General features: G+C 33.5%; 2 protein-coding genes across 2 annotated transcripts; both read right to left on the bottom strand.

Moving 5' to 3' along the window:
- Positions 1 to 18,417: 18,417 nt before the first annotated feature.
- LOC120082882 (lipid transporter) lies at positions 18,418 to 28,606 on the bottom strand. The gene is made up of 14 exons (XM_039038257.2): positions 28,287 to 28,606; positions 27,926 to 28,005; positions 27,429 to 27,520; positions 26,730 to 26,890; positions 26,175 to 26,326; positions 24,782 to 24,900; positions 23,779 to 23,942; positions 22,843 to 22,917; positions 21,587 to 21,658; positions 20,829 to 20,966; positions 20,064 to 20,219; positions 19,273 to 19,325; positions 19,013 to 19,188; positions 18,418 to 18,913 (listed from the first exon to the last, which is right to left on the bottom strand). Exons 1-14 carry the CDS (start codon positions 28,372 to 28,374, stop codon positions 18,853 to 18,855), a joined length of 1,587 nt encoding a protein of 528 aa, XP_038894185.1. The 5' UTR covers positions 28,375 to 28,606; the 3' UTR covers positions 18,418 to 18,852.
- Positions 28,607 to 29,542: 936 nt separating this feature from the next.
- On the bottom strand, positions 29,543 to 32,068 carry LOC120082883 (large ribosomal subunit protein eL15y-like). Its single transcript, XM_039038271.2, has 4 exons — positions 31,890 to 32,068; positions 31,498 to 31,664; positions 30,158 to 30,355; positions 29,543 to 29,978 (listed from the first exon to the last, which is right to left on the bottom strand). Exons 1-4 carry the CDS (start codon positions 31,891 to 31,893, stop codon positions 29,733 to 29,735), a joined length of 615 nt encoding a protein of 204 aa, XP_038894199.1. The 5' UTR covers positions 31,894 to 32,068; the 3' UTR covers positions 29,543 to 29,732.
- Positions 32,069 to 72,089: the final 40,021 nt, after the last annotated feature.

Here is a 72,089-nt window from a genome sequence, read left to right on the forward strand (position 1 = left end):
TATAATATTATATAATTAATTAACTCACCCTTAATTAATTAACTATATAATATGTATTTGAATCATATTGAAATGCAATTCTCTCTTATAACCTATAGTTTTAATATGAATCTCATTCTTATTGATTTTAACCTATAGTATTTATATGATAGTATCACAAATCATATTTGTAATGTATTGTAATGTATCAATATGCATTATTTTAATTTGAAGCTTATTCAAATATTTATCTCTCTTATTATCTATGAATCATGTTCATAATTACTATAATGTATCAATATACATCATACTAATTTCATTATCTATTACTTATAAATCACATTCATAATTAATTTACATTATACTTGATATTAATCACATTAATACAAAAATTTCCTTAAATAATTTGAACAATTCAAATTATTCCAAAAATAATTATCCATTGTTTTATCCTTAGTGAGCTAGCAAGGGATTTTGTGGACCTACAAATTAGAAGTTCAAATGATACGAGATTAATTAATCAAACGCGTTAATTAATTAACCAACATTCATTAACTATTGACAGGCTCGGTCCTTACGTCGTTAATAAGCCTCAAACCTGATCAAAAGAAAATTTGTAAATACCGAACTACTCCCATTACTACAAAGACGTAGTAACGGTAGTAAGTCCGAGTCAATCTGCAGGGAAGTGCGATTTGTTTCGTTAAATTAATGTTCTAACTAGAGCGAAAATGGGGGGTTTTGTGTGGAAGAGAGATATGCGTGAAATTAAAAATAAAAAGATAAATGTAATCTAGAATATGAGTCTATATAATCTCTAGAGCACAAGAGAGTTTCCTATGCAATTTCTTTCATTAGGCATCAATTAATTACACTGAATCTGTTAACCCCTCAACCTATTAGAAAATCTAATAGTCCAATTAGCCAAATTCGATATTAAACGAAGTTAGGCCTAGTTCAATTTACAACTCTTCCTTCTTAGCGACATACAGGTTAAAATTGAATTGCATTACGAAAGGGTTCAATTGTTGAGACATACTACAAGCCGGAAAGCCATATCTTATAGCATGATTTATTTGGGAAAAGATTATATTAGGGCATACATGCATTTGGTCAGAAAAAGTCACTTTACATGTGCAATCCTAATATGTGCAACTAAATCAATTGTGCATAGACTATGATGATTTTGTAAACAAGAATTTCAATAAATTAAATTGTCAGAAAAATTCAAAGAAACTCTATTAATATTAAAACAAATCCAACCAAAGAGTTCACAACAGTTAGATTAATTAGAAATCCTTTAAGAAATTAAACATAGGGCTCTTTCTCAAAAGAAATTAGATAGGAGTTACCTCTTAATTCATAGACAAATCTGAGGTACACATTCAATTCGTCGATTGCAACCCAAAATAAAAAGAAAAACTAATCTAAAGATACTAAAATCTGAAGGGAAAGGAAGAAGAATGAAGTTTAACTTTGTCCCCCAAATTAAGCATAATTTGACCTAGACCGAAGAGAAATATTTATAGAAAACGAGGTAGTGTCGCAACGCTGAAGCATTCGTCAAGAGCGTCAAGGAAGAAGTCCAACGCTCACTTGAGCGTGCGCTTCGCTCTCCGTCCGTCAATCGTCGTAGCGTCGCAACACTTTAGAGGAGCGTTGCAACGCTGGGCATTCTGTCCCTAACCGTTGGAGTGAAACATCAAGTTGCGTTGCAACGGTGGCGATGTTGAATATTCGAAGTGTTGTGACACTTGGGGCAGCGTTGCAAAGCTCCCATGCATCACGATTTATGCCTCCAAAAGTTGCATGAGCGTCAAACTTAGGCCAATCTTGAGCGTTGTGACGCTCCGGTAGGGGCATTTTGGTTTTTTCAACTTTTTTGAAGCCTGGATGCTAAAAAAATCAACTCCAGATTGCTTCAAATTAACTCTGATATGCTCCAAATCACCAATTCTACCTCTCGGTTGCTCAATACTTTCAAAATAAGAGAAATAAACACATAAAATCCACTATCAAGCCTGAATTAAGCTAGGAATAATAGCTATTTTTTAGAGCTATCAACTGTCGATCACTCCATTAAAGACCGACAACTGCATTCTTCGGGTTTTAAATATATTTCTGTGTCCATGGATATAACCATTCAACAGTAAGTCGACCCTTCACGAATTGCTCGTAACAGTTGGGTCAAATTATCGTTTTACCCATGTAGTTACATCTAACTCCTTAAGTACCATTGATCCCTCTAGTGAATAGTTATTTATAGTCCAACTATAAACTAGACGCCTCTCTGGCTAGAGAGAGTGAGGGCCCTTGTTGTTCAATACACGGAATCAGTCCTTAAGGGAACAATTCATCTACTTATCCTAAAATCGGGAAAGAGTGAATTTCATCTTGTATAGTTATGTTCCCAACTCTCTACTCGTACAAATCCCCAAAATAGTAGGCATATTGAGTCGGCTAAATTGACCACTCTCACCCATACAGATCAAAAGGTTGCCTCATAGACAGAAGTTCACAACTCACCCAGGATTAAGGTTGAGTCGCTTATGGTCATTCTATTGAAATGCTAATCTCTTCAAGTGGCGGTGTTATAAAGAGAGACTAATCAGTTTGCGGTCCGGTCTTATATAATTTTTTTGTATATGATATCTCCATTCACATATCTCCACATGAACGATTAGGACTAAATCGTTTGTGACACTTTACAACAATTGTGACAATTACAAAGTGGGTCGTATCCGTAGTGTTACCGGAATAAGACACCCAACCTTATCCATATATTACAGACCATTTAGGTCATTCCTTAAAATGATCCGCATGTATTTCAACAACGTCTATGTTTAAATTACATAAAATGACCTTAGTTCTTAGTTTATTGGATCGAGTTAATGAACAAACAAAATACCCTTTATGTTATATAACAATTCGTTTATATAAGTCTACAAACTACGGAAACAAAGAGATTTATGATACGAATCCCAACAGATCTCAACCTAGATAGACCCAGAAAAGTAGTTTAATTTTCAATAAGTGTACTAATTTTGAAGAGTGAAACATAGAAGAAGCTATTTCTGACATTTTTCTTAAATTTTATTTTTCTTAGTTGGATCACATGGCAAAATTTACCTGTCAATATAGAAGTGGATAAAAAAATATATGAAAAATAAAGTTGTTAAAAAACATTATAAAATCTACATTAAAAAAACATCTATATCATCGGAACACATTTCAGGAAAAAAAAAACTAATAAGAAACAAAATAAAGAACGAGAGAGAGAGAGAGGGAAATAGGAAATAGGATGGTCAATATTGTGATAAAATAAATGAGAGAGACAGTTGAACAGTTAAAAAAACTGATAGGGGAAGCTTTTGTCATTCATTCAATTCAATTCATTCCTTATTCCCTTCCTTGGACCCAACTTCTATTCCTTCCATACAGAATCTCTCATTTTTCTTCCACTTTAAAAATTATATAATAAAACAACATTTCCATTTTCTACCTAACAAATATTAAATTACAACTTTAGTCAATCAACTTTAATTAAATTAAATTTTTAATCACATTAATTTAATTTATGCTTCCAAATAATTCTTAATATATCCTTTTATGGTAAATAATTAATAGGGTAGTATGAAAGTCATAGTATTTGATTTATGTTTACTATTCTAGCCTTTTAGTTTTAAAAATGTCTAATAGATCTACTCATTTTCGATTTTATATTTAATGCCTTTGTATTTTAAAACATACCTAAATTTTTAATTTTGTGAAGATCATTCATCTTTTTAAAATTTTATATCTAATAAATCTTTGACCTATATTTTATAAATTTTAAAATTCATTCATTGAGTAGATATAAAATTAAAAATTTGAAGGTTATTATATATAAAGTCAATTACTTTTTTTTCTTCTTCTTTCTTTTAATCTAGTAGAGGATCGGTTAAATTTAAAATTTTTCTTTTAAAAATTTAGATGTATTAAAATTTTTTAAAATTTAAAAATCTAAACAAAAGTAAAAGTTCAAAAACTATATATATATCATCTCATGGTATTAAATTTTCATCAACGTGTAAATATTTTTCATTGATATTTCGACAATTTTATGGTTTGATATCATCACAAGGGTTGAATCAACATTTTCATTCTATCATAATAAATCTACGGAAGCATAAGAATAAGTAACAAAATGTCATCAATGTAAATATAATATATTAACTTGTTTAAAATATATACAATACTTATTTACTAATTTTATTGTTAGGGAAGGGCATTATGGGAATTAAGACAAAAAAAGGGGGTTTGGCTAATTCCTGTCGTCATAGCTCTTTTGCCGCGCGTGCCTAACACCTTTCCACCGCTACGTTCGAAATTGCCCCTACAACAATCATAACATTTTCCACTTTTTTTAAAATAATAATAATAATAATAATTTTATTATTATTTTTGAAAAAAAATTAATGAAATTTAAATTTGAACTTTCATTAAGTTTTAGGCATCCCCTTTGTTTGATAAGCTTCTATATACTATTTGTATTATAATATGCATATCTTCTCATTTTTTTTAACAAATATTTCCTTTTTTTAACAAATTTTGAAACTAAAATTCTAGATTATATTATGCTGCATTTTTCGTCCTTTTTTTTTTCCCCGTAGAAGGTATATATTTATCAAATTAAAATTATAAGTAGTTAGATTTTTAATGATAAATTAATATAACCTAACATACAATTTTATTATCATACATCAAACAAAAATATCATATTTCTTCACTTCTTTTGAGGAAAAAAAAAACATTATTTTCATCTTTCAAATATTACATTTTCATTTTCGAATATCACATCCTTTCGAACAATTTGAGATGGTTAAGACAAAGTTGTGAGGACCCTGTCCTAGATTAATCGATGTATGTTTAGTCCCTTGTATTTGAGTATTTCTTCAATTTAGTATTTGTTTAAAACACTTCAATTTATTTTAGTCCATTGTATATCAAAATCTTCAAATTTAGTTTGCTCGTGAATATTAAAATGGATAGATGATAGATTTACGTGACATGATATTTAGTGAATTTGGTGAAAATTTAGATGATAAATATAGCCTCGAAATTTATACAAATCTTTTAGAAATTTGAAAATAAATTAAAATATTTTCTCTCTGGATCAATTGTTTTTTTCCTCTAATTTAAGTTTGAATTTACGATCATTCAATTTTAACATTCATTAATAGTGAGGAAGCTTAAATTAAAAGTGTTAAAATATAATGAACTGAATTGAAACATTTAAAATTATAAAGAGTAAATTGAAAAGAGAAAGAAAGTTATAATTTATTTTCTTATAATATTTAGATTTCGTTTGGTAATCATTTAATTTTTTCTAAAAAAAATTAAACTTAAAGACGTTACATCCACATCCAAAATTTATTTCTTTGTTATTTATTTTTTTACCAATGGTTTAAAAAACTAAACCAAAATTCGAAAACTAGAAGAAGTAACTTAAAATTTTGTTTTTATTTTAAGAATTTGGCCAAGAATTCAACTATTTATTTGAGAAAGATGCAAACCATTGTAAGACGTGGGAAGAAAATATGTTTAATTTTCAAAAACCAAAAATAAAAAAAACAAAGGCTCCGTTTGGTAACTATTTTGTTTTTTGGTTTTGACTTATAAAAATTAAGTCTAATTCTTCCACATTTCTTATAATGATTTGCATATTTCTTAAGTACAATTGTTGAATTCATAGTCTAATTCCAAAAATAAAAATAATCTTTTAAAAAAGTTGTTTTTTTTTCTAGTTTTAAAAAATTGGCTTAGTTTTTTAAATAATTGATAAAAAGTAGATAACAAATAAATAAATTTAGAGATGGAAATAGTGTCTATAAGTTTAATTTTCAAAAATAAAAACTAAAAATCAAATAATTATCAAATATAGTTAAAATAATTATGAAATGGGACCTTAATTTATAAGAATGAAGAATTGAAATATAAAAGGCATTTATGTTTGAAATAATGTTGGGAGGAATTAAATAATATAAATACAATGTATTGAATAACCAAAAAGAAATTGGAGGGGTTTAAAGGGAAAAATACTTTGGTCCAAAAGGAACAAAATTGAGAGGGAAATTTCAAACTTTTTTTCCTCCCCACATACACATTTTAAAGCATGTTTGGATGACACTGTATAAAGCCACAAACCTAAGAGGAAAAGACATCATTGCCCATCTTCCATTTCTATTACAAAGTAATGTTGTCCACTTCTTCATCTAAATTACCTAAATACCCTTCATTTCCTTTGTTCATTAAAAAAGAATTTGTACTTTTTTTCCTTTTCCTTTTTTGTTTGAGGGAAAATAGAGAGGTGGTTATCCATATGAGTCAGTACTCAAATGACCAAAGTACCCCTTTCATCTTGTTTTCCTTTTACTCGTGTAGTCACATGTAGTGAAATGGTACAATGCAATCAAGATAATAAGACTATGCTTGTTATAACTATTAAGACAACTCAAAGACAATTCAATTGAACAAAAATATCATATCATCGAATAAAAGGTCAAAGATTTAAAACATAAGTTCACAAGTTGAAGTCAGCAAAAGAAGACGAACAAGAATAAGAAAAAATTAGTGTTGAGACGCGTGAGATTAATATTTAAAAAAAACCACTCAACCATATATTAGCTGCCTTATTAATTTGTTAATCATAATGTAGCTGTCTATTTCAAGTAGTTCCTTTTGAGCTCCAACATTTATGCAAGTATATATTGGGTGGTAAGATCACATTACTTTAGAGAATGTCTAAACTATCTGTCGAGAATCAATCTAAATTAATAAAAATCCAATTAATATGTTAAGAAACAAAAAAAAAAAAAAAAAAAAAAAAACTATTTGGAACAAGTAGTAAATAACCAAGTGTCAGGTTTATTTTCATAAAACCAAACAAAATCGACATCTATCATTCTATTTGATCGATCAAAACACAATTAAGCAATTTCAATCTGTGGGAGAGATTGTCATCATATCTAAATGACTAAATTACCGTTGTTACCTATATTCGCTATACGAAAATAAAAATGATAAAAATGCCCTTATCCTCCTTTTTTGCCCCATAGAGAGAGAGAGAGAAAGATAGTCTTCTCTTGAATCTCTTCTCCACCACCTTTAAATCTCAAAGAGAGAATGAGAGAGGCATGCTATAGGCCCAACATGAAAATGGGCTGGTGGGGCCCAAATTCGTTTTCCACCCCCCCTTTTTTTTAAAAAAAAGTAGTTGGGGGCCCACAACCCATTTTGTCTCCTTCATTCCCTTCACTCCTACAAATGAAAAAAGAAATCCATATCCTATTAATATAACAATTTCCTTTTTATTTATTTTTTATTTTTATATTTGTGAGTTTTTTAGTGGCAAGATCTGATTGGTCCAATCCAATCACGTGCCTGGCACCGCATGACGGTTGCGGCCCCCACCAAGAATTCCAAAAATTTCTCACATCATTCCACAACCCCCACTCACGCCACGCGTGATTTTCTCTCATATTTTCATTTTTTCTAAAAGTAAAATGACTGTTTTGCCCCTGTCCCTTCTCCTTCTACGACATCTCTGCTAATGTCCTAACAATCAAGTTCAAGAATAATGTATTTTTTTTTAATGGACAAATATAAGGATAATTCTACAAATGGTCATTTTAATAATGTAAAATAAATTAAATGAAAATTATTAACGAATTTGGGGTATGAAACTTGTATACTAGGCACACGAGTCTAGTTTACAATGTCCACGATTTTTGCAGAATTCATGTATAATGTTCATGATTTACTTTCACAATTTCAGCGAAACTTATAGAGATGACGATGTATACGATTTTCGATTTTCGTGGTGCCAAGTCATATAACTCGTGTAAGGCAAATTGCGTATTTTGTTCACGTTCATTAAAGTATTTAGACATGGTTTATGATTTATCTAATTCTTGTACCATGTCCACGAATTAGTAACTCCATTATTGAAATAGTTTTATGTTAACCAAATCTTTGTAATTAGTTATTAAAAAAAAAGAAATTGCATGGAATGAAAGAAAAATCTAGCTTTTGCACCTTTTATTTTTTAATTGTTCCATTTTATTTTTATTGTTTTAAGAATAGTTTTTCTATATGCAACTTGGACAACCAATGTACCATAGTAACACTCTTTTCATAATATTGGACTTATGGTTATTACGTCGGATTATAAAATTTATCACTACGATTTAAGTTAATTAATTTTGATTTAAATGTTTTTGATGAATCTCAACAAATATATCCCACATATGCAATGTTATATAAATTTGCTAACCCACATATTGAATGTTATATTATTAATAAAAAGAATGATATAAATGAATGAACCCATCATTTCATTTAGGTTTCACAAAGAATACTATATAAAAATATTCAAAATTTAAAAGTAGTACTTTTTTCCCCTTATTTTTTTTCCTCTAACATTTCCAATCAATTGAAAAACTCCAATCTTAATATCAATAAATGTAATTGATGTAATTGAGCATGCATGGGATGAAGCAAATTGCACATAAGGCAATGTTTGATTAAACTTTAATTTGGAATATAATTGGGAGAATATGATAATATATAGCTTATATGAAACAAAATATAATGATTAATACTTCAATGATGAATTTTAAACTTTTCTTTATGTCATTTAATCAATTTTTCAAACATGCCATAAGCTAAATCCCACCAAACAAAAGGGCCCTCCCTAACCAAAAACCAAAATATTTATTGTGTTCAATTTCAATCCAAGCAAAAACATTTTCCCTTCAACAATCTTTAACAATTTTCATCACTAAAAAACAACTCTTTGACATTATGTACAATACTTAAGAAAAGGATAAGATTAAATATGTAAACGAGTATTATTCTAACTCCTCTCATTTTTATTAAGTGGTAAATCCATAAATTTTATTAGAAATTTTTTTTACAGTTTTTTAAAATGTAGTCATAATATAATCTATGATTATAGAATCAACATTTCATACATATATATATATTATAGTTGTAGGGTAAAATAATGGTAGTGGTATGAATTTAAAGTTTGGATTTTTTTTTGAAAGGTATTATAATTAAAGTAATTATGAAATGGAGGAATTGAACCTCAAACCTCAAGGTTAATAGTACAAATACTATATCAGTTGAATTATACTCTTGTTGGTAAAATTTATAAGTTTGGTATAATAAGAAATGAAGTGGTTAGGAAATCCATCAAATATAGAGAGTCCAAAACTGACAAAAGAAGGTGAAGAGAGATCCCAAGCAAAGGGAGTGCTCAAAAAGAAAAAGAAAAAGAAAAAGAAAGTTAAGATTATGGGTTCACTTTAAAAACAAACAGAATGATTAAAAAAGTTTGCATTTTTCAGAGGTGTGGGAACCACCCATTTCATTCCTTTTGCCTATCCACACCTTCAACCCCTAAACCTTTGACTTCTTTGATGAATTAATGTAAAGGTTAATTACCATTACATTCATTTTAGTTGAGAAATTTTACACATATTTTCACTCTTATATGTGTGACTTTGATTCATTTGGATACTTTTTGTATTTTTAAAATGTTCGTTTTCATCATTGTACCTCCAACTTTTGTTTATTTGAACTTTCAAAAAGTGACCATTTTGATATCTTAAAAATAAAGTAAAAATAAAAATTTTAAGAGATCAAAATGTCATTATGTGAAAGTACATCGAACAAAATAAACATTTTGAAAGTATAGGGACCAAAATGAAGTGACGTTGAAAGTATAAGTCATCAAAATAAGTAAAGAAAAAAAAAAACTAGGGATCAAAGTAATATTTCAACCTAAAATTTATCTTTGTAAATATTAACGAACCATATATTAATATTAGTAAACCTCACCCAAATGACTTCTTAAAAGTATGAGGACCAAAATTAATATTTTAAAAATATGAAGACCAAAAGAAATAATATTTAGCCCTAAATTTTATCTTTATAAATACGCTAATCTTATTATTTTTTAAAACATGATGCCGTGATACATAATTTTCCATACTTCTCAAGTATAGGGAAATTTTCTATATAAATATTTTTAAAAACTTGGTGAAGAAGGGTTGGTTTGAAATTGATTGAAAAAATAAGGTTTATTATTATTATTATTATTATTATTATTATTATTATTATTATTTATTCTTATTATGGTGTATATGTTGAATGTACGCATTTAAGATTTTTTTTCTTTTAATTGAAAGATTTTTAAAAATAAAAAATAAGAAAAACTATTTACACAAAATAGCATAATTTAATCTTCTTTAATAGAGACTGATAGAAGTCTATCAATATCTAGCAGTAATAAAAACTTATAGAAGTTTATCATTGATATTATATGATAAATATTGAGAGACTCAATGTTGTTTTTTTTTTGCTATTTCTATAAATAGTTTGATATGTTTTCTATATGTAAAAATTTCTCTTTTTTCTTTATTTTAAATTATTTTTTGTTATTTCTTTTAATATTTTTTTTCAAAGTATTTTTTTTTAAAAGATACCATCAATTATATAAACTTTTTTGGGGGGGTGCATTTAGGACTTGTATATGTTCATGTGTGATAAATTTCTAAAATTTGAAAAGTATCTAATGAATCTTTGATTTTTGAACTTTGTATCTAATAGATCATTGAACCTTAAAAATGTTAAATGAATCTTTAAACTTTCATTTTTTTTTTGTCTAATAGTCTTCTACATATTCGATAACTTTTTAAAAATAAAATTAACACATTTTATTAGATATTTAATTAATTTTGTATCAATGAGACATTTAACTTTTAAGTTTGTGTCTAAATAAATTTGTGAATTTAAAAAAATGTCGAAGTGATCAAGAACCTATTAAACATAAAATTAAAAATTCGAGAACCATGCCAATTCGAAACTTTTGAAGTACGAAATACTTATTTGAATCAACCATAAAAGAATAAGCATTTGATTTAACCTTCATAAACTATTTTAGTAGGCGATTTCAAATTATACTCCCATTAAATTCTATACTTTATGAGTCTTACCTCATGTTTTATAAATGGTGAATGTGCAAAAAACACATCTTTATAATTGGAAACGCGCAATGATTGAAATTATTTTTTAAATATAAAAGATAATCTTTTTCTTTTATTTTACAAATATATGAGATAGGAAAATGAACTTCTAACTTCAAGGTTGATCAAACAAATTTTATACTAATTGAACTATACTAATTTTAACGAATACAAAAGATGACCGTCAAGAAGACAAATTAAAAAAAGAAAAAATTAATTTTCAAATAATATATACTAATATTCAAAAAAGATAATCTCAATCTTTTATTTTGTGATTACATCAAATGAGCTAGTTTTATTGACATTCACTTAACTTTTTGTTATGTTATTGATTTGAAATTAACTAAATTAATTAGTAATTTTGTTTTGAATTTTGAAAAACCTAATAGGCAAGAAAGATTTACACAATCATCATAAAGTGATTTTTTTTCCTCTAATTTTAGGAGGGTTTTACTATGATTATTTTGTTTCAAGTGGAAGACCAAATTATGAGCATATTTGAAGGCAAGTAAGGAAGTGATGTAAGTATTGAGAGACTTTGGTCTTTTAAGTCCAAATTTTGAACTTCAATCTAATTGTGTTAATCAAGTTTTGTGTGGGGAACACGCGCCACTTGTGCATTCAAATATAGAATCCCATGATGTTCATATGTCAATTTATTGCTTAAAAGAAGTTAAGATTATAGCGTTTCTAATTGGACCTAAACCTATGTTTATACATCTTCAAGGTTGCTTCAGACAAGGTCTAACGTCAATGAGCGGGTTCAAGCTAAAAAAAAAAAGTAAGAAGTGACATGAGAAAATGTGGGTCTCAAAAGGGAACACTCGTTCTGAGTTGACCAGTCAAACTGGTGGATATATACCAATAAAAAAATAATTGAGTCGTGCTAAGTTTGACACCGCACTGCAACCATCCTGACATTGCCAAAGTTAGATGTAATCACAGGTGCATGTCAAATAAATGATATTATAAATAATCCAATTCGACGGTTCTAAAGAGAAGAGTAAGTAATCTCCCAAGGAGAGTCCCAATCTTATTTTTATGTGTAATTAAATTATATGCTCTTTGTCCTAACTTAGACATCAAAGTGTGATAGGTTTGATACCACACTGATGTGAAAGATTCTCACGTAGGTCAGTTTAGAAGGTGAGACTAAACCAAGAGAAACCCACCGATTAACAAGCCCAAGAATGGTCTGTGACAACAATGAATGCGTGTGAGTTTCCTGCGCCAACAATAAGCTAATCCAAGCATAGCACAATAATGGTCGTTGGAGAATAAAATAGTTGTAATGCTCCAAGCCTAAGATTCAGATCCAGATCCAAATATGGTCTTAGGTTGTTATAAATAGTATTAGAGCAAAACTTCTCCCAGTGAGATGTAGGTTGAGGATGAATCAAGTGAAAGTTATTGGGCATGTAATGCTAAAGTTCAGAAGAGTATATAAATGAACTGAGATCACATCTGAATGAGAAGAATCTCAAGGATATATGAAAGTATGATTAAGAAAGGTTTAAAGGAATTTAAAACAATTATCCATGCCAACAAAGTGCACATTCCTTTTAGTGACTTAATCATAAGAACTTCCAGAGTTAAGCGTGCTTAACTTGGAACAATCTTATATTTAAGACAAACAAAGATGACATTGCTAGGTCCTAAGGTAAGAAAATATCGAGATCATTAGATGCCCAATCTAAATTTTGAATCATGGTTCAATTATGTTCAAATTGGCTACGCACCACGCTTGTTGTTGAGGAAATAAATAAATAAATAATAATATGTATTAAGATATGACTATTTTCAATAGATACCGGTTTTCGAGATGTGCAATTTGACTAAATTCAAACATACAGTGACTTTGAACACTTTTATCTTACATTTATGGGTAACTCTGGGGATTACTGTAGAATACTACATCCATATATGTACATTTGACTTTGATCAAAGGTAGCTTATCTACTTCTAAATTTGGATAAAATTGATTTTTGTGCTTTCAAAATATTCATTTTGATTTGCCTTTATTAGAAAAATTTTAATATAAAATTCAGAAAAAAAATTAAGTATCAGAACGGAAAATTTTTAAAAATACAAAATTCAAACTAGACATTTTGAAAATATAGAGACTAAATTGAAACAGATTTGAAATATAGGAACGAAGTTGAATATTTTAAAAGTATACATGAACTAAATTGAATAAAAACGAAAAGTAACGAGAACCAAAGTAATATTTAAATTATCTTTTTAATACAAGAAACTTATACATTGATCAATTTAAAACAAAATCTTGGCTTATTTAGGGGTGTAAATTTCCACAAAAGAATTTATTACCAATTTATTTAAACATGTTTATAGACAATCATAATTTAGACCATGGGAGAAATTGTAAAACAAAACATTTATTATAATTAATTAAAGTATAATGATCTAAAGAAAGACAATTAAGGGGGATGCATGTGATTAAAGGAAACAATTACATTATATGAAATTTGAAAACTTTTCATTTAGGTTCGGTTAATGTTTGAGATATTTAGTAAATCTTGCAAGATTAAGAGGCCCCATAAAATCATTACATGTCATAGGCCAAAAGATTTGAAAACTGTTTGCATCAATATTAATCAAAATTGGGCATTTCCACATATTTTGAGGATTTGGAAAAGATGTTAAAAATGAAAATATGCTAAAGTTTACTATGTTAAGGTGAATGAAATATTTTTGTCCTCTTAGACATTCATGACAAAAATGTATGGAGAAGTGATATTTAGAGTACAATGAATAATGTGCTACTTCTTAAATGGCCATTAGAAATTGTTTCTTTTAATCTAAACTACATTAATATAATTATGACTCATAAAATAAAAAAATCGTATCTTGGTTTGTGAATATTAAAGAAAAATTGATAGGTTGATTGCTACAATGCAAATAATATATGACCTATTTTTATTTCATTATTCGTAATTGATTTTTGTAGGTAGATGCTAAGAGAAGCAAATGTAGTAGTCCATATTTTGGCCCTCCATGCTCGGAGAACAAATATTTAGGGATCGTTTGTTTTGTTGGGAATGTAGATAACTAGAATATTTAGATACTTAAAATTATAGATGTCTTGTATTTTTAGATAACCATGTTTCTTTTGTAGGAATAACTTTGCAGATATCTAGAAATATTTTGATAATTGTGTTTGTTTTGTAAGAGTTTTACTCAGAAATGTCTTAAATTTACACAATGTTTCAAAAAATACCGTAATGACAATTTTATTAATTTATAATTAACTTAATAAACTTTGAACTTATATAACATACTTGTTTTTATTGATTCGAACTTAATTTTAAATTAATACAATTTATATTATTTTATACGTTATTTTTCTCAACAAAATAATGTACAATAATTTTATATTTTCTATAAAATAAATATTAATTTAAATTTAAAATTGAATATTTTGCTAAAAAAATTAATATAATAAAAAAAGAGTTATATATATGATTGACAATATTTATTTTAATTATGTAATGCAAATAAATAAGAGTGATATATTATATAAAGGGCAATGATTAGGTATAGCCTAACTATGTGCATCTCCCTTCTTACACGCAAAAATAAAATATATTTCTTTAACAAATTATTTGCCACGTGTTAGAATTTTATTGGGCAATCTCTTGGGATGCACCAAGATTGCCCCAAGGGAGCACCCAAGTTTTTTTTCTTATATATATAAAAGAAATAAAGGAAGGGCAAAGAATTAAAATGAGGACATCCTCCACATAGGAATTCGAAAAATTCATATTTTAGGAAGACATCAAAAACTCTTGAGACGCTCTCCATGAAGGCATCTTAGGATGTCTGAAAACTTTTAGATGTTAGGCATTTTATAATACTACAAAACAAACATAGTAATCCAGATGACCACTTCACGATAATCTAAAATGCACGTGAAACAAACAATCCCTTAAAAGCTTGGTTAAAAACTTATCTTCTTTAGGAAAATCATATCTTCATCGTGAAGATACGATGTTTGATTGTCTTCTTTGTTCTTCGATTGTTTTTTTTTTTTTTCTTTTTTGGTATTGTTTTCACTTTCTCCTTTAAAAAGAGTATATTATGAGTATTGTTTTTCATAAAGAAACGTCTGTCTTTGATTGATGTATTATTCTTAAAACATTCTTCATCTTTTTAGGCAATATTCTTCATTTGATACTATTTAATTATTCTTATTCCTAAACTTTAGGATTTCTAGCCATATTATTCCGTAAGGATTGTTAATTTTGAATTAGAACAATAATGACTTCAAGAAGTTCAAAATGTTGTTTTAACTTTTTCAATGACGGTGTTTATTATCGTTTTTTTTATTCTTCTGAATTTGAATTTAAAGGGCATGATTCGAGCTTCACATTCAAATAAGTATCTAGTTCACATCCTCATTGTTATATAGTAATTTTTCTTAGTCAACAACATGCAAAGACAAAGATTAAAAAATCAATATCTAATGTTTTGATTAAATTACACTGAGTTCTATTTAACTTTTTTTAAGCTCAACAAGTAGAGGTAGAGAATCAACTCATTAACTTCAAGTTATGCTCGGATTAACTATCCGAGCACAGTTGAGTTAAAAAACTTTGTTTACATAGTTTTATCTTTACTCCAACATTTATTCTCGCTCTATCCTTAAAATATACGCACAGAATCTTTTAAAAGATAACCCTCGTATTTGTTTTTTTTTTTTTTTTTTTTAATAATCATAATAATAATAATAAAAGATAGAGAACTACATCCTTGTGAGAGAACAGAAGGATCTCCCGAATCTATGAAGAAAATTGAACTTTTATTATGCTAAAAAGAGTGTATTTGAAATGACTTTTAGAATTAATGTTTCTTAGTGACACTTTTCCTATCCATACTTTCAAGGGAGGAAGATACTAACTACTAGAAGTATTTAAACTGTTTTTAAAGATTTTATAAGTACCCAAAATGCAAAAATATTAAGGTTAAAAATTACTTTTAGAAGAAGTAACAATTCAGTTCTTAAACTTTGGTCGGTAAAGATTTAGTCTCTTCACTTTCAATTTTGTAACAATTTAGTCACTGAAATTTATTATATAACATTTGATTCCAAATTAGTGTTAAGAGATAATGAGATTTATTGCATAACTAGACCAATAAACTAATTAAAGACTTACTATTTTTATAAAATATAAAGTCTTCATCATAAAATAATAAACATTGACATCTAATTTTAATAATTTTTTTCACGTTAGAGACCAAATTGTTACAAATTTGCAAAAGTATAAGGACTAAATTGTTATATACTAAAACTCATGAACTAAATTGTTACAAAATTGAAAGTAGAGAGACTAAATCGCTACAAACTAAAGTTCAGCACTAAATTGTTACTTTCATAAAAGTTTAGGGACCAAAAGTGTTGTTTAACCGAATATTAATTAACTAGTGATTCATAGGTTTATTCTAAACAAGACCATAATTCCCTATGATATTCTGAAAATAAATATATATTTTTCAACAACTTTTTTTTTTTTTGCCCTTGATGTGCTCATGCTAATCATGGATACTGCAATTTGAAGGGAAAAAAAGGTCTAAAAACAGAGTGAAATCCATGAAAGGAATCCCAAGCAGTGAAGCAAGACTCAAAAACTGCCATCATTCTGCTTTAGAAGATGGAACATACTTTATGATGAGTTTTGGTGGATACTATGGCTAAAAAAACCCCTAAAGTCTACATCTTAATCATAAGTTCCATTTCACCTTTTCCATCTTTTTGTACCCTTTTTCTCTCCATGCTTTCAAACCTTATAATTATCTCTCTGTATTATTTCAGGTGAAATTGGAGGCCAACCCACAAAACCATGGCATGAACTATGAATCATCACCTGTGCTCCTTTGCCCATCATCATCTTCCTTCCCTCTCTTCTGATGTTTGTTTTTTTTTAAATCTACAAGTCGAGCTTTCATGGAGAGAAATGAAAGAATATAAAACAGCTTAGAGATACAACGGGTAAACCTATGTCATGCTCAGAAATGACAAATATAATGAAGAATTGAACTTAAATCCCACAATTCAAATGAAGGAATACTTTGCTTTTGGTATTCATCTAGCTAAGTTTGGTGTCACAGTAACCAACTTAAGAAACAAGGAGCATAAACGTTGTCATATCATGGCATTGTGTAGTAGATTCAAATTTTGCCATTACATTTACAACCAAGTGTCCTTCTAAAGGAAGATAATTGAGGGCAGTTTTCATTTTTACTTGCTGATGGAAGTGCAGAAACCAAAAGGGCATTCCTCGTGACATGATTGTGTGAAGAACATATTTGAAAGTAAAAGAAAACTAGGGGCAAAACCAAAACCAGCAGTTTTAAGTCTTATCGACAAGGAAGAAGTTTATTTTTCTTCCTAGAGAAAACATTTCATTGATAAATGAAGTCTAGGGAATACCCCAAAACAGCTAAAGGAATAAACATGTTTTTTACTTGTCAACCATTGTGACTAATCAACAGATGGAAGAGCCTAGAAAGTATTCTAGATAACAAGTCATATGCAAAGCTTTTAGAAAAGATCTAGGGAAAAAGTGCCCTTTTAGAGTGGTTTGCACACTGGCTTTTGTTAGTTCTGGCTCTAGTGTTTCTACCAACAGTGCTTTTTCACAAGGACATGGCAACTACATCTCTCTCTCTCTCTCTCGAAATATGGTCTCCTATGAAAAGAAAATTCAGCAGAATAAAAAATATAAAACCACCAAAAACCAGATAAATTGCAGTCTCATGCGAAATTACTGTAAATAAGAACAATTCAGAAACTCAAGAAATTGAATGCTGGATGCATTTTACATAAAGGAAATATGGTCTCTAGCAAATTTCTATTATTTGGTGCTGTTCCTAATAATCAAATACTGGATGATGCCTTAACAAGCCATATCTAAATGTGAAAAAGTAGTATATCAACTGCAGCCTATACAAGGACTAAGTATCAAACTTGTGGTTCTAAGAGGATAAGGATTTTCTCAGTTGTACTAATAAAATGAAGAGCTTAGAAAAAACTCAATTTGGAATCTATCTATTCTATGATTACTACTTGTATCATATTCGATTTATAAATAGCAATGATAGAAAACTTTTAATCAATCGAGTAATATGATGAATACGTTGGTTGAAATACGATATTACACCATATATATCAGATAACACAATCATTATGCTTGGAATAAAAAATATCAATGTACCTTTGCACATGACAGCAAATACTCCTTATTCATTCAAACTTTGACCAAGGTGTAGAAGTAAAATATCAATCTTTAACTTAAGAGGGGGGGGGGGGGGGGGGGGGGGGAGGAGGATGGGGGATTAAATGCAAATATCAGAAATCAGATCTCTTCAGAAAAGAAATATCTGAACCAAATTGCAAAATAAAAAACAGGAGTTCAGATGATAAAACTGATGAGAGGATATAATGTGCCTATGTCAAGATATCATATATATTATAGTAACTTGAGAGCATAATATAGATAAATTAGCATTCATAGATTACTAATCAGTAGTTAGCTTGCCGAGTTATTTCTGAAAGTTACCGAGGCTCAGCAGTGCTCATTTGTCCTTTTCCTGCCATGGATATGTCCTGGATATCATCCTCTTCGGCTTTCCTACAACTTCAAAACTGATTCGAATCTAACGGGATCTTATGGCTGAGTTGACAAACATTTCCCCTTGCCATAACCAAGCAGACAAAAAAAAAAAGCTTCAATACTTTAACTGATATTTTAATATAACATTCAGCTCCCCAGAAAAATGCTTGTCAATCTGAGTGTTGACGGAAACGAACAATTTTGTTGATGAAGGATCTCTCACGGTGATAGCTATTAAGAACAAAACAGAAATCAAATTTGAATAAAGGAAGCAAAGAGTTTAAGCAAAAGAAATTTCAACTTAATGATATTAGAAAGGAATTTACTCACATGACGTATGATGACACAAGAAAGCAAACCAAACCAATTGAAAAATGAAGCGAAAATGTTGACCAAAAATTTTGTTGGTCCAGAAATAATCTCTCCGAAATAAGAGTCAGAACCCCTGAGAATAATAAAAAAATCCATCCTGAAGGCAGGCATCTGTTGAAGGAGAATGAAGAGTTCTGTAGAGAGAAAAAAAAACTAACATTATTAATGAAAAAAAAAAAAAAAATCAAGCGAAGGTTGCGGTTATAACCAAAGCATACCTTGAAGTAGCCTTTGATGAATATGGCCGAGTATGTTATCCTCAAAATCATATCTTTTATAAGAGTTAAGAAAAATACTACAAAAGCTCTATTTCTTCAATCGGCATTTAATCATTGTTTGTTCATAAATTGATGATGGAATAAAAAATAGTAACATCTGCTGAAGAAATATCAGGAAGTTTCCACAAGGATGAGTGCTAATTAAAGGTATCACAACATACATCCATATTAAGTGGGAGTAAAATCTAATATGAAAGTTAAAGATAAACTCCACTCTATATCTAGACATGTTCAACTTGAATGACAAATTGACAATCCATTGGCGTGAGGAACTAACTTATAGTTGTGCCTTAAAGAAACTCGAAAAATATAGTTGTGCCTTAAAAATTGGATGGCGTTGGCATGAGGAACTAACTTATAATAAACATATTCATATTCAGGAACAAACTACCTTTTCCCCAATATTGATGAAAACAATTTATTAGCATTGCTAATGATGAAATCAGTAGACTTCTAATAATCATATAACTGGTTTAATCTATATTGACGAGCAATCCACATTAGATGTTTATCAAAGACAATTTGATCAAAAAGTGATGAAACCATTCCCTTGAATTTTTATGAAAAACATGCTCTTAAAACACGGTTTCAATAGTTTGTAGCCATCATTGATATGGGGTTTGCACAACACAAACGAAGTAAAAACGTATACTTGAATTTGGATTGTAGAAGTTTGATCTAAAATTATCATATGCCATGGAAATTTAGATTAAAGAGTGATGAAAGGATACTTATAGAATTAGCAAAAATCAAGCCAACTACTCCGGATGACCGGATCAGCAGAAAATTTAGCACGACATAGATCAATGAGAATAAAAGCAATGAGTCATTTGACTTCTTGAGTTGGCTCTCATTTGCAACAGCATGCAGGAATGCTTCTGAAGTACCTGATGTAAAATTAATGCAACCTAGTGGTCAGGAAAAAATAGATACGTTTATATTAGGGCTGTTTTCGAATATAGAAAAATGACAAATATTTTTAAATATAGCAAAATGTCAGTGTCTATCAGTACTAGATATTGATAGACACCATAAATGTCTATTAGTGTCTATTGGTGTCTATTAGTGATAATGATAGACATAAACAGTGCCATTTTGCTATATTTGTAAATATTTTTAGCAGCTTTGTTATTTAAAACAATTTTCCTTTATATTCAGATGCTTTTTGTTGAATTTCTGACAGCAAAACTTTTTGCAGCTCCCCTCTTTTTATATTTTTATGTTCCCAAAATAAGATCTTACAGAATTTAATCTAGATCAGCAGCTCCTAAGCAATAAACAAATTACAGCCTCCCAGCCTCCAATTCATGGACAACAATTGTTCTTTCTCTAAAAAAGAGCAACGCCGAGGAACGAGGATAATTAGATTTCAAAGCAGAGTAACTTTTTCAATATAAATGAATGCATCCCCCTGCCTTCCCCATCTTTGTTAACAATAACATTTACTAATATGCAGAGGGACATAGCAGTTAAAAGAATAAACAAGAATTACCAACCATTCATAGCCAGCACAATGATATACAGGCAGTAATAACGGAGAGCTGTTGGCGCATCTCCATCACTCCATTTCTGGCCGTATAGCAATCTAATGAGTGCATAAGAATAGCTTGGACCAAATGCCATAAATATAAGGCCTGCATGAAATCATAAAAATCATTTTGGCGGGAGACTAGAAAATGTTTCATGCGGGACGAACTCCATTTTAGATTAGGAATATAATTATATATTAATGATATTTGATATCAACAAAAAAGTAAATCTGAAGGAAAATTCTAAATCTTCACTCTTTATAGGATGTGTAATATTTTAGGTTGTCACCATAGTCTCAATTCATTTTCAACACAATAAAATTAATACCAAAACTATTCAACTGAATTTCATGCTCTGATTATCATCGTTGAAGTACCTAAAGTAGCCAACAAGGCAATGAACATTAGAAGAATATCTTTGGTTGACTTAATGTTCTCGGTGAAATTATGTCCAAATCAATTATTCAGTAATGGATTTGCAACAAAGATGAAAAACTCAGGCTTTAAAGTATCCAAACTCTACATTTCTTTATTCGATTTCAGAAATTGTGTGAGTTGTCTCACAGAACTAGTTCTTGCATGGTAACATACTTCAGAAAACAAAAATATCATTGAATTTTGACTGTACGTACTGTTCAAAAAAAAGAAAGATCATGCAAATGAAGGACAGTCAGAAATAATTATGTATATAGACTGTCGTAATATAATTAATTGAGATTGCATACCAATCAGCAAAACTAACTTGAGAGCTTCTGAAAGGCAGATGGCAAGCTTTCTAGTTTTATCTGGGTATTCTCCTATCAAATAGAAAGCAAGTCAAAAACAGCAAATGGAAATTTTAATGTCATGAGAAGGACTTTCCCTCTTTTTTGGTGTGAGCGTACTTCTTTGAATTTTCATGTTCTTGCCACAAAACAGCCATCTACTTTAAAATGCCTGTTTTGTTACAAAATTTATAAGTGCACTCTAGCAAATCAGGAGAATGGTTTTAGAGAAGCATACAAAATTTTCAAAAATGCATTATAACCACAAATTCTTCTCAAGAAGCAAATCTTGTATGCTGATAGGAGGCAAGACCATCATCTCTACCACCTACCGCACTGTATAGTCCTACCCAAGGATGAAAATATCCATTGATATGTTGATATATTTGTAAATCTAAGGATTCGACATCGATATTAGAAATCCATGGATATCTCCAACATCTTTTATAAATGCTCGTAAAATATAAAAAATGTCATCTATTTAGTCTAATATGAAAAAAAAAAATTACTAATAATAATATCCATAACTTAGTTTGGAAGTTAAAATAACTTAATTATTAATCTAAATATATTTTATAAAATTCGTGACTTACAGAAATATTTGTTGATATCGATATTCTATCGATATATCTGTAAAATTGAAATCTCGATATCGATATCAACATCGATATTTTAACCCTTGGTCCTGCCCAACCTTTTTCTAGGCACTAGAATAGAAAACCAACGTCTTGCACTTTGGATGTTGAAGAAAATTAGAAATCTTCCTTCCTCGTTGATGACATAAGTAAATGTGAGACCAAGGATAATTTTTTTAAAAATTTTTAATTTTTTATTATATATATCTTTTTTAAGGATAATTGGAGAAAAGAAAGAAAGAGTGGGAGGAAGATAAAAGTAATCAAAATAAATGGAAGAAGGATAAGAAAATAAACTGGAATCCTATAGATTCAACAGTGATACTACACAAAAATCCTTAAAAAATTCGTACTTAAACTCTGGAAATACCCATGACTTGAATCAATGCACTATACTTGAATCGATGACTTGAACAAGTCCAGGGGTCTGGCTTGAGAACCAAGGCATGTAACATAAATCCATTTCCCAAACATTGTTACATAGAGATATCCAATAAAAAAATATGTATATAGAAGAAAGAAAAAAAAAATTGCTAATTTATGGTGTAATTTAAGTAAAAGAATAAAGATTAATATATAAACCTGATGCAGACCTTGCAAATGTAGTGTATGAACTTTCTTCAAATGGAAGAAAAACCAGTCGCACCACTAAACTTCCTGAATATAAGTAAAAACTACTATTAGCATGCTTATTAACTTGGGGATAGTAGAATATCAAGATCTTCACAATATAGTACAGGTAAAAGCAAACTATAAAGTACTGACACTTCTAAATTGGCGAAGTGTCGGTGGCGGACACCGATACGCTCCAGCACGTGTCCAACACGCCAACTGGCGTGTCCATTACTTTATTATTTTTTTTTTTTTTGCTTTTTGACACGTCAGGACATGCTGGCGACACACCTAGGACACTCCATATGCAAAAAAAAAAAAAAAAAAGAAAAAAAAAAGAAAAAAAAAAGGAAAATAATGAAACAAGACCCACTATTGGCAGCCCATCTAAAGGACATTTTAAGCCTATTAAAATTAACTGTTCAGCCCAACTTTTTCGAAATTCTATAGTTTTTACACACTTCATCCTCAGGACTTAATCAATAACCTTTTTCGAAAAAATAAAAAAACCCACTATACTACCTCTTCTTTCTAACTTCATCGACGGTAGTGACAACTTATGTGACTCCTCTTACTGTTTTTTTTTCTTTTCTCATTTCTGTTTTTTCCTTTCGTTTCTGTACTTTCATACTTTTTGTTAAATATATGTCGGCATATTTCACAATATGTCCAATTATGCACATACATTTATTTTTGTAAAATAAATAAATAATGTGTCCTAACGTGCCGTATCCTACTTTTTTGTAAATTGACGTGTCGCCGTGTCGATGTTGTGTCGTATTCATGTCGCGTGTCAGTGTCCGTGCTTCTTAGAAAGTAAACAACTTTGAAATGACTCTCAGACATTTAGACAATCGCCTGCATGCAATCAGAATGAAACTGTACCATGAGCTAAAAAATGCTTACCCAATTTATCTACTAATCCATAAACGGCTTGGTTATATGGTGTATCTAACCACACAAGAACCATCTTTTCACCTTCTTGAAGAACCAACTTTCTGAAGGATTGTAAAGTAAATAATATACACATGTTTGAAAGCTTCTTATCAAAATCCTTCATGTTTCCCACTCTGCAAAAACAATCCATAAAACCTAAATAATTAACAAAGGTAAAGAAAAAGGAGAGTGCATGTCTTCCATCCATCACTTAAAGACAAATTGAGCCACCAAAAGTTAATACTGAAATTTTAGTTTAGGTCACATTTACCAATGAAAATTGGTATAATCGAAATGAGATTTCATTGATGGATGAATCATAATAGGTCTTGAATTGCAAACATAATTGGATTGCTTATGATCGTCTTTACCTAGAATTATGAATCTGTCACATTTTACTGTTACCGTTACTGTTTGACCCTAACGGTAAATGTAATAATAAATGTGGCAAAATCATAATTTTCATACTATTACAATAACAATATCTGTAACAGTAATGATAACGGTAATGGTAAAGGTAATGGGTCCTACGTAATTTTCAACGGCAATCAAAGAACACATTTTATTCCTCAATTAGATTACACAATTTGATTACAAATTTCAAGGTGAGCCCGCATCTCATTACGATTATGGAAAGCAGATAAACAACAACAAAAGTAATCAATTGGGAGCCACTTTTTACATTACTATTTATGGATTACATGTCACTGACCACCTCATTCGAAGTTAAGTATAAATGATGCGAACTACATTTTCTCTGCAAAACTAACTGCATGTAGTTTCAAAATAGTTTGCCTTAGCGAAAGTTTTTGAGTCCAAACAAAAAAGAAAACCGGGGGGGTGGGGAGGGAATGCATGCTTGTAGCAGATAAATAAAAGTATTTAAGGCAGAGAATTTCCATCCATTGCCAACAAAATAATTAACTTTAACGAAAATTATTGCATGATATGCTAAAATAAAATGGTTAAGTACCTGAAAGGAAAAAGATCTGACCATTTAAATGCACAAAAATTAAGAAAGTAGACCCAATATCCTAAGAACAAGCAAGCACCATATGCAGATTGTGATAAAGCAAATATAATTCCTTTCTCCTGCCAGTAGCCATTGAACTCTAATTAGTCGTTGCAACTAATATATAATTGTTATGGGGTTTGAATCGAGAGCAGATGAGATGAACTAACTATATATTTCAAATAATGAAATGCCGTACAATAGTGATTTGACACAACAAAGTAATTGTAACAAAAGCTGCATAGCTCACATGTTGGGGTTTCTAATGGTTATAAAAATAAAATGCATAAAAATGAAGAAACATAGAAGTTGAGAAAAGTTAAAATAAAAAATTAATTTGAACCTTGGGCTTTTACTGACGATAATTTGTTGTATGTTGGTAGCCCAGTCTATTCTAATGTGAAAATTGAACATTGAACAACACTGAACCTTGAACAACACTTTGTACATACGGGATCCATATATCATCATCATCATTATTATTTTGAAAGCAATAGACAAGAACAATGGTTTTTATGAAGAACATTGCAGAAATCATAGTTTAACAAATCAAATTACATGGCTCAACCGTAAAGTCCGCAGATCAGTTTTATGATTTTATCAGTTATAAGTCGGCCTAAGCTATTAACATATCTTTACTCTTCAGGGTTGAAGTGCTAATTAAACATCCCAAATTCACCAACTAAAAGTTTCCTCAAAGTAACCAACTTAGAGCATGCATTGTATTAAAACCACCAGACCCTTTGACCTTCGCTGCAATTGATCAAGCATGTGAGTGAAGACAAAACATACTAAAGGACTAAGAGGGGATGAGCTCAATCCATGGTGAAGAAGAAGAAGAAGCATGCACCATGTCACAGCTCTTGGGCTTAGGGCATTTATCAATGAATACATCACAATCAGGATGAGGTAAATTTACATGAGGTCTGCTTGATAATACTGCATAATTTACCATGTTCCATACAAAAGCCAATATACAATAAGACGTGCACATAAACTGACTGAGTGACTGCCCTTGAGGACAGGAGTAGGAGAATGTGACAATCAATAGGGATGATGTCTTAGGCTTTCCAGGTTAAATATTAATATAGACGGTTAAGGGTCTTCTAAATCTTACCATGTTACTCCGCTTTACTAGGAGGATGTACATTGTCATGCAACGTGAAAATGTAGCCATAGTTTCAACTAGAAGCCGTAATTTAAGAAGAAGTAAGGTCAGAGAAAGAATGTGTAAAGGCTTTGCCAACAGCTCTAAAATACATGCACATCCTAATGTGACAATCAATAGGGATGATGTCTTAGGCTTTCCAGGTTAAATATTAATATAGACAGTTAAGGGTCTTCTAAATCTTACCATGTTACTCCGCTTCACTAGGAGGATGTACATTGTCATGCAACGTGAAAATGTAGCCATAGTTTCAACTAGAAGCCGTAATTTAAGAAAAAGTAAGGTCTGAGAAAGAATGTACAAAGGCTCTGCCAACAGCTCTAAAATACACGCACATCCTGCCATAAAAGAAATACAAAATTAAAAAGGGAGAATGATATCGTAGGAGGATTAAGTTAATATTTGAGATTTTACATAAAATGAAAATCTCCAATACAGAATTAGCAATAAGAATATAACATCAATGCTGTGACCTCTCATTTCTATGATGCACGATCATATACATATTTCCTAGATTCTATTGTTTTGATTTTCAAATAAATGAAGCATGTTAGTTTCTAAAGTCAAAATTAGACTTGTGTTAATTGCTTCATGAGAACAGACTCCAACGTGACTAATATTAAGAGAGGGGGGGGGGACACAAAATAGAGCTGAGACCCACAAGAAATCAAAAGAAAATTAGAATTAAGGTGCACTAATGCAGTATACGTCGAGGTTGGAAGTAAAAAGGAACGTGGTTACCATTAATTAAGATGGCTTGTGCATATGGATTAGAAAAGGCAATATCTTGCCACCAAAGAACCAGATAACATGCGGCAAGAGTAATAACCAATCCAAGTGGGAAACTCAACCAGGCTACTTTAAGTAGCCTCCTTGAATTTTCCTCAACTGAAGTGCTGTCACTGCATTATACAAAATTAGTTCAAGATAATCAAATTTATAGCCACAAAGAAGTTGCAAATCAACATTACAAAAGAAGGTACATGAATGTAGTAGTCAACTCTCCTATTCTCATACTAACGGGCAGAACATGTTTTTCAAAAAAAAGAAAAAAAAAAAAAGAAAAATCCCAAAATCGTACCTAAAGGAGTCAAACATTAAACCTATGTAAAATTGTTGGGGTTTAGGGGGAGAACAGAGAAAAATTACTTTATAGATAACAAATAGTAATGAGGAAAAAAAAAAAAAAAGAACCAAAGTCCTTTAAATGGAAATTAGACATGAAACCGATATATTTTTTAGAAAAGTAAACAAGAGCAACGAAAAGTATGTTAGGGAGAACAAAAGCAATTTCAAGAACAAAGCTGCAATAATAAGAATGAATACAAACAAATATGTGGATACATTTTATTTAATCAAATAAGACAGGTAAACTGCAACGTGCTAAATATAGTGGTTTGGGGAGTGCATAATACAGCACCAGAAATCATGAGAATGCACCTTAACTCTGCCCGCATGCATGCTCGTCGGAATCCCTCCCGGCTAAGGAACAGAACACATGTAACAAAGAGGTGAAATTGTACTGCATAAACCTGCATTTACAGAAAATATTTGTCAAATACGCCACAAAAACCTAGACAATAGTTCAAAATTCCAACCACTTCATTGGGGGTGGGGTGAGGAGTCTTCCAGTAAGAAACTTTAAGGCGTTACACAATAATTGATAAATCCACTTTTTCTTTTTCGTTTTAGTTGTCTTCACAATTATCTTCCTCAGGTTCTGACTTACATGGTCATGAAAAACATCAAGATTTAATTTTTCAATGTCAAGTTCCATTGCATGAGAAATATCGAGATGTGAATAGTATAAAAAAAATAACTCACCACTGGGGCTAGTGTTAGAGTTTCAAATAACACAAACAAATAAAGCTTCTAGTCAGTGACAGAAGCACATCTAAACTCCAACAAATGGAAGATAAACTCATAAGAACTAATACCGCATAATCCTCTTCCGTAAGATGCCTCACGATCCACAAATTGAAAATGAATGGAATGCCTCTTGACAAGAATTGGGTAGCTGAACCATAATCCAACAGAAAAATCAGACCGATAAAGCACAAACTGAAGCGTTTTTGTAAATGAACTACAAGATATAACATTTAATCAACTTATCTGACTTTGATCAACCCCTCTACTCCAAAAGAAACAGAAAAAAACGTAAACTAAAAATTATCCTTACCTTATATTGAAACAAAAACATCAACCAAAATCAATTGGAAGATGAACCAAAATTCTCAGCCAAATTAATATACTACAGCACAATAACAGAAGAAAGTAAAGATCGAGGTTGGAACTGACCCATTAAGTATTTAAAAGTGCGAGAGAGATTGGTAGCGTCCTTGTCTCTGGCCATTTGAGATTCGGTAGCAGCTTCAGGCTTTCGCATTTGAAATGGAATGAACTTAATTTATCAAAAATTCTATCTTCTTAGTTGAATTTTCTCGGCAATCGGATTTTGAGCTTCAGAATGTGGAACCAAAGTCCGATGGTGGCAGAGTTTCGTTGTGATGTGATGACCGCGAAAAAGACCGGATGCTACCGGTTTAGGTTAGTCCGGCCAATATTTTTCCGAACCGAACCGAACCGTTCGGGTTTTTATTTATTAATTTTTCTCTTTTCTAGTTTGGGGTTCCAATCTTATCGGTGTTCCAAAAGAATCTTCTCTAGATTTAGAGCTCAAAATGCATCTAAAAAGAAAGTTCAAGAGGAGAAGGTAGTGATGGCTTGGTTGTATATATCATATAACTGGAACGTAGTCTTTAATCAAAATTTACCATTAAAATAACAAATTTTATAAGGTAAACAAACTATATATCATTCGTGACACTTTTATGGAATGTAACTAAATATTGGAAAAATTATATGAAATATTGAAAAAGATAAAGTGTCATGAATAACATTTATTTCTTGAAATATTATGCAAAATTTTCAAATATATATATATATATATAATCACGAATGATGTATCTTTTACAAAAAAGAGATGATCTTTGTTGTTTGAAACTTCGGTTGAAGCCTTCTCAGGTAGGTCTCTCTCTCCTCCCCCTCTTTTCCTTTAGAGTCAACTCAGGCAGAGGTTGTTAGGAGGGTTGCTAGAAGCTCAATCCTCTAGTGGTGAACAAATCTAATTCTTTAAAGGTGGTTAACGTGTTGAACTTTCAGGACACTGTTTTGTCAAAGGTCACCTTTTATGAGAGGCTTTTAGACTTGTGTCTATAAATGTCTCTAATTTTTGCAAAGTCCCTAAAGTAAAGTAAAGAACAGAGCTGTTATAATCTTGCATTTTTAACCTCCTCCTCCCTCCTTTGGATCTTCAAAGCGTCTTTCTAATTTTTGTTCATTTACTATGTCTTGAAGGGGAGTAGGGTGATGGATTGTGATTTGTTTCTATGACTCTCGATTTGCTGTTCCGTATTCTAACCACTCATTTTCTCCCCTTCAAGTATCATTGACATTTATGAGGGTAAAATCACAAGCTTGGCTTGGGGGAAAAACTAGTGATTTAAAGAAGGGAAACAAAAAAAAAAAAAAAAAAGACATCTGCAACATAAATATAACTAATAAGTGACCAAAGTTTTTCTCAAGAAAAGAACCAAAAAAGTTCCGCATTAAACGCTACAAAAATCAGTCTGGCCAACAGTAAATTAAACGAAAACTTGGGAAGAACTAAAGTTTCTCCTGACAACCAAGCAAGCAATTGTGCAAAACACAAAGATGAGATGGATTCGAAGGAAATCATAGCAATTAACGGTAACGACGAAGTGAGAGTGTGTTGTTCCTTTTCCATGTTGCCCTTCTTGAAGGTCTTGCCTTGTGGTGGAGATGACCCTTTCCACGAAGACCTCTGTACTTCTTCCCAGCAGACGTGAGTCCACGAAGTTCCCTGTGCTTATGAACAGGCTTGCAGATCCAGCTTATTCTTGGATCATTACGCACAGCATTATGGGCCACATCAATCAAGATCACTTCATAGTATTTGTATGTCGAATCCTGCAGTAAGTAATGAATATCAGAGAAATGCTCGAGCAAATATGAACAAATTATGCCTCGAGGACTTAGGAAGGATACCATGTGACTTCTAAAACTTTGGGCATATTTGATTTCATAAAAACACATTGTACAAGGAATAAGTGTATGTCAATGTCTTAATATAACCGACTCATTGTTACCTCATTAATCCAGTAGGAATTGAGAACCCTAAGACCACCCAACTTACGCCCAGCACGTTCCTCGGCAACTGAACGCTTGCTGCGTTGGAATTTCAGCTGGGTAACACCCTGATTTGTAGGCTTACCATATACAATACCCTTAGGAACGGGCCTCTTCCTTCCACCACGCCTCACCCGTACACGGTATACCACATAACCCTACAAAATAGTTACTAAAATAAGAAAATGCACAACAGTAAACAGATGATGGAAAAAATAATTTCCTACTTTTATTTAACAAATTCAAGAAAATGATTCCAAATAAATGGAGAATATCATTTTTTCTTTTTCTTTCATCTTTCTTCTTTCTTTTTTTTTTTTTTTTTTTTTTGCATATTCCAAATCTATGTCTTAATGTGGTAAGATTAAACGAGCGTAAGCCATCCCCTGTTATGGCAAAACAAACATCAGAACAACTTCTGTCAAATGTAATTACTTGTGCACTGCATGAAATACAAGAAAATGCAAGAACATGAATGCACAAGAAGCCAAATGGGGAACATCTTTTTTTTTTTTCATATTCCAGATCTACGTTTTAATGTGTAAAATTAAAAGAGCGTAAGTCACTTCTAGCCAAATGAAATTACTATAGCAACTACACGAAATGTTCTCATATTGTTCTTTTCCAAGTGAAAGCATGGGGAGGATTACACTATTTCCTCAATTATTCTTTCCCACTTGAAGCATTCCACTAAGCGTATATTTTGAAGTGATTTTGAAATGGTTAAAATCACTTTGGTCATATTTAAAATCAGTTTAAAACTTCACTTCAACATTTAATTTAACACTTTTAAACTCATTTATCATACTATTAAAATTGAATTTAAATGATTGAAAGCATTCTTCTAGTGTCCCAAAATGATATAATTTATCGAATCATCGAATAGAATTTTCCACAAGGAAGAGAAGTTGCGGGGAGGATACAGTATTTCCTCAATGTGGTTCTCACATTGTAATTTTCCTAGGGAAAGTGTTCGCCCAATTAACATAAAAACCACAGTAATTCAACAATTTAATAACATTTATTTCTTAACAATGCACATAATAGAGACACCGAGTTCGAGGTTGGATAAAGCTAACAGAAATACAAACCAATGAAATTGAATTCTGCATCTAAGTTCTAACAACTCAAAAGATAGAGTCAAACGATTTCAGGGTCGTAGGAAGTATCAACTTCTATATGTAAACGAATTAGGAAAATACAAAAAATTTCTCAGCAAAAACCCAGGGCAAACGGAAACAAAACTCCATGTTTATCTGATTAATGTTCCGAACAAAAAAAACATACTAAATCTATGTACCTGTTTGGCCTTGTAGCCCAATCGACGTGCCTTATCTGGGCGAGTGGGATGCGTAACACGAACGATTGAAGGGTGCTGACGATATTCCCAGCATCTTACTCTTTGTAGAAACCTCATCACATCGGATTGCTTCTTTCTCCATAGCTCAGACACGTACTTATAAGCTCCTGATAACAACACCTAATTAATGTCGAAAGCGAGATAAAAATGCTACAGGAAAGAAGTAGATCTAGGGCACTTCAATCACATTGTTTCAACATAATCATTCAAAAATCTTCCTATGTTTGAGAACAACTTCACAAAAATCTTTAGTGAAAACTAGTGCCAACATACAAACCTAGAATACGAACTGTGTGCTAAAGAATGAAAAATGAAGGAGGTCACAAAATTACCCATTCTTGCAGCGCGGCGCTCGGCGGACAAGAAGCCAATGCAATGCAATTGACAGGAGGAATATGTTGATTTTGTGACCGAGCTAGGGTTTTTTAGGATTTGGCACTTTTCCCCCTGGCTCTAAATAAAAGGTCTCTTGGATGGATAACCAAAAAATAGATAAAAAATTGTAAAATGACTCGAATTTTTTTCAAAAAATATCGAGTGATCTTTTCTTAACGTCAACTTTGGGTGAAATTATCAAAATATATTCACACACACGCGAAAAGTAGTTTTGCTCTCGTTCGTCTCACTCTTTCTTTTTTCACTCACAAATCACTATAGTGGTATTTGGGGCAAGAAGTTGGTTATTATGGTCTTAATTATTATAGTTAGGTTATAATAGTTTGTGTTTGGGATACATTATTTTAGTTTGGATTATAATAATATGTGTTTGAGGTGTAAACTATTTTAGTTTGATAAGAAAATAGTAAGTAAACACGGTAGCAAATACTAGAAAAATGATGAATATAAAATAGTAAAAACTATAGCAAATAGTAAATATGGTAGGAAATGGAGGGTTTTGAAATAGTGTTAATTGTAGCTAATTGAGACTGAAAAAGAGTATTTAATTTAGCAAGAGATGGTTATTATAGTCTTAGGATAGTCCTTGCCCCAAACGCCCCTATGTCTCTCGCTCTAGCTTGTCTCACTCTGTCTTCTTTTTTTTCACTCACAAATCACTGTCTCTTGCTCTAGCTCGTCTCGCTCTAACTTGTCTCACTTTCTCTTCTTTTCTCCACTTACAAATCATTATGTCTCTCGCTCTAGCCCGTCTAACTTTCTCTCCGTTTCCTCACTCACGAAATCACTCTTCTCTCTCGTCTCTTGCTCATCAGAGTTGCTCACGTGTGCCGGAGAAGAATAAGACGTACAGAGGAGAAGAAACCGAAGAAGACGACGACGTGTGGAGGACGATTTCTCGCACCGAAGAAAAATAGGAAAAAGAAAAAAAGAAGGGCAATAACTTAACTTCACATGGTCATGACATCAACAAAAGGGTATTTGACATTTTTTTTTAAAAACTAGGTCATTTGCCATTTGCCATTTGCCATTTTGAGCGATTAATCTAAATAAATTGGTCTAATGACATAATTGACTTAGTTTCTCTCTTTCTAAGTGAATGCTAAAAGACTATTATTTTACATAAAAATCCAAATTATTTTTTTAACCTCCTTTACTATTTTCTTTTTTAAAAAACATGTATATAAATTTATGAACTTTCTCAAAATGGTCTTCTTTTTAAAACATACACAAGTAAAAAAATTTCCCCAATAATTAAAAATTGATCTTCACATAAACGGGAGCAAGAATCGTCAAGAAGTTAATTATGGAATAACAATTCAATATATATTTTATTTTGTTAGAAATAAATAATGGTATATACTTGATAACTACATGAACAAGATAATTTGTACAATATATAGAGATATTCAATTTTTCCATGGGAACGGAATTCCATAGGCTCCGCCCTCGAAGGAGGCAGAGATTCCTTGACTAGGTGGAGAATGGAGGAAGGAATGGGAGAAAAAAATTTCACATGAGATAAACGGAGACGGGGAATACATTTCCCGTCCCTACCCTTGCTCACGCCCTCGCCTCGTTCCCCTCGATTAGGCTCCATTTATTTATTTAGTATAATTATTTAATGTTATGTTATTATCGTTATATAAATATTACATTTAAATTTAAATTTTGATTGTTTATTGGTCAAATAATTAATATGTTTAAGTTGAATATGTAAATTTAAATTATATATGTGAATAATTTGATTTATATTTATTTATCTCTACTAAAAATGTTTTTTAGTTTTTTAGACCAAAATTTGAGTAATCTATCTTTAAATCCAAATTGTCATGTAAAACTAACCATAATAAACAATTTAGTGATAAAGTTAATTATTTAATTAACATTTTTCTAGAATAGTGATTTAAAGTAATTAAAAAAAACTAACGGCAAAAATTTTCCTACAAGGAATCCTTGTCCCGATCCCCGTGAAATTTCCCACGGGGATGGGGAATGAAATGGGGAACGAAAATGTGGACATGGAGTGACATCTCCGGTCCCGCCCTACTCTCATGGACATCTCTAACAATATCTCATCTTACGTATCAAACAATATATGCAATGTATATTTATATTTTCTAGTATATTACTAATATATCTGACATATACTTGAGAGCTCAATGGAGAGGTGGTCCATTATGAACTATAAATATGAAAGAAAATAAATGATATCTTCTAAGATGAAGGAAATATTAATTTAAAATATCATGTATTAAATGAATATCAACCAAAATTAATAAATAAAAAAATAAAGTCAAAATTTGGAAACGATGTTCATAAAGAAAAAATTAAATATTTTGAAACTTTTAAAATAATGGTGAAAAAGATAAAATGGTCCAAAATTAAAACTAAAAGTTGTTAATGAAATAATTGAAAATCTAGGACATTGATGAAATATAAAGTATATAAAAGATCTTTTGTGTAATTATTTTTATATATTATATGGGTATATATACTAGGTATAAAAAGAGATACTAGGGAAAAATGTTTCATTTATTATGTGTAATTATTTTTATATATTATATGTGTATATATACTAGGTATAAAAAGAGATACGAGGGAAAAAGATCTTTTGTGTAATTATTTTTATATATTATATGTGTATATATATTAGGTGTAAAAAGAGATACGAGGGAAAAATGTTTCATTTATTATGAATATTATATGTGTATATATTCACTAAATTTTTTATCATCCAATTTTATAATTTTAGTTATTTTATGATTTAGTTTTTTTATATTTTATATTATATTATATTATATTTATTTATTATTATATTATATTTTCTCCATATCCATGTTCCCGTTGTTCTCCTCAATTTCACAATATCCTTTTCTTTTTTGCCTATACTTTATTAGTAAATTTGTCATTTGTACATGATTATTTGAATGTAAATCTTTTATACTATATTGCCTTTCATTGATGGAACGCGACAACCAATTTTAATATAACTACCTCTTTAAATTTTACACATTATTAAATTTATTATATAGAAAATCTAAGAGAAATATTAATTTAAACCCTTAAATTTTAGGAATTGTATCAATTCAAACCACAAATTAATAATTTTAGCAATTTAAACCCTAAGCTTTTGTAAATGTATCAATTTACACCGTCCATTACATTTCATTTGGAAAAACTTTATGTAAAACTTATAATGTTGGGTTGTGTATCCTAAAACTCACAGTTTGTAAAGTTAAACATATTCTATTATCAATAAAGATGTTATTCAACATTTCTTCAATAAAGTTGTTATTGAATATATTAATTGCATTCATAAAGTCTAAATCCAATAAACTAAGATCCATGGTTATTATATGAATATTTGAACTTTATGTAGAGACATAAAAATGGATCAAGTTCGAGTTAATAGCAACACAGTCTATAGTATATGATTAAGGTTGAGTTCCTTATTCTGGTAACACTATTGGATGCGGCCTACTCTGTAGTTGTTACAAGTTGTTATAAATATACTACAAATGAAGTGATCCAGATTCGTTCATGTATTGACATGAGGAGTGGGGGTGTCCTATGTAATGAGTTTGCATAAAATTGGACCAAGAAATAAGTCACTCTTAATATATAATGTTGTTTACTGTTTAAGACTGACTATTTCGCTTAGATGACCTAGGTAACTCGATCTTAATCCTGAGCTAACTATGAACTCCTGTCTATTCGAGATTATTCTTAAATTTGCATGAGTGAGGGTTGGCTCAACAATGCCGGCTCAATAAGCCTCCCATTTCACGAGTAAGACCGGGTAGATAGTTGGGGACATAAGGTGCAAGATATAATTCATTCCTACCTGATTTAGGGATAAGAGAAAGGTTGTTATCTTAAGTACTGAATCCAGGTCTTGAACAAGGGGCCCCATCCTCTCACTGGTCGGAGAGGGATCCGGCTTAGTGATTGGATCATAAACTAATTGTTCATTAGAGGATAGTGGAAATTTAAGGAATAAGACATAATATTGGGGGCAAAACAACATAATAACCCACGATATTACAAACAACTTGTGAATGGTCGACTTACTGGTTATGGTTATATCATGTGGGTACAAATATATCTACAGTGAGGAGAGTGCAACTATTGAGCTATAATGGTATGACTTGGTAGTTAACGAGTACTGATTAATTCGGTCTAAAGAGTTTAGCCAATTAACCTTAATCGTTGGAGCTTATGATCTGTAGGTCCATAAAGTCTCTCTACTAACTCGTAAAACATGGATACCTTGAATTATTAAAATGAGTGAATTTGGAATGACGTCAATTTGAATTGTTCAAATTGAATTTCAATTTGAAAATGTTCAAATTGAAATTAGGGTTTTGAGTTTGAATAAATTCAAAATCAAATTAGAGTTTGTTTAATTATATTCGATATAATTAACATTTAATTTATTGAAATTAAATGAAATTGAAGAGTTTATAATGTTTAAATATTGATTTAAATATTAATTACATGAATAAGATTCATGTTGAAAATTAGATGTGTGATTAATTTGATATTTGATATTAAATTAATTAATTAATTAATTATGTTTAATTATTAAAAATTAAATTAATTTTAGTTTTAAAATTCAATTTGAGGAATTGAATATTGAAATGTTGAATTTGATTACTTTGAATTAATCAAATTGGATTTAATTAATTTGAATTAATTAGGTTTTTGGAAATTAAGGGGTTTTTTTTGGAAAAAATGGAGAAAGTGAGTTTTTTCCACTTTCACCTTCAAGCACGAGGTGCTTCTCATGCACAATTATACAATTCCTACTTGAATTGGAAAGTTGGCCATCAATAAGATTGAAGGTGGTTGCATGTTGAGATTCAATAAAAACTCTTAGATTTGAAGATGAATCAGAGGAACTTGAGCTGAAAAATAGTTTATGCTACTTCATCTTCTTCCTCACAAACTCTCTCAATTTCCTTCACGAAATTCACTCAAACTTGAGTTCCACCACTTAAATTTAAGGTTGAGAATAATAAATAAGATCTCTTGGTGGTTCATTGTCGTTTTGGAGCTGATTTGGAGTGAAGAACAACTTGGAATTGGAAGATTTCATCAAAGGTAAGTTTAACTTGAAACCCACTTTAGTTTTTCTGAAATATCATGCTTTAGAACTAAAATTAAATGTAATTAGAGTGCTTATTGATTATGTTTGCTTCTGTTGTTTGCTTGTGTATTCCATCATATAATTATATAAAAAAATCCTAAATTTTTATAAATTAATCAATTTAGGCTGTTAGTCAGATTTTCCTTTAAGAATTGTTCATGCAATTACTGTAATTGTTCATTTTACAAAATCAACATTTGAAGAAGTCTACACACATTTAAGAATCAATACATAGATGATCTTCAAATAATCATAATGAAATGTCTAAATTGATTGGTTTATGAAAATTTCATATTTTAATTGACTCGGATCATAAGTTTTACACATTATTAGTTGAACGAAATTTTGGAGGATCATGTAAATTGATATAGTTATGAAAGTTGCAGAGTTTAAATCGATACAATCATACAATCATACTTCATGATCTTAATCGATAAAATATCTAAAGTTTAGGGCCATAAATTGATATTTGCTTAAAATCTTATTTTGCCATATATATATATAGAGAGAGAGAGAATTTATATTGAAGAAACCGGTTAAGGTTCTGAGCGAAAGCGGGGATTGGTCCCAAATCTCAATTTTTATAGAACATGAATTTTATAGAAACAAAATAGAAACATTATGCATCAAAGTAAAAATTACAGCAGGCTAATTATGAATAAAAGAGAAAAGGGATAAGAATACTCTTACCTTTGAAGAACTCTTCTTCAAATTCCTTCTCTAGAAAATCACGAACAATCAAGATGGCTACCACCAATTGGTTTTCTCTGTATTCTCTAGGATGAGAATCCAAGGAGTTTGTGGGCTATTAGAATTTTGGTTGGGGAAAAGATGAGATGAGAGGAAGTGATTTTTCTCTGGGAAGAAGCAATTACACATAGAGAGAGAACTCATTGAGAAGAATATGAAGACTCTTTCACCTTACCTCACGATCTTGAGAGAATTCAGGGGGAGGAAGTTGACTCCCTCCCAATTTAAAATTCAAAAATAAATTAAAACCAATTTAATTATTAAAATAAAATATGATAACTACTTTATCATATATTATTTATATTGAACTATATGTTATATCAAATATAACACATAGTCTATAGTTTTATATTTTATCAAATACAATATAACCTATAGTTTTAATTCTCTCATTGCATTTAATATAAATCCCATTTATATTAAATTTAATTATATGAATTCAATTTAATTAATATTTGAATCATATTCAAATATTTATTTCCTCTCAAATAAACTTTATATTATAATATATCAAATACATTGTAGTAATTATATCATATATAATTAAATTAAATCGATTATATCACATATAATTAATTCTCTCAATTAATTCGAACAAATCAAATTAGTCTAAAATCGATTCTCATAAAACTCTGTTGAGCTACAGAGGATACCTCATAGACCTGTAGCTTGAAGCTCAAATGGTACTTGAATAATTAATTAAACCCATTTAATTAAATTATTCAACATCCATTAACTGTCGGGCACTCCATTAAAGAGCGACAATTGCACTTTTCGCACTATAGATATATTTATGTGTCTATTGGATATAACCAGTCAACAGTACGATGACCATTTACAAATTGCTTGTAAGTACAGTTGGGCCAAAATTATCTTTTTGCCCTTGTAGTTATATTTAACTTCTTAAGTCCCACTGATCCCTCTAATGAACAATAAATCATAGTCCAACTATGACTAAACCCCTATCGGGCCAGGAGAGGGTGTGACATCACATTGTTCAAACCCCAAAATCAACCCTTAAGAGAGCAATTTATCTATTTTTCTCAACGTTTGGGAAAGAGTGAATTTCGTCTTGTATAGCCGTGTTTCCAGCTCCCAAATCGGATGAATCCCAAGATGGTAGGCTTATTGAGTCAGTGATTTGGCCACTCTCATCCATAAAAATCAAAGGATCACCTTATTGAAGGAAATCAAACATGAGGATTTCCATGAGCAGCGGAACGATCATTCCAAATTCCATTTGAGTGAACACAATCAATTACAATCTAAGAACGAAAACTAACAGGTCATGCACAACAAGAAATTATAGTATGCTATAGGATGATACAAGGGATAGAGGATGCATACCTTTGAAGAAACATTCTTCACGAATCCTTCAATTAGTCTAAACGCGTCCACAGCAGCTCTCGAACGCAACAAATAGACTGCTACCAACAACACGAACACAACGAACACAGCCTCCACGAAACCAATCGATCCACGAACTGAGTAAGGACACCACCACAACGGTTACCTTTGTATTCTCGATGTGAGAATCCAGGAGTTGTGGGCTCTGTATGATCTTGGCTTGAGGAAGAGACTAGAGGACAATGATCGAGCAAGTGGGAGATAACACTGTCTATCGCATAGACGATGTGCTCAATCGTTTAGCAAATAACAGCCTATCGTATAGACTATGCCACTCGATCGTTTAGCTACGATTAGCTGAATGACTATCGTATAGTCAAAGGTGCATGATTGTTTAGTCTCTGTCAGCTATCGCTTAGTGAAACTCTTTCACTTGATAGCTTATCCGTGAGTTCTTTTCGAAAGAGGCAACTTCTAATTTTAGGAAAACAATTATCCTTTTATCTCACGATTACCATAAAACCACCAATAACCCACTCAATCGGTTATTAGAGAAAAAGAAATTAATTATCATATAATCAATATATTATAAATAAATATGATAATCAACTTACCATATTATATTTATAACCTATAGTTTTAATATTTCTTCTCATGAAACATATAAACCATAGTTCATTTTCTATGTAAATGGTACTTAATGTAAATCATATTTACACTAATTCCTCCACTTGATGTATCTCATACATCATACCAATTATATCATATATAATTGAATTCCTCTTGTTAATTTTAACACTTCAAACTAACCCCAAGAACTGATTCTCAACTTGAATCCATTGAGCTACCAAGGGAACCTTATGGACCTATAGCTTGAAGCTTCAATGGTACGTGAATAACTGATTAAACTCTTTAGTCACATGATCCACTATCCATTAACTGTCGGACACTCCACTGAAGACCGACAACTGCACTCTTCTCATTACAGATATATTTCTGTGTCCATATTGACCAATCAATAGTGCGATAACCCATCACAGATCGCTCGTAAGTACAGCTGGGCCAATTTACCATTTTGCTCCTGTAGTTACATCTAACTCCTTAAGTACCACTGATTCCTCTAATGAACAATAAGTCATAGTCCCACTATGACTGGGTCCTCTCTTCCAAAGAAAGGATGTGGCCACTATGTTCAGGACCTGGAATCAGTGCTTAAGGGTGCAATCTATCAACTTACCCCTGCTTCGGGGAATGAGTGAATTCCATCTTGTGTAACTGAGTTCCCAGCTTCTCAATCAGAAAAATCCCCAAAAAGGTGACTTGTTGAGTTAGCAATCTGGTCATTCTTACCCATACTAATCAAAGGACCACCCTCATAAGCATGAGTTCCCAAAGCACTCAGGATTAAGGTCATGTCACATATGATCGTTTAAGTGAGATGTAAGTCTCAAGTATCAACGATGTTATATAAAGAGACGAATCATCTTGTGGTTCGGTCTTATACAAACTCTTTGTATATGACATCTCCGCTCGCATGTCTCCACATGAATGGTCAGGATCAGACCATCTATAGTAGTTTACAACACTTGCAAACCTCTACAAAGCAGGCCCTATCCGTAGTGTCATCAGAATAAGGTATCCCTCCTTTATCCTTATACTACAAACCTTTTAGGTTATTACTTAAGACATGATCCACTTATATATCTCATATATATGCTTAAGTTTACATAAAATAATCATGGATCTTTGTTTATTGGATATGAGTAAATGCAAATTAAATAACTCTTATTTTATTCATAACAATGTGTATAATGTTTACAAACTACGAGACTCTGGGAGAATTAGAACACCAATCCCAACAATCTTCCACTTGTTCTAATGCCTTGGGAGACTAATATACAGTACATGAAAAAAAGTACAATATACAATAAACTAGGGCATACTCTATACCCCACTATCATCTCCCACTTGCCCTAGACAAGATGCTGCATGTCTCGTAGACCCAGACTCTCCAGATGACCCTCGAACACTTTAGTCGTGAGAGCCTTTGTAAACGAATCAGCAACGTTGTGCTCTGACGCAATCTTCGTGACTATCACATCACTGTGATGCACAATCTCCCTGATCAAATGATACTTCCGTTCAATATTCTTGCCTCTACGATGACTCTGAGGTTCCTTTGAATTTGCCACAGCCTTGTTGTTATCACAATAGAGAGTGATCGACAAAGACATATTTGGAACAACTTCCAAATTCGTAAGGAATGTCCTCAGTCAAACAACCTCATTAGTAGCTTTATAAGGGGCTACATATTCGGCTTCCATAGTGGAGTCCGTGATGTATCCTTGTTTGATGCTTCGCCAAACTACAACCTCTTCATTCAGAGTGAACATTGACCCTGATGTTGATTTTCGAGAATCTCTATCAGTCTGAAAGTAAGAGTCTATGTATCCTGTAAGGATCAAATCCTTATCTCCATACACGAGCATGTAGTCCCTCGTTCTTTGAAGATACTTGAGGATCGTTTTGACCGCCGTCCAGTGATCTAATCCTGGATTGGACTGAAAATGACTGACAATTCTTATTGCATAACAAATGTCAGGTCTGGTACATAACATTGCATACATTAAGCTTCCAACAGTCGAAGCATAGGGAATCCGTCTCATTTCCTCAACCTCTTGAGGTGTCTAAGGACACTGATCCTTAGACAAAACAATTCCATGCCTGAAGGGTAATAAACCCCTCTTGGAATCCTGCATCCTGTACCTGATCAATATTTGATCAATGTACGATGCCTGAGACAAGACCAACCTCTTGTTCTTACGATCCCGAATGATCTAGATCCCTAGAACATACTGCGCCTCTCCCAAATCTTTCATTTGGAATTGGGCGGCTAGCCACTTTTTAATGTCAATCAGAAAACTTACACCATTTCCAATGAGTAGGATATCATCCACATATAATACCAGGAAAGCTACTGAGCTATTGATGATTTTCTTGTAAACACAAGGCTCATCAACGTTCTGATTAAAGCCAAACGATTTGATTGCACTATCAAATCTAATGTTCCACGATCTAGACACTTGTTTCAGCCCATAAATGGACCTATTAAGCTTGCAAACTCTTTGCTTTTGATCTGAAACAATGAACCCCTCTGGTTGAGCCATGTAGATGGTCTTCTTAAGATTACCATTCAGAAAGATAGTCTTGATGTCCATTTTCCATATCTTATTATCATAGAATGTGGCTATGGGTATGAGTATCCTGATAGACTTCAACATGACAATAGGTGAGAAAGTTTCCTCATAGTCCACTCCCTCGACCTGGGTATAACCCTTTGCCACGAGTATAGCCTTAAAGGTCTGCACCTTTCCATCTACACCTTGTTTTTTCTTGTAGATCCACTTACACCCTATAGGTTTTACCCCATCAGGCTTATCCACAAGGTCCCAGACATTATTGAAGTACATTGAGTCCATTTCCTGGTTCATGGCTTTAATCCACCCATCTTTGTCAACATCCTCCATTGCTTGCTTATAAGACAATGGATCCTCGACCCCATCATCAGAAATGATGTCCTGGGCTTCAGTCAAAACCCATATAGCGATCCGGTAGGTTCATAACCCTCTCACTAGGTTGAGGCAGTCTCAACTCTTGAGATGGTTGACTAGATGAATGATGGGTTGTGAATATGATGAAATAATGGTGTATATTGCGATGGTGGTGTATGCGTTGTACATGCAAGTTTTCCTAGCAAAATTCAAGTATAAATCCTACTAGGTTGCCTAGTAAGCCCAGGGTCGAACACAGGGACTACTAAGATATTATGCATTGGTAAATTTCGATTCCTTTGCGGTGACAAACAAAACAATAAGTTGGTTGGTATGTTTGTTTAAAGTGTAAATTCTATGTGGCGGAATTGAGAAAAGAGTTAATAATAAAGAAAGTTACAATGAGTATGCATGGAACGGGTTGAGAAGGGATTTAGCTAACACTTCCTAAGGTTGCGTTTAAGTTATGCGATCATGCTATACACATACAACAGTAGGTCATCTCTCAATGCAAGTGCTATAGCTCCTAATTTTAGGACGCATGCGATGTATACGATGATGTCTATAGAACTTATGTCTAAGCCTCTATTCTTGTCTATGCGATGATGAATGACACACACATACACAAGGCGACCGCATACTATCATAACCTATTTCTAGGGTGCATGCGATGCATGTTAGCAAACAGAATTTATCTCTAAGTTTCTATCTCTTGCTTATGAGGTTCTAATCTAAATTTCTTAAGCCTAGATTCTAATCTAACTCTCTCAAGTCTAGGTTCTTTCTTTAGACTCTCTCTCAAGTAGCTCTAAAGGGGTGATGGATGCATACATAAGACAAGATGATTGCATAAAATGAAGATCTTAGGTCATGCTAGCTAATTGCTTTTCAACCCATTTGGAAGTTTAGTTACTCATGCGTAATGTAAAGAGAGTGAACAGATGTAGAGATGCAAATTCCATTTTATAAATGAAATCAGAATATAGAATGACAGTGGGAAGTAAGGATAGGGAGCTTGGTAGCAATGTCTTGCTTCCCAAGGCTGTTACATTGGGTTTTTCTCTACTCTGCCTAAAGAATGTTCTTGATTTCGCAAGAGTCGGCCCTCTCTCTGTTCTCAATGCTTCCCAACACTATCTCGAGCTAACCAGGAACGATCACTCGGCGTCTTCTCTCTTCACTTGCCTCCACCTTCTAAGTATAAAAATTACAGACTACGACTATCTATGCATATGGCGAAAAAGAACTAAAAAATTCTAAACTACTGAATTGAACGGAACTCTTTCAACGAAGGTGGCCTTTGGTATTTATAGAGCTTCAGGGTGAAGGGTTTTTCTCTCAAATGATTACACTGATGGGATGTCTCTCTGTCTGATGCACCGATTAATTGTCACTGAAACGTTGAGTGTACTTGCTACAGTGTGTCGTTAACGGCTTATCAACTAAATTCGGATTCGACCGTCATCAGCTTTCTGTCCCATCGTGATTTATTAAGCCTTCACCTTGATGCACCGTCTCTATACGACCACGTTCTTGAGCAGATCTCTGCGAATGCATATTCGCATGGCTTTGCGGTCGCAATCTTCTAATGCGTTCAAATGTTAAATTCCTTGGATCGCAATTCTGCCTAGCTTCAACGCATTTTCCTGCACAAAATACGTAAATTAGCTACTTTAATGCGATGGGCGCATGCGATTGCAATGTTCTCAACTTAATGCTTTTGGACACTATTTTTCATATTTTTATCGTCGCAATCCTATATTGTTTTAAATTTTGCGCTGTAATAACGTGCATTTCTGTTTGTTATCAATGAACCGACATCAACAACTCTTGTCGATCTATCAGTCTGTTCAACAACTCTTGTCGAACCCTCAGTAGTCTCATAAAAAATCTCATTTAAAACAAGCTTAATTCATGGTTTATGATCCATGATGTTGTCTTCTTCCAAAAAGATAGCATTTTTCGACACAAGCACTTTGTTCTCACTTAGATCATAGAAGTATCCACCCCTCATTTCCCTGAGGTAGCCTACAAAAAGGCAAACTTTCGAATGCGGTTCCAACTTCTTTGGGTTAGCCACAAGCACGTGGGCCAGACATCCCCAAATCCTAAAGTGCTATAAACTATCTTTATGTTGGATTTTATGTCCTAAAACTCGTAGTTTATAAATTAATAAACATATTCTGTTTTGTTTTTTGATAAAATTGTTATTGAAATTTTAATCTTGAATCCAATAAACTAAGGTTCTGAGGCTATTTAATGTAGTTTGAACTTTATGTAGTGACATAAATGTGGATCAAGTTCAAATATATAGCCAAAATTGTCTATAGTATATGAATAAGGTTGGGCGCCTTATTCTAGGGACACTATGGATGCGACCCATTTTGTAGTTAGTACAAACAATGTAATCCTGAATCGTTCATATAGAGATATGTGAGTGGGGGCATCCTATTAAAGAGTTTGCATAAGACTGAACCATGAAATAGTCACTTTTTACGTTTTAAATGCCGTTTATGTATAAAACTGACTATTTCGTTAATTGATGATCTAGGTAACTTAATCTTAATCATAAGCTAACTATGAACTCCTGTTTACTCCGAATTATCCTTAGATATGTATAAGTGAGGGTAGCTCATCATCGCTGGCCCAATAAGCCTCCCATTTCAGGGGTAAGATCGGGTGGATAGTTGGGAACATAGGGTGCAAGACGGAATTCACTCATACCCTTTATAGGGATAGTAGATAGGTTGTTCCCTTTAGTACTGAATCCAGGTCTTGAACAAGAGGCCCCACCCTCTCCTTGGCCCGAGAGGGATTCGATTTATAGGTTGGATCTTAAACCAATTGTTCATTAGAAGATTAGTGGAACTTAAGGAACAAGATGTAGTCTTGGGGGTAAAACGGTTTTTATGACCCAGTCGAGATTATGAACAACCTGTGAAGGATTAACTTACTAATCATGGTTATATCAAATGGACACAAATATATCTATAGTGAGGGGAGTGCAAATACGGGACTATAGTGGAATGACCATGTTGATTAACTCCTTCTAAAGAGTTTAGCCAGCTAATCTCGGATCGTTGGAGCCCATGATCTATAGGTCCATTAGGTTCCCCTACTAGCTCATATGAAATAAACTTAGAACAGTATGATAGAATAATTCGAATTGCGAATTAGGTGAAGAGAGAGAAACCGACAAGTATATGTGATATAGTGGTCGGGTTTTTAGTTTAGAGATACAACTTTGAAAAATCAAACTTTGACCGACCTTATATTCAAATGTGATTTGAATTTCGAGAAAATGAATGCGGATTCATGCTCGGGAGGTCAAAATTAGTCAACACAGAAAAAATCATAAAAAGTCAAAATGTTGACTTTTTGGTCAAAGTTTGACTTTGACCGAATGACTATTTTGCCCTTTGACTATAGTTAGTGGGAAAATCCAAAATTTCGTTGGATAATTCCACTAACAAAATAGTGGGCTAGGTGTTGACTTTTAGTGGAGATATTAAGTCTACTAAGATAGTGGATTATAGGTGTTGGGTTTTTATGGATTTGGTTCATGCAATTATTGCATGGTTTTTTTCTATAGAATGGGCTTTTGATTTTAAATTAAAGACTTTTGACAATTTGCCAATTTTATTTTTAATTTGGGCTGGAAAAAACCTCTTTCTTTGTGTGATGTTCAGAAAGAAAAACCAAAACCCAAATTCATTCCTTTTTTCCATCTCTTTTCTCTCTCTCGGGGTTCTTCATCCACCGGGTCCCACAACCCGGTTCTGAGTCCAGAGGATAGTAGGTCAAATCTTGTGGTAGTCCGGAGGAGTTCGGGTCGAGATTCGGTGAGGAAAAGTGTTGTTCGGGAGCTACAAAGGTTGTATCTCATCCCTTTTTAATTACTATTTTTCCTTCAATTGCATGCATAATTTCCTTTTAATTAAAAGCAATTAGAGGGTAATTAGATCCTAATTTCGCTGCGTATGTCTCGAGTTCCATCACTTTACGCCCTTTCCATAGCTCAAAAGAGTGATGGGCTTTGACATGTCTGAAACCACTTCCAGATCAATCAAGAATTTCCCGAGCCACACAACTTTCTTAGTAGCTTCACAAGCCGCTACATACTCAGCCTCCATTGTGGAGTTCGCAATGCACCTTTAATTGGTGCTCCTCTAGACTACTGCCCCTCTGTTAATAGTGAACACTAATCTCGATGTGGATTTCCTAGAGTCCTTATCAGTCTGAAAATCAGAGTCCGTGTATCCTGTAAGGATCAAATCCTTAGAACCATACACAAGCATGTAGTCCATCGTTCTCCGTAGATACTTGAGGATGTTCTTAACGGCGATTCAGTGATCAAAACCTAGATTAGATTGATATTTATTGACTATCCCCACTGCATAGCAGATGTCAGATCTAGTATATAACATCACATACATCAGGCTGCCTACAGCCGATGCATAGGGGATCCGTCTCATTTCCTCAACCTTTTGAGGTGTCTTAGGACATTGTTCCTTAGACAATATAATTCTATGCCTGAAAAGAAGTAAATCTCTCTTGGAATTCTGCATAGAATACTTGACAAGCATTTTGTCAATATACGATGCCTGAGATAGAGTTAACATTTTGTTCTTTCAATCTTTAAAGATTTGAATGCCCAAAACAAATTGTGCCTCTCCCAAAATTTTCATTTGGAATTAGATCGCTAGCCAATTCTTAATTTCAGTCAGTAGACCTACATCATTTTCAATGAGTAGGATATCGTTTACATAAAATACTAGAAAAGCTACTAAACTGTTGATGATTCTCTTGTAAACACAAGACTCGTCAACATTTTAATCAAAGCCATAAGATTTTATCGTAGTATAAAATATTATATTCCAAGATCGAGAAGCTTGCTTCAATCCATAGATGGACCGATTAAGCTTACAAACCCTTTGCTTTTGACTTTGGGATATGAATCCCTCAGGCTACTCCATATAAATGGTCTCCTCAAGATTTTCATTTAGAAAAGTAGTCTTGATGTCCATTTGCCAATTCTCATAGTCATAATATGAGGCAATGGATAAGAGGATCCGAATAGACTTCAACATGGCAACAGGTAAGAAAGTCTCCTCATAGTCGACTCCCTCAACTTGGGTAGAACTCTTTTCCACATGTCTAGCCTCAAAGGTTTGCACCTTCCCTCAACACCCCGTTTTCTCTTGTAGATCCATTTGTAACCTATAGATTTTACCCCATCAGGTTGATCTACAAGATCCCAAACCGAATTGAAGTACATAGATTCCATTTCGAGATTCATGGCTTTAATTCATTAATCTTTGTCAACATCCACCATTACCTTCTTGTAAGACAACATATCTTTAACATCTCCGTCCACTATCATAGTTAGGATTTCTGTTAAACCCATGTAACGGATAGACGGGTTTGCAATCTGTTGGGTTTTATGTCCTAAAACTCGTGTTTTGTAAACAATAAACTCATTTTGTAAATCAATAAAGTTGTTATTGATGTTTGATTCAATAAAGTTGTATTGAATATATGAATTGCTTATTTTATTTTAGAAATAAATCCAATAAACTAAAAGATCCATGAATATTACATGAGTACTTGAACTTTATGTGGAGACATAAGGGTAGATCAGGTTCGAGTAAATAGTCTAAATGATCTATAGTATATGAATAAGGTTGGATCCTTATTCTGGTAACACTATCGGATGCAGCCCACTCTGAAGTTGTTACAAGTAATTGTAAAGTGCTACAGATGAAGTGACCCTGATTCGTACATGTAGTGACATGAGAAGTGGGGGCGTCCTATGCAATGAGCTTGCGCAAGATCAGACCAAGAAATAAGTTACTCATACTCTATAACGATGTTTACTATTTAAGACTGACTATTTCAAAACGATGACCTAGGTAATTTGACCTTAATCCTGAGCTAACTATGAACTCCTGTTTATTCGGGATTATCCTTAGATTTGCACAGGTGAGGGTTGACTCAGCAACGCCGGTTCAATAAGCCTCCCATTTCAGGGATAAGACCGGGTAGATAGCTAGGGACATAGGGTGCAAAATGGAATTCACTCATACCCACTTTCAGGGATAGTAGAGAGGTTGTTCCCTTAAGTGCTGACTCTAGGTCTTGAACAAGGGACCCTACCCTCTCATTAGCCTGAGATGGACTCGATTTGATGACCGAATCACAAACCAATTATTCATTAGAGGATCAATGGGACTTAAGAAACAAGAGGTAATCTCGGGGGTAAAACAAATTTTTGACCTGGCCATTATTATGAACAACCTGTGAAAGGTTAACTTACTAATCATGGTTATATCGAGTGGACACAATAAATCTACAATGAGAAGAGTGCAACTATGGGCTTTAGTGGAGTGACCCAATAGTTAACGAATGAGGGTTAATTTAGTATAAAGAGTTTAGCCAATTAATCTCAGATCGTTGGAGCTCATGATCTGTAGGTCTACTAGGTCCCCCTACTAACTCACAAACAGATTAGCCATAGAGTAGTGTGATAAGTTGATTTGAATCGTTTAAATACGAATTAAGAGAATTAGTAATTATATGCAATATAATTACATGTTTAATTTTAGACTTAAATGAAATTGGAGAATTGGTTAATATTTCAATATGATATAAATATTAAATTCATGTATAAGGAATCATGATATGGAATTTATGATTAATTAATTGATATTTGATATTAAATTAATTAGAATTAATTAAATATTTAATTAATTATAAATTATTAATTTTCTTAGAAAAATTAATTGTTGAATTAATTTTTGTAAAATCAATAAAAACTCAATTTGAATCAAAGAATTAAAATTGAAAAGTTAATTTTTATTTTTAATTTTAGAAAAGTTTCAAAATTGAAATAAAAAATTGGAAAATTAGAAAATTGGAAAAGTGAGTATTTCCCACTTCTTCAATTTAGTAGCTCATTCATGGTTCCACTATTTTTATAGCTCAAATTCTCAAGCTTGAGCTGGAAATCATGCAGAAGGTTTGTTGCTTGAATGTCATGCAATATAAACTTCAATTTTGAAGTGGAAATTGGTAATGCATTGAATAGATTTTTTTATTGAAAAATCTATTTGAGGAAGTTCTTTACATTGTTGAAAAACTTGTTCTTCACCTTATTTTCCCCTAATTCAAGCTTGTTTTGAGTCCCACAACTCAATCTAAGGCTCCAAGAGAATAGTAGGGAAGACCTTGTGGTGGTTAACAACCAAAGGAAGAAGAGATTGTTGCTGAAGATTGTGATTCAAGAGGTACTTCAAAGGTTAGTGTTAAAACTCTGTTTTTAGTTTATGAGCATGTTGAATTTGAAGTCAAAATAATGAATTAGAATGCTTAATGATCTTGTTTTCTTTTGCTGAATGCTTCTTTAATCCAACAATTGGTATCGGAGCATCATATAAGCATTCAATTCAGTTTAATTTTGGCTTAGTGGGTGTTTTTCATAAGTTGTATGAAAATGATGAACTGATATGATTTTTCTGAGTTTTGGCATTGTTTTCTCTTCAATTATGTTGTAATTATTGTAATTGGCTTTTGTTTGATGGGCCTTAATGTGTGTTTAAGTATCTGTAATTTGATTGGAGTCATTAGAGTTGTAATTAGGATGTAATTGAAGAAATAAGTGAAGAAGGTCGAGCAGCAGGAACTAGATTTTCAACCACTGCCCAATACTCGATGCTCGATGCCCCATACTTGATGCACTATGCCATACTCAATGAGCAAATCGATGGTATTTTATGAAATACTCAATGCACGATACCATACTCGATGGTACTCGATGCTCATACTTGATGGTACTCGATGCTCATACTCGTTGGTATTTTGTGAAATACTTGATGCATGATGCCATACACGATGTCATACTCGATGGTATTTAGTGAAATACTCGATGCACGATGACATACTCGATACTTAAGGGCATACTCGACGCTTGAGGGCATACTCGATGCTCAATGGCATACTTGATGCTTGATGGTACTCGATGGTTTTTGCCTAGTTCAGTACAATTTTGAGCATTGGAGGTTTGGTTCGAGAGGTTCGGGTTCGATTCAAGGCAGTTTGAGCAATCTAGAAGTGTTTTGGAGCTGGGTTTTTCTAAAATTTGTAATAATTAGGCATTTGCTTGCTTAAAAATGCCAAAACTAAAATCATATCAGTTTGTGTTTAATTATTTATGCATGTGATGTATGTTATAATTAAATATATCTTGTATGTGCATAAAGTATGCCATGTAGATTTAAAATCCCACAATAAGAAGTATGTTACATGCATTGAAAGTATGTTATAAAATGTTATAATATATAGTATGCATGTATAGTGTTTCAAATGTTTTAATATAAATTTTATATTAAATGTTGAATACCTTTGATGTATGTTATGGATGCTTAGCAGGTCTAAAATTTTGTAAGTTGCTATAAAATCAGGTTAGACATCTAAAATCCTTAATAAAGATAAGTTGCATGCTCACGTAAGTTAACCACCTGTTTTAATAGTTAAAATAGGTCGACATCTTGTAAAACTAGGGTTACAAACTAAACCCGTACATAATCCTGTCTAAGGCTGGGGGTATTTAAGTTGACGGTCTACGGAACAACTCCTACCTAGGGATTTTGCCGAATAATTAAGCGTTGTTAACTAGTTTTATGAGTAATATATGAATGATGTGAGGTTTTAAAACTAGTTTATCACCTAGACATCGCAGGTTAAATCCAAATATAAATGTTATACTTGGATAAACACCTAGACTTAGGTTGTTTAATTAGTCAGAACATTCCTAAGTAAAAATATACCCAAACAAATGTTAGGACACTTCAGTGGAAGTTTAATAGCATATATTATATGTTATTAGAATACTTTAGTGGGAATTTAAGAATGCTTCCGTGAGAGATTAATAACATATACGATATTTTATTTTTAGCTTTCATGTCTCTAAGAGTTCACAATTGAGATTTATGTTTTGTTTCATGTCACCCTGGGAGTGACCTCCATACGGAAAATGTTTACATGAATCGAGATCATGGTGAATAGGGGAAGTTGTTCACAGTAAAATCAAAAGTGATGTTTTTATTTTCATTCTCACGCCCTAAAAGTTTCACACTATAAAATTCATGCGACATTTTGTGTCACCCTGGGAGTGACCTCCATTCAAAAGATGTGTGCATGGGATCAAGATCAAGGTGAATGAAAGGAAGTTTTTCAATGTAAAATCAAATATACAATATATTGATTTCAACTCCCACATCCCTAGAAAGTTCACACCGTGAGGTCCATACAACACTTCGTGTCGATTATACCTCGACTACTTCATTCGGAAAGTGTTTGTATGGGTCAAGATCAAGGTGAATGGGGGAAGTAGTTCATAGTAAATGGGTGAAGGATATGTGTCAATGTTTCCTACGGTCTCTTCTGTTTGTTTGGACCGTTAGATTCCTATTTTGCGCTTGCTTGTTGTCTTTATGTCGGCCTTTCTAATCGTTTAACGACGATTATCCTCTTGGAGGGTTGTAACATAGGATTCGAAACAACTCGAGCTCCAGAAATGGATATGATTTCTTAGGTTGTTTTCCAACCTTGACTTTCCAATTCGGTAGCATCATTGGGGCTGACCTCTGAGGTCTGAAAATAGAGGGTTACACTTACGAAATTACTAAAATTTTAGTAAGTTCTGACAAAAAAACGGTAGCTAAATAACTATTGGAATATGAGTTATTCTGGAGATAGTATTTAGTTAAGAATGTCTTGCTTTAGTGAAGGAGTAATTGACTGCCTTTCGGTAGCACTTATTCTAACTTTAGTATCATTGTAAAAATAATGAATCTTGGGTACATTATTACTTTACTAAAACATGATAGGGTTTAAAAGCAATTCACAAATAAAATTTGTTTATATTTTCAGAATGACGAGTTCTTTAGTATAACTATTGGCTTTTGATAAACTTATTGGGGATAACTATGCTACGTAGAAGTCAAACTTAAATACAATACTTGTGATAGATGACCTGAGGTTCATTTTAATAGAGGAGTGTCCTCCCGTTCCTTGCTCAAATGTAATCCGAAATGTTTGGGATGCATACAACAAATGGATCAGGGCTAACGAGAAAGCCTGTGCCTATATTCTTGCTAACATATTTGATGTATTGGCCAAGAAACATGAGAGCATGAGTACTGCCAGGGAGATTATGGAATCTCTGCGTGGGATGTTTGGACAACCATGTTTCTCCCTGAGGCATGATGCAATCAAATATGTTTACAACTACCGTATGAAAGAAGGGGCCTCTGTTAGAGTACATGTCCTGGATATGATGGTCCATTTCAACGTGATAGAAGTAAATGGTGCTGCCGTTGATGAGAAGAGGCAAGTTGGTTTTATTCTTCAATCTTTTGAAGAGAATCTTACAGTTCTCGAATGCACTGATGAATAAAATAGAGTATAATTTGACTACATTTCTCAATGAGCTTCAGGCTTACCAGACCATGATGAGAGCAAAAAGACTAGAAGCAAAGGTAAATGTTACTACTACAGAAAAAAGAGGATCGTCCTCTAAAAGACCTGATATTGCTTCTTCTTCAAAGAATAAGAGTATTCCAGTAAAAGAACAAAGGGAAAAGGAAAAAGAAACCTACTAGCAGAAAGGGTAAGGCAAATGCTGCAGATAAAGCAAAATGCTTCCACTGCAGCGAAGAAGGGCACTGGAAGAGAAATTGCCCGCAATACCTTCCGGAGAAAAGAACAGAGAAAGAAAGACAAGGAAACTAATTCCTTGTAAACTCCAAGTTTTGAACAGAGGAGAATTTCTGAGAACAACCAATGGGAGATGCAGTTGCTGTTGAAAGATAAACTTGTTTACTTTTGTTATTGTAATGAAAGTAATTTCATCTTTCGTAAAGAACACATTGTATACAACTTTTGTTATAAATGAAATGTTCATTAGCAAAAGTTGATTTTGTTTTACCTATAGCAACTTTTGTTAGAACCAACCAAGTTAAAAGTCATTTTGCAAATATTTAGATATTTAAAAATTGCTATAAGTCAATAAAGACAAATAGTTATTTATCTAACTAATAAGTTTAGAACACTTGAAGAGTTCAAGGTGTATAAAACTTGTTAGGTAAAATAAATCCGAAATACTTAGATTGGATCAAAGTAAAGAATATAGAGAGTTTAAGATTTCTAGGGCTATTTTGATAGAACATGAAATCCAGTGAAAACTCTCTATACCTAGTTGCCTTAATTATTTTGAACACCATTGCAATTTTAAGGTATTTTCTGAAACTCCATATGAGATATGGAGAACTCATAAAAGCTGTTTATGAGATGTAAAAGATGTTTACATAGCTCAGAAATTTGAAATAGATCAGCACATATGTTAGTGTTGAAACTTTAAGTATTGGAATACTGTTCAATTAGCATGCCTATCTGTAGGCAACCCAAAAGTAGTATATTTTTCAAGAAGATGAAAATCAAGTGTTTGTGTTGAGAAATACCAAATTCTCTGGAAAAATATACGAGATCACCATGTATTATTATATTCCATAAAAGCAAGTGTATATCAATAAGAGTTATTGATCAAAGCTGAAACTGTAACAAAAGTTGTTTAGACAGGTCAGATGCATCTTACTCAAAGAGTTGAGGGTACCTTGATGTAGTGGGAGGAATGTATGTCAGCCTAGCCATAATTTGAGTGGAAACTCAAGTCACCAAATCTCGGTAACTGTATCGAGAAACAAAGAGTTGTGAAAATAAGATGCATTCCCTATATAGTTTAATGAGAAATCCATAGTACACTAAAGTGTTTACAACGATCCTCTCGGCTAAAGTGTTTGAGGATCACCTAGTGAGACTAGGACTACGAGTTGTATAACCTAGGGCAAGTGAGAGAAAAACCCATAGGTATGTAATACCTAAGGATGGGGGTATGTGATACCTAAGGATGGGTATGTGATACCTAAAGGCAAACCATGGGTATGTGATGCCCTAATTTATTATAATTCTCCATAAAACTAAAAACTTAGCATTATATATTCATATGTATGTTACCGCTGGAGTTTTAGTACAAGTGGGGGTTTGTTAGGTTTTATGTCCTAAAACTCGTGGTTTGTAAACAATAAACTCATTCGGTAAATCAGTAAAGTTGTTATTGAAGTTTGATTCAATAAAGTTGTATTGAATATATGAATTGCTTATTTCGTTTTAGAAATAAATCCAATAAACTAAAATATCCATGACTATTACATGAGTACTTGAACTTTTATGTTGAGACATAAGAAAGGATCAGGTTCGAGTAAATAGTCTAAATGATCTATAATTTATGAATAAGGTTGAATGCCTTATTTTGGTAACACTATCGGATGTGGCCCACTCTATAGTTGTTACAAGTAGTTGTAAAGTGCTACAGATGAAGTGATCCTGATTCGTACATGTAGTGACATGAGGAGTGGGGGCCTCCTATGCAATGAGTTTGCGCAAGATCGGACCAAGAAATAAGTCATTCTTACTTTATAACGCTCTTTACTATTTAAGACTGACTATTTCAAAACGATGACCTAGGTAACTTGACCTTAATCCTAATCTAACTATGAACTCCTATTTATTCAAGATTATCCTTAGATTTGCATAGGTGAAGGTTGATTCAACAACGTTAGCTCAATAAACCTTCCATTTCAGAGGTAAGACCAGGTAGATAGCTGGGGACATAGGGTACAAGATGGAATTCACTCTTATCCACTTTCAGGGATAGTAGAGAGGTTGTTCCCTTAAGTGCTGACTCTGGGTCTTGAACAAGGGGTCCCACCCTCTCATTAGCTCGAAAGGGACTCAGTTTGATAATTGGATCACAAACCAATTGTTCATTAGAGGATCAACGGAACTTAAGAAACAAGAGGTAATCTCGGGGGTAAAACAAACTTTTAACCTAGCCGTTATTACGAACAGCTTGTGAAGGGTTAACTTACTAATCATTATTATATCTAGTGGACACAATAAATCTATAGTGAGAGGAGTACAACTACGGGCTTTAGTGGAATGACCTGGTAGTTAATGAATGAGGGTTAATTTGGTGGAAAGAGTTTAGCCAATTAATCTCGATTTGTTGGAGCCCATGATCTGTAGGTCCATTAGGTCCCTCTACTAGCTCACAAACGGATTAATTTTAGAGTAGCGTGATAAGTTGATTTGAATTGTTCAAATACGAACTAGGAGAATTTGTAATTATATGTGATATAATTACACGTTTAATTTTGGAATTAAACGAAATTGGAGAATTGGTTAATATTTAAATATGATTTAAATATTAAATTCATGATAGTAGAATTGATGATTAATTAATTAGAATTAATTAAAAATTTTAATTAATTATTAATAATTAATTTTATTAGAAATTAATTATTGAATTAATTTTTGTAAAATTAATAAAATCTCAATTTTAATTAAAGAATTAAAATTGAAAAGTTAATTTTTAATGTTGATTTTGGAAAAGTTTCAAAATTGAAATAAAAAATTGCAAAATTAGAAAATTGGAAAAGTAGGAATTTGCCACTTCTTCAACCTAGCAGCTCATTCGTGGTTCCACTATTTTTACAGCTCAAATTCTCATGCTTGAGCAGGAATTCATGTGGAAGGTTTGTCTCTTGAATGCCATGCAATATAAACTTCAGTTGTGAAGTGAAAATCGATGATGCATTGAATAGATTTTTGTTGAAAAATATGTTTGAAGAAGTGTTCTTCACATTGCTGAAAAACCAATTCTTCACCCCATTTTCTCTAATTCAAGCTTGTTTTGAGTCCTACAACTCAATCTAAGGCTCCAAGAGAACAGTAGGGAAGACCTTGTGGTGGTTCACAACCAAAGGAAAAAAAGATTGCAGCTGAAGATCATGATTCAATAGGTGCTTCAAAGGTTAGTGTTGAAACTCTGTTTTTAGTTTATGAGCATGCTGAATTTGAAGCCAAAATTAACAAATTAAAATGCTTAATGATCCTTTTTCTTCTGCTGCTTGCTTCCTTATTCCAACACAACCCTCCCACTGAAGGAAATCAGACATGAGGATTTCCATGAGCAGCGGAATGATCGTTCCAAATTTCAATCGTATATGAACAACAACAATTATAGTTACGAAATGGAAACAACAGGCTATGCATAAATCGAAATTACAACATGCTTTTCTACATGATCAAGGGATAGAATTGTACATACCTTTGAAACAATAGGCTATGCATAAATTGTTTGCTCCTTGTAGGTGCGACAATAATTCTCCTCGATGCGCAGTTACAATGGAAGAATCCTCCCCATTCTTCAACGCATGGCTTCGATCGCATGAAGTCTAAAGCATGGTCGCAAGTGTGTTCTACTCAAGGTTCTTTTCTTGTTATCTTTTATGCATTATCCTTTTGAAATTCTCTTTGTCCGATTGCTTTCCTTTGCGATGCATCTATGATGGTAAGTATAATTCACTACATCTGCTAACTAAGCATCGTAAGACTCACCTTACTTTTAATAGCTTCTTCAAATTTTGACAGTCTTAAGTTTTATTTTGTGCAAACCTCTGTTTAAACATTTATTATCGCATTCCTGCTAAGTTTGTCTTTAGCTTTGCGGCGAGAGCGCTGCCAACCTCTAAGTTTGGGTGTGGCAGCGATCCTGGAGAATTTCGTTCACTACTTTGCAATCATCCCAAAAAAAAAAAAAAAAAAAATTGAAATAACAACTGCACTGTCAACACAATGGGGAAACCCATGTTGATAAGAGTTAAGTTGTGAAAGTCACTTAAGTTGTGAAGTTGGCTGTCTGCATGACACACGTGGGGGCAAGCTGATGCACGTATTTATGAAGTTGAAATATGGATGATATGCGTTGATGGACTTGCGTTGTGCAGTCAAGTTTCCCCAGCGGAATTCAAGTTTAAATTCCTTTGAGTTTCCTGGTAAGTCCAGGGTCGAACACAAGGACTTGTGAAAATAGATTGCGTTGGTAATTTTGATGAAAACTTAGCGGTAACTGGGAAAGTAAATAAAGTGTTTGGTTTGTTGATTGCGTTGATTAAAAATAAATAACAAATGCGGCGAAGTTTGAAAAAAGTTGGTAAACGGGAAATGCAATGAATATGCGGTGAACGGGTTGAGAAAGGTTTCGGCTAACACTCCCTAGAATGCGTTCATGCTTGCGATCATGCAACATGCATACAACAGTAAACCAACTCTTGGTGTGAATACCATGGCTTCTAAGGCTAGAACGCATGCGATATATATGTGATAAGTGTATAGGGTTTACACATAAACCTCTATTTCTATTTATGCGATGACAACATGACGACCACACAAATATGCGACCACATAATATCATTCCCATCTCTAGGATGCATGCAATGCAACTTGACAAACAGAGCTTATCTCTAAGTCCCTATCTCTTATTTATGCAAGCCTAATCTTGCTCTTTCGAGTTCAGATTCTAACCTAGCTCTCTCGAGACATTAGGTTCTTTCTTTAGACTCTCTCTCTCGTAACTCTAAAGGGTATTTTGCACAACATAAAACAAGACAATCGCAAGCAATGAACTTTCTAGGTCATGTTAGCTTAGTTCTTCTCAACCCATTCAACTAGTTTAGCTACTCATGCGTATTAAGAGAGTGAGCAGATGTAGAAATAGAACTTTCATTGAATAGATACGAAGATGAAGTACAAATAAAAATGCAAGTATAATAAAGAGCCTGGTAGCAATTTCTTGCTGCCAGACGTTTACACTGTTTCTACTCGCGCTCTAAAGATATTCTCGCTCTCGCGAGAGTCGTCCCGCTCTTTGCCCTTACGCCCCAAGGTTCTCTCTCGAGTTTTCCTGAGCGATCTCTGGTGCCACCACTCTTCTCTTGCTTCGCCTTAAAATGGAAAGGAAATTATGAATAGAAGCAACTGGTTGTAAAAACGGTGAACGGTCAACCCCTTTCTTGAAAAATGCACTTGGTATTTATAGAGCATACATGGTGAAAGGCGGCTTCTCTCTCTTGGTTGTACAGATGGGACATCTTTAATTCTTGATTGACGCACCGAATGATTGTTACCGATAAAGCTGAATGTACTTTATGACCGTTATCGACTGTCAACTTAATTTAGATTCGACTGTCATCAGCTTTCTGCCCATCGCTCTTAATTGGCCTTTCACCCAGATGCGCCCACCATGTTGCACTGACCAAGTTGCGGCGATCCTTCTCGGGCGAATGCTTGCGAGCACGATCAATGTAAAGCCTTGCGGTGAAGTTGCGCTCGACCACTGAATTCCTATGATCGCAATCTTTGCATTGCGCTAACGCATATTCTGCACAAAAATACAAAAATCAATAATTCCAATACACTGAACCCATGCGACCGCAATATTATAGAATTTATGCTTAATAGACGCAATTTAACATATTTCATCAACACAATCCAACATTGTTTAAAAACTTAGCACTATGATAACGTGCATTTTTGCCTGTTATCACAAGCCAAAACAAAGAGCGTAACCAGGTTCAACGCCGCATTCGAATAAGAAATTGTAAAGCTTTGAATTGTTTTGAACGAACGCATTCCCAAAAGTTGAACGCAAAGTTGCGGGGAATGAATAAAAAGTTTTTGAGCAAAGGCTTGCCGAATTTAAGCTTAGAAAAGATCTCTTTGAAGAAGTAGCCAAAGTGGAGGAGAGTGTTGCAACCATGGTCAGAGGTATGAGTAAATTATATTCTGAGAAGCTGGTCATCGCAAAGGAAAGCCAAAGGGTGAGTTTAGAATTTCTTGAGTATAACACATGCTTGAGGACAAACATGATTCTAAGTTTGAGGGTGTGATGAGGGGCATAAATGCACGTCATTATAGGCCTTTTATTTAGAATTATGAGGGCTATTAAGCAGAATATGCGGCGTCAGGAATTCATGAGAAAACGAGTTTGCGTCGATCGACATTAAAAATCTTGGCTAACCCACTATTATTCATTAAATTGTCTATCTTTGTAGCTAACGCAGGAAGCGGACGCATACACGGAAGCCGAGCTATCGCAAAGACGATCGCATGCGGGGAATCTCTCCATCGCGGAGGTGAACGCATATGTTCAACGCATGGATGTTACGGCCATCGACCGCATGCACCCATCGCATAGAAGTTGCGGTCGTCAAGCGAATGCGATCATCGCATAGAAGTTGTGGTCATCAAGCGAATGTGGTCATCGCAGAGAGATTGCGGCTACATAATGATAACCATAATAGAGGAATGAACGCAAGGTTGGTGGAATGCAAGCATGAACGCATACATTGGGATTATCAAAAGATGATGTTGACATTTCAACTATCACGCTGTTAGCAGCAGAGATTCAGAAAAGAACCGTCGCACCGCAAATGTCAGAATCAGAACAGGTCGATTAATGTTGTCGGTGATCAAGCTCTATAAATAGAGGCCGTTGAGCAGAATTTCAGATTATCCAAGTTTTTACCTTCGGGTGGATCCTTGTGATCCAGATGAAAGCGTGAGAAGATAGCTTGAGAGTTCTTCATCTCCTTCATCCATTCCGAGTGACAGGAGCCTTTGCCAGAGTTAGAGCTCGAGAGAATCTGCTCAATCGCCTATCCATGGCACCACCGGCAGCCTTGACACACCTCTGTTGGAAGCAAGATATTGCTTCCAGCTGGTCCTTCCATTTCCCTTCTTTCCTTGTATTGTATTACATTTTGGCTTAAGGAATTAAAACATTTTGTGATCAATGAATTTCTATATTTTCTTCGATTCCATCTCCATCTTCATTTACTTAATATCCTTTACTTTCATTGCATCACTTAGTGAGACTGTTAAAGTATCGCATACTTAATCATGCGAATTAGGAATATGAAGCATGTAGCAACCCACATGGAGGTGTGCATTGCGTGAGTATTGTGAAAAAACCTTATTTTCTTAGTGTGAAGCTATAGCAACGCTTGTCTATAGGTGGACGCAATGCTTGTCTAAAGTCAGCAACAACTAAATGCCCGGGCGGGTAAGTGGTTGGTCGCATTAATAAATGTAAGCAAGTGTTTGCTAGGAATAGGAATAATCTTATGTCAGCCTGGTTTATTTGATTATCTTATCTTATGAGCGCATCATTCATCATTTAGGCATACTTGGGAGAGTAGTCTAAAAACCAAATCTACGTCTCGGGAGAGCGGATTGGATCACATAAGCAAGAATGAGGAACTTTGGAATAAGCTTCGTTTGCTATTACACAACATATGCACCCTACGGATAGAATATTGCATGCGTCCAGAAGTAGGATACGGTGGTATGTGGTCATCTCGCTTATGTGTGAGAGCACTTGAGCGGGTTATGGAGGCTTAGAAATAGGCTTCTCGACACTATTGCATATACATCGCATGCGTCCTTGAATTAGGCACAAGTGTGTGTAGCATGATCGCAAAGCTTGCGTTGGCTGGGGTTGCCCTTGCGGTCAAGCTTAGGGTTGCGATGAAGACATCCTCATCATTTTATCTATTTTTCCATGCATTTACTATGCGTCAAAAGTTGTTGTGTTTCTACCTCACATTCATACTTCCACTGCTTTGTCTGTTACTTAGGAGTAAGAGTAATGCTTAGCTTATCACCCCCATCATTCTTTTATTTATCCGCCGCAAACTCATCACCACAAAACATTTAGCTACAAGTCCCTGAGTTCGACCTCGGATCACCCGAGAAACTTGCGTTCTCGTTATACTTGGCGAGAGCGTAAGAAAACTTGTGATAGGAACGCATGGTCATTGCATATGAGATCAACGCATACATTCCATTCCAACGCATGACACCGACACATGAGAACCAATGCATACCTTAAGACATGCATCACATAATTACGTTCACCTAATTTTAGTCATCAAGTTTTTGGCACCGTTGCCGGGGACTTTGCAGCTAATTGTTTATTGAGTTTTGTGTTTTTGCAGGCAACCTTTTTACCTTGGGAGTATTGTAGCTTGTGTGACCAAGCTGCAACCAATATTGAAGTGTAGGCGATACGCTGAAAGCCAATATTAACCCCAAGATAGAAGGGCAATTAGTCGCATGAGCTAAAGGTAGTTCTAAGCACATGGTGGCTAACATGCGCCCAACAATTGCCGGAAGTTCCATTGGTCAGGACGAGCCTCTTGACCTAAGCAGTTGAGAGTAATCTCCTGCATGGGAGACTCCTTGCGGTGACATCACTTCAATTTCTCTAGGGACGTCTTCTACTCTATCTTTACCTTGCTTTTCTAGTTTAGTTTTTTTTTATTGTTATGTTGGATTTGCGGCTACTTCCTTGGTTGTGGTGCATTTGCTCCTTGTAGGTGCGACAATAATTCTCTTCGGTGCGTAGTTATAATGGAAGAATCCTCCCCATTCTTCAACACATGGCTTCGATCGCATAAAGTCTAAAGCATGGTCGCAAGTGTGTTCTACTCAAGGTCCTTGTTATCTTTTGTGCATTATCCTTTTGAAATTCTCTTTGTCTGATTGCTTTCCTTTGTGATGCATCTATGATGGTACGTATAATTCACTACATCCGCTAACTAAGCATCGCAAGACTCACCTTACTTTTAATAGCTTCTTCAACTGACAGTCTTAAGTATTATTTTGTGCAAACCTCTGTTCAAACATTTGTTACTGCATTCCTGCTAAGTTTGTCTTTAGCTTTGCGGCGAGAGCGTTGCCAACCTCTAAGTTTGGGTGTGGCAGCGATCCCGGAAAATTGCATTCACTACTTTGCGATCATCCTAAAAAAAAAAAAATTGAAATAACAACTGTACTGTCAACGCAATCGGGGAAACCCATGTTGATAAGAGTTATGTTGTGAAGGTCACTTACCCGTAGTTGGATGTCCGCATGACACACGTGGAGGCAAGCCAAAACGAAGATAAGTCGCCAAGATCAACGCATAAGCGCAACTTCTCTGTCTGGCGCAAGCCAAATTAAGCAAGACAAGAGTTGAGTTCAATATGGAATGCAACTGAAGTTGGCTGTCCGCATGACACACGTGGAGGCAAGCCAAAACGAAGAGTGTAACCAGGTTCAACGCCGCATTCGAATAAGAAATCACAAAGCTTTGAATTGTTTTGAACGAACGCATTCTCAAAAGTTGAACGCAAAGTTGTGGGGAATGAATAAAAAGTTTTTGAGCAAAGGCTTGTTGAATTTAAGCTTAGAAAAGATCTCTTTGAAGAAGTAGCCAAAGTGGAGGAGATCATTGTGGCCATGGTCAGAGGTATGATTAAATTATATTCTGAGAAGTTGGTCATCACAAAGGAAAGCCAGAGGGCGAGTTTAGAATTTCTTGAGTATAACGCATGCTTGAGGACAAACATGATTCTAAGTTTGGGGGTGTGATGACGGGGAAAAATGCACGTCATTATAATCCTTTTATTTAGAATTATGAGGGTTGTTAAGCAAAATATGCGACGATTATGTCAGAAATTCATGAGAAAATGAGTTTGCGTCGATCGGCATTAAAAATCTCGGCTAACCCACTATTATGCATTATTATGCGTTCAATTGTCTATCTTTGTAGCTAACGCAGGAAGCGGATGCATACGCGAAATCCGGGCTATCGCAAAGACGACCGCATGCGAGGAATCTCTCCATCACAGAGGCGAACGCATACGTTCGATGCATGGATGTTGCGGCCATCGATCGCATGCGGCCATCACATAGAAGGTTTGGCCGTCAAGCGAATGCAGTCATTGCATAGAAGTTGTGGTCATCACAGAGAGATTGCGACTACATAATGAAAACCATAATAGAAGGATGAACGCAAGGTTGGTGGAATGCAAGCATGAATGCATACATTGAGATTATCAAAAGATGATGTTGACATTTCATCTACCACGCCGTTAGCAGCAGAGATTCAGAAAAGGACCATCGCATTGCGAATGTCAGAATCAGAGCAGGTCCATTAATGCTGTCGATGATCAAGCTCTATAAATAGAGGCCGTTGAGCAGAATTTTAGATTATCCAAGTTTCTACCTTCGAGTGGATCCTTGTGATCCAGATGAAAGCGTGAGAAGATAGCTTGAGAGTTCTTCATCTCCTTCATTCATTTTGCGTGATGACCGGAGCCTTCGTCGAAGTTAGAGCTCGAGAGAGTCTGCTCTACTGCTCGTCCATGGCACCACCGGCAGCCTTGACACACATTTGCTGGAAGCAAGACATTGCTTCCAGCTGGTCCTTCCATTTCTTTTCTTTCCTTGTATTGTAATACATTTTGGCTTAAGGAATTAAAACTTTTTGTGATCAATGCATTTCTATATTTCCTTCGATTCCATTTCCATCTTCATTTACTTAATATCCTTTACTTTCATTGTATCACTTACTGAGACTATTAGAGTATCGCATACTTAATCATGCGGATTAGGAATATGAAGCATGTAGCAACCCATCGGGAGGTGTGCATTGCATGAGTATTGTGAGAAAACCTTATTTTCTTAGTGTGAAGCTGTAGCAACGCTTGTCTATAGGCAGACGCAATGCTTGTCTATGAGTAATGTCAGCAACAACTAAATGCCCAGGAGGGTAAGTGGTTGGTTGCATTAAGCAATGTAAGCAAGTGTTCACTAGGAATAGGAATAATCTTACGTCAGCCAGGTTTATTCGATTACCTTGTCTTATGAGCGCATCATTCATCATTTAGGCATACTTGAGAGAGTAGTCTAAAAACCAAATCTAAGTCTCGGGAGAGTGGATTGGATCACATAAGCAAGAATGGGGAACTTAAGAATAAGCTCCATTTGTTATTACACAGCGTATGCACCCTACGGATAGGATATTGCATGCATCTAGAAGTAGGATACGGTGGTATGTGGTCATCTCGCTTATGTGTGAGAGCATGTGAGGGGGTTATGGAGGGTTAGAAATAGTCTTCTCGACACTATCGCATATACATCGCATGCGTCCTAGCCACAAGTGTGTGTAGCATGCATCCTAGAATTAGGCACATGCATCCTATTTTTCAACTATCGGTGACGATGGTGGTGTTGAAGGTTTCATTACAATGTCAAGGCTATATAGAGAAGATTTAGAGAGTAACAACGAAATTCAAAGGTAAGAGATATAAATCAACAATTATTAAACTAAACAAGAACATGATGAAAATGTTTTAGCTTGGATTTATTAATGAAAATGTTTTGAAAATCCTGTTTTAGCTTGATATTTGTGAATGAGAGAAATGATATTTTTGAATGAGAGAAACGGTGATAAATTCTTTTTCAACATTATTTAGGACTCTCACAGTAGCTTACAACAAAGTTTTCCTTCTATTGGATAAGGATTAAACAAATTCGGACACCAACTAGCAAGGATTTGGGTTCTTTTGGATTCAGAATAGTTTCAAAACTCTTCAAATACTTTTCAGCAAGAATATGAGACTGTTTTGTTTAGACTTGATTCAAAGTGTCCGAATTGAGATTTAAAATTGCTTTGGGAGTCTTTCAAATAGTTTAGAAGTTCTTTTATATGCGTTGTGCAAGTGGAATTGTACTTCTGGAGTCTATTTGTTGTGTGCTAGCATGTTTTGGGCTTCTATTGTAATTTATATATTCTTTATGGCTACATATTGATCATCTTGAATCATGTGTTTTGGTTAAATAATAGCATGTTTTGATGTCATGTAGTAATGTAATAGCTTACGTGTGAATGAGTTATTAAGTGATATGGTGCATATGACTTGTTGAGAATGTTTGGTTGTGCATATGATTATGTTGGAGGCATGTTGTTACTTTATGTGTTTTGACATGAGATATGGTTTAGGATTATATGGTAGAAATCATGCATTGGTGAGATTTTGTGAGAAGGGGGTTGAAAACCTTGTGAACTTGTAAAGAAAATGTCTCAATGTTGGAGGCATGTTGTTACTTTATGTGTTTTGGCATGAAATTTTTGTTCTTATGTTTACGCCTCTCAATTGTTTGTGTAAATGTCTCAATGAAAGCCAACCATGGTTTCACTCCAATATGTCTCTCTACTCCTAGATTTTGGCCTTTTTATGTGTCTATGGCCTTTGAAGTTCGATTTGATTAATGGTTTTGTTGTATATGATACATTTGTTGAATTATTTGAAGTTCTAGTGCATAATTACTTGCCACTTTTTGTGATAACATCCTTAAGAAAGGTAAGTGAGAAGCTGAGTGATGAAGCAATTAAGGAGACACCTGAGAAGGTAATTTTTACTGTGATTTAGTGTATCTCATTTGGATGTGTTTTTACTGTGTACTATAGAAGTTATTTATCTTCTGCTTTCCTTCTGTGAGAGATTACCAATAGAAGTGTTATGTACATCCAACAATGAAGTTCCAAGGATTAATAATTTTATCCTTAAAATCCTTGGCCATTGGATTAAAGAGATCACTGATTTTGTGCAAAACAGTTCATCCACAATTGATATTAATGAATCTAAATTGGCTATTTTATGGGGTGTTATTCGTTGTTGTCCATATATTGTAAAATTTCAAGCCAATTCATCCTTACTAGTGGACTTGATTGATGTACTTGATCGGCTTTGTACTATTGAAGGTAAAGTTTAATCATCTAATATGAGAGTAGTTTATTTTATCTTATTTTCTTTATGATAGTGATATTGATTAGATGGGTGTATAAGATTATCATAATAAGTACCTATTGTTCTTATACAACAAGTGGAAAGGTGCTTCTTCTAGTTGAATATGGTTTTGATATTTTGTTTGTTTTTGCACATGCATACCTAGACTAGATATGTAAGATATGGCTATGGTTATCTTTATTGCACTAGTTGAGGCTACTACCATTTTTAGGTGCTTAGTTTTATTTTTCTCTTTAAGAATTATAGTTGAATTTATTCATGCTCTTTTAGGCGACATATTTGGCGTCCCTAAAGAAAATTTGGAAAGCATAATTGGTGCCACCATAGGTTCTTACCTTAAGTTGCTCTCTAGTGAGAAGGCTGGGCTTGAAGAATTAAATAGACTTGTGTACCTTGCCAAAAGATATAGCTCATGTTCACAAGTCTTGGTAGCTTTAGTTGATTATTTGGATTTTATTTATGGGTAAGTTGGAAATTTTGCATTCTAGACAATTTTTTCTACCTTCTAATCATTATTTCATCTCCAACCTTGGTTGTTGGAAACATGTAGTATTCCCTTAACCGTGTTAATTGTAGGCCAGGGGTCAGCAAAAGATTCTATTCTGAAGAGCTTCAAGCAAATAAGGTTGAAGATGCTGTACAGGTGTTTGTAGATAATTTGCATCACCCAGATAAGGGAGTTCTATATCTACTCTCAGAATATTGTGCCACTATGATCCTTTGCGGTCTACCACCCTTACAAAGGACCCTTCAATTGATAATGAGATGGAAACTGAAAATTTGGAACAATATTCTGATGATTCAGTAGGCGGTGAGGTAAGTTTGTCCATGTTCCTTTATTTTCTCGTTTGACTTTGTGCTTTGGAGCTCTGGATTCACTCTCTAATTTTGTTAGGTCCTTCATCATCTTCTCACCATTGAATCAAACCCTACTTCAATATCTACCAGCAGAATCAACCCCTACTTAATTAATACCGTTTCTATCTTTCCCCCCCCCCCCCCCCCCCCCCCAAGGAAAAAAAAAGGAAAAAATATACTTGTTTCTGTGCAATAAAAAAATATTTAAGTGCATTTGTACATAAACATATGTGTTTATTGTTGTTAAACCATTTTCTATTATTTCAAACCTCAGGAAGATCAAAAGATGGCTACATGGTTGACGAATACAATGTCCAACTCGCTGAAAGGGAGGCTTGTTTCATTTCGTTGTGGCTCTATGCTTGTATTAGAGATGGAGTTTTAAGTTGTTGCGAACGTATTCCTGGGTGTCCGCTAAACTTCGTAGGAGAAATTCACTGTATCCACCATTGCCTTTGGTGCAATGTTTCTAATTATACTTGAGGTTGCCCGAATTTAATTGGAAGAGGTATGCTATTCTAGATTTATAATCAAAGCATCTTGGAGTAACTGGCAGAAGTCATAGTTAAGGTTTGTCTTATTTAGTTGATTGATCATTGAACTTAAAATGCTTTCTTTGTGGGAAGTTTGCTGCTGTAGTTGGGAGAAATCTAGCAATTTAGATGTGGGTAGTTTAGCCTAAGCATACTGGAAAATAATAAGTGTTATCTCCTAGACTGTGGTGCTGAAATATTTGTTTGGGTTGGAAGAGTGACGCAAGTAGAGGAGCAAAAAGCAACAATTCAAGTAGTTGAGGTAACCTTCTATGCCAAAATTTCAAGTAATTAAAATTTCTTTGATCATGCTGAAGCTGGGGGGTCTGTTATCCTTGTTTTTAATGAAAGTGCACATGAGCTCCTATATTTAAAAAATTATGTTGTGCTATTGCTTCTTTGCTTTTGATCCTTTTTTTTGGTCATGCTGGTATCTACTTTCCTGTGATCCTGTCAAAGTTAATTAAATTATTATCATGTGGTGAAATGAAAATTATGTTGCTTGTAAATTTACAGAAAGCAGGTGGATGGGGATGGTCAACCATTGTTGCAGCAGCAACAACAACAACAATAGATGGTTCCATTACAAGATACTTACATACAGAGTAGAGCTGAAGCTCTTCAAAATGTTGAATCCACCATTCATGAATTGAGCAATATCTTCAACCAGCTGACAACTCTGGTTTCTGAACAAGGAGAGATTGCTATCAGGTTCTACCCTTATGCACCTATTTCAGAATTGCTGATAATATAATTACTTTTCTGTTACAAACAAAGCATGAAAGGTATATGGTTACAGTATGTCCATTACATTCAGGTTGATCTTGAACCTTAAAGAGTTTAATGTGCTACACAAGATTGAATGGGTCTAAATATAGCCTTCATTAAAACTGGATAAGTAGTTAACCTGTCATAGCTTCTAGATGTATTGGGTTTATTTACCATATATCTTTTCAGAAATGTATGATTCGATGGTTGTTGTGATTGTGAAACTTGGTTCCATCTGATTGTCTGATTGTCTCCCTTCACTAAATGTGTGGAAGGAACAATGGCTTGCACACAAAAGGGCTATTGCTGATCGAGAGCGCCATGTTGCACCAAAAAAGGAGGTTTGTGTTTCTATTGTTTTGTTCTAAGTAGAAGCTTTCATAAACATTGAGGCATATTATTATTCTTCTGCTTTTTATTTGAAGAGCTTATGGCTGTTAGCTATTACCTGTTAATGAAAAATAAGTTTTTAAATGTGCCATGTGTAATACAACTTGGACCAGAACTTTCTAAAAGATGAGGATGATATTCCAACTGTTGTGTCATTATTGACGAACCGAAGAGATTGCCAACATGAATTAATATTATGAATTTCTAAAACTGGAATCTGACCTTCTCTGTCATTGAACATTCATTAATTCCTTTCAAGTTCTGTTGTTCAAAGATATGTGCCTTTTCAAATATAAGTTATTTATTTTCATTATGTGCGTAAGTTCATGTGCATAAGAAAATATCATGGGGAGCTATACTTTAAATTAAAGTTTCTTGTGGGAACTGTTTAGTCATTTACAGGTCCTTCCAATCCTTGGTTAACATGGTTGCCTTGGACTTATGTTAAGTTCTTGACCCAAGATTTCTATTTTATATTTATGCACTGATTAAAAATGAATTCTCAGAGATGAATTTCTTATATATGAATGACTGGAATCTGTATATACAACTTACCTTCTCTGTCATTGAACATTCATTAATTCCTTTCAAGTTCTGTTGTTCAAAGATTTGGTATTGTGTGCCTTTTCAAATATAAGTTATTTATTTTCATTATGTGCGTAAGTTCATGCTGCATTGCTTTTAAGAAAATATTGGTCATGGGGATGGCTTGCTATACTTTAAATTAAAGTTTCTTGTGGGACCACAGTTTTGTTTAGTCATTTACAGATTCATTTCCTTGTCCTTCCAATCCTTGGTTAACATGGTTGCCTTGGACTTATGTTAAGTTCTTAGACCCAAGATTTCTATTTTATATTTATGCACTGATATAAAAAGTTGAATTCTCAGAGATCCAAGGAAGCAAAGGAAGGGAAGGAAGGTACTTTTCTTTTGCTTATCTACTTAAAAGACATTATTGACTTATTATTTACTACTAAAATGTTAACATCCCCTACTTTTCTATTGCTTATCTACTTAAAAGACGCTATTGACTTTATTATATTTGCTACTAAAATGTTAACATCCCCTTGCTATTTATTTTCGTAGTCAAAGAAATGGAATCAACAAAAGATACTAAAAGCATTGATAAGCTTGAAAAAGAGCAACACTCCGTGTCAACCAGACAGATCGACATAGATAAAAAGGAAAAGAGTGACAAAGGGGACAAAGGGAATACATCCGAGGGAAGGGATAATGCAAGTAGCACAAAACTTGAAAGCAAGGATGCAGAAGAAAGAGGCAAGGAAGCTCAAAATGTTGAGAAACCAGATCAAGGAGAAGTAGCTGGTGGTACACAGTAAACTCATAATGTTTGTAAAATCATAATCTTTGTATTACTTGTAATTTGTGTTTTCAAGGCTTGAATTATTGTACGCCTTTTAAATTATAATTCTATAGCAGAATTTGCGGATTAAATGTAATAGATTTACAATCCATACATGAATAATATGTCATAGCCATAGCGTTTGATGATGATGTGTAATGTTATACTTTTTTTTACCGAAAAAATGGATTTGGCAAGGGAACTTTAAAAAACGAAAATAATTGATAAAACGGATAGATTCGGGCTTCAATGTCAGTTAAAAATTAGAAAAAAAAGGCTTTAATGTCGGTTGTAACGACATTAAAGACTTTTAATGTCGATTGCAACCAATAGGCTTTAATCACTAAAGACCTTCAATGTCGGTTGCAACCGACATTGAAGGTTGTGTTATTGGTATTATTGAAGCCCTTTAATGTTGGTTTAAAACCGACATTAAAGGCAACCGACATTAAAGGGCTTTAATAACACTATCTTTAATGTCGGTTTAAAACCGACATTAAAGCCCAAATTTCTTCTAGTGGTTGTTAAAATATTCAGTGGGAGGAAACGATATATATGATACGCCAATTCCACTCACATTTCTCCTTTAATGTTCATACCATGAGATTCATGCTTAGCCTCGTGGCGCCCTAGGAGCGTTCTCCTTCAAATGGTGTTTGCATGGGTCAATATCAAGGTGAATGGATGGAGTATTTATAGTAAGTGGGAGAAGGATGTGTGTCAATATGTCCTGTGGTCTCTTTCATTGGTTTGCACCGTGAGACCTTCTTGCACGGCCTCGAGGCGCCCTGGAAGCATCCCCTTTCAGATGGTTTGTGCAATTGGTCAATATCAAGGCAAACTCTAGAAATGGATAGGGTCGCTTTAATTTTTGCTCCAATCAGTTTTCCCTTCGGTTTTCTACTTGGGGCGAAACTTTAGGATCTAAAATGAAGGGTTACACTTTGAGAAATTTCTAAGCAAGTTAATGATTTCTTGACCAAATCAATGATGGCTAATCATTAAAGGAATAAGAATTATTTTGGTGTAATGATTAGTTGAGAGTGTCTCAATTCGATGAAGGGAGAAATTGACTACCCTTCGGTGGGTTTTGTCCTAAATCGTTGAAGCGTCATTGCAAAACTAGATGTTATATAGGGTTCATTTAGATTTTTCTAAACCTAATTGGATTTTTTTAAAAAGAGTAATGTTAAAATCTAATGTAGATCAATATGTTTGTTTTTCAGCAAAATGTTAACGTATGATTTTCTGTTAGTTACCTTTTCTACTTTGACCGGTTTTAATTACATGACGTGGAAAGAGTCTATTAAAACATATTTCGTGGTAAACGACCTCGAGTTTGTCATTTTTGAGGATTGTCCTTTAGTCTCAACCCCTGATGCATCGCGAATTGTTCGTAACATATGAGGTGTGGATGAAGGCTAATTCGAAGGCTCGACTTCACATTTTGGCAAGCATACCTGATGCATTGACCAAAAGGGTTAAGAACATGGTCATTGCACGTAAGATCATGGAGTCGTTGCAATAATTATTTGAACATAAGTTCTCACTTTTTAAGCAAAATAGAATTGATGACAATGAAACCAGTGGTGTTAGTTCCCAAGATAATCTCCAGTCCTTATTGAATGTCAAGGAACTAATAGAGAAAGCAATTGTTACTGACTCTGATGAAGTTCATCGACGAGGACTATCCTCTGAAATGAAACTGGGAGTTTATAATATGGGTTATGATACTGAACCCACTACTTTCCAGAAAAGAAAGAAATCCGAAGACGATAAATGTGATTTATTTGTCTTGGAGATGTGCTTGGTAGAGAATGATGATTC

Source organism: Benincasa hispida, chromosome 1 (assembly GCF_027475165.1).
Source record: "Benincasa hispida cultivar pf3 chromosome 1, pf3_genome.v1.1, whole genome shotgun sequence".
In the NCBI taxonomy this organism is placed as follows: Eukaryota; Viridiplantae; Streptophyta; class Magnoliopsida; order Cucurbitales; family Cucurbitaceae; genus Benincasa; species Benincasa hispida.

What these genes read in the sequence shown, in the direction of transcription:
- LOC120082882 (XM_039038257.2), bottom strand. Translation starts at nt 28,374, where the DNA reads ATGCGAAAGCCTGAAGCTGCTACCGAATCTCAAATGGCCAGAGACAAG. An exon ending in TGGATTAGTAGATAAATTGG is followed by an intron (nt 22,918 to 23,778) that starts GTAAGCATTTTT and finishes ACTTATATTCAG; the next exon opens with GAAGTTTAGTGGTGCGACTG. An exon ending in GATTTTTGCTAATTCTATAA is followed by an intron (nt 19,326 to 20,063) that starts GTATCCTTTCAT and finishes CTCTTATAAAAG; the next exon opens with ATATGATTTTGAGGATAACA.
- LOC120082883 (XM_039038271.2), bottom strand. An exon ending in TGGGCTACAAGGCCAAACAG is followed by an intron (nt 30,356 to 31,497) that starts GTACATAGATTT and finishes ACTATTTTGTAG; the next exon opens with GGTTATGTGGTATACCGTGT. An exon ending in ATTCCTACTGGATTAATGAG is followed by an intron (nt 29,979 to 30,157) that starts GTAACAATGAGT and finishes TACTTACTGCAG; the next exon opens with GATTCGACATACAAATACTA.